At 34.1% G+C, this 71790-nt stretch overlaps 7 protein-coding genes across 12 annotated transcripts; 4 read left to right on the top strand and 3 right to left on the bottom strand.

The window, feature by feature from the left end:
- Positions 1-1311: 1311 nt before the first annotated feature.
- Positions 1312-7970, bottom strand: LOC146900331 (ASC1-like protein). The gene is made up of 7 exons (XM_085731870.1): positions 7690-7970; positions 6398-6627; positions 6093-6248; positions 4996-5181; positions 3113-3297; positions 2544-2607; positions 1312-1721 (listed from the first exon to the last, which is right to left on the bottom strand). Exons 1-6 carry the CDS (start codon positions 7825-7827, stop codon positions 2582-2584), a joined length of 921 nt encoding a protein of 306 aa, XP_085587996.1. The 5' UTR covers positions 7828-7970; the 3' UTR covers positions 1312-1721; positions 2544-2581.
- An 11235-nt stretch (positions 7971-19205) lies between these two features.
- Positions 19206-40170, top strand: PHYLLO (2-oxoglutarate decarboxylase/hydro-lyase/magnesium ion-binding protein). 4 transcript variants are annotated; one of them, XM_085731480.1, is made up of 27 exons: positions 19206-19612; positions 20909-21117; positions 21987-22104; positions 22270-22386; positions 23691-23792; positions 24013-24072; positions 24162-24230; positions 24650-24754; positions 24829-25023; positions 26809-26907; positions 27418-27984; positions 28129-28353; positions 28619-28921; positions 30452-30519; positions 33025-33183; positions 34085-34210; positions 34294-34425; positions 34543-34660; positions 35437-35592; positions 35808-36050; positions 36161-36328; positions 36493-36636; positions 37498-37959; positions 38116-38409; positions 38489-38646; positions 38752-38859; positions 39566-40170. In XM_085731480.1, exons 1-27 carry the CDS (start codon positions 19274-19276, stop codon positions 39810-39812), a joined length of 5091 nt encoding a protein of 1696 aa, XP_085587606.1. In that variant the 5' UTR covers positions 19206-19273; the 3' UTR covers positions 39813-40170. The 4 variants fall into 4 exon arrangements, with proteins under 4 accessions (XP_085587606.1, XP_085587608.1, XP_085587609.1 ...); XM_085731482.1 differs by having other exon boundaries at positions 23691-23818; XM_085731483.1 differs by lacking the exon at positions 20909-21117 and having other exon boundaries at positions 23691-23818.
- A 2242-nt stretch (positions 40171-42412) lies between these two features.
- Positions 42413-43688, top strand: LOC146900329 (uncharacterized). Of its 2 annotated transcripts, none has more exons than XM_085731484.1 (4): positions 42413-42618; positions 42763-42868; positions 42966-43044; positions 43397-43688. In XM_085731484.1, the coding sequence occupies exons 1-4, from the start codon at positions 42469-42471 to the stop codon at positions 43422-43424; spliced, it is 363 nt and encodes a 120-aa protein (XP_085587610.1). In that variant the 5' UTR covers positions 42413-42468; the 3' UTR covers positions 43425-43688. The 2 variants fall into 2 exon arrangements, with proteins under 2 accessions (XP_085587610.1, XP_085587611.1); XM_085731485.1 differs by having other exon boundaries at positions 42422-42618; positions 43393-43688.
- A 1244-nt stretch (positions 43689-44932) lies between these two features.
- On the top strand, positions 44933-46144 carry LOC146900328 (uncharacterized). 2 transcript variants are annotated; one of them, XM_085731488.1, is made up of 4 exons: positions 44933-45146; positions 45292-45397; positions 45493-45571; positions 45856-46103. In XM_085731488.1, exons 1-4 carry the CDS (start codon positions 45078-45080, stop codon positions 45881-45883), a joined length of 282 nt encoding a protein of 93 aa, XP_085587614.1. In that variant the 5' UTR covers positions 44933-45077; the 3' UTR covers positions 45884-46103. The 2 variants fall into 2 exon arrangements, with proteins under 2 accessions (XP_085587614.1, XP_085587613.1); XM_085731487.1 differs by having other exon boundaries at positions 44944-45146; positions 45852-46144.
- A 1959-nt stretch (positions 46145-48103) lies between these two features.
- Positions 48104-50040, bottom strand: LOC146900327 (uncharacterized). Its single transcript, XM_085737900.1, has 3 exons — positions 49349-50040; positions 48711-48811; positions 48104-48494 (listed from the first exon to the last, which is right to left on the bottom strand). The coding sequence occupies exons 1-3, from the start codon at positions 49844-49846 to the stop codon at positions 48479-48481; spliced, it is 615 nt and encodes a 204-aa protein (XP_085594026.1). The 5' UTR covers positions 49847-50040; the 3' UTR covers positions 48104-48478.
- Positions 50041-56877: 6837 nt separating this feature from the next.
- Positions 56878-57453, top strand: LOC146900326 (uncharacterized). The gene is made up of 2 exons (XM_085736934.1): positions 56878-57121; positions 57182-57453. The coding sequence occupies exons 1-2, from the start codon at positions 56878-56880 to the stop codon at positions 57451-57453; spliced, it is 516 nt and encodes a 171-aa protein (XP_085593060.1).
- A 9088-nt stretch (positions 57454-66541) lies between these two features.
- Positions 66542-69816, bottom strand: LOC146900325 (uncharacterized). Its single transcript, XM_085735707.1, has one exon. It carries the CDS (start codon positions 67668-67670, stop codon positions 66660-66662), a length of 1011 nt encoding a protein of 336 aa, XP_085591833.1. The 5' UTR covers positions 67671-69816; the 3' UTR covers positions 66542-66659.
- Between the last annotated feature and the right edge of the window lie 1974 nt (positions 69817-71790).

Genomic DNA, 71790 nt, shown 5'->3' with positions numbered 1-71790 from the left:
GGTGAAAAATTACTTATATGCATCAATTTGTTTTGCAGCAATGATTTTTTTTAGTAGTGGCCGGGGTTTGAACCCCAGAGACCTTGTATATTTTATGCATTGTCTCAATCAGCTGAGCTAAGCTCACGAGGTGTTGTTAAATAAGATTTAAATTATTTTAATTATGAAAAATTACTGTGACAATATCAACAATTATGATAAGGAGTGTCAATAATATTATGTAAACAAAACAATACAAAAATTACTGTGACAATATCAACAACCCCATAGGAGTAATATATACTATGTAATCAAAAGATTAAATTATTCTCCTAAATGTGTGTATTGTTTTGTTTCTAGAATATTATTGACACTCCTTATCATAACTGTTGATATTGTCACGGTAATTTTTCAAAATTAAAATAATTTAAATCTTATTTAACAATACCATTGCTGCAAAACAAATTGACGCATTCTCTCAAAAAAAAAAAAAAACAAATTGAGCATATGTTTTGAAATAAGAGGGGAGTGTTGTAATTATCTTTAAAGGGATGGGGAGTAGTGGAAACTTCAAATTTGAGATTTGTACAAATGGGATAAGTGATTGTTTGTGTGTTAATTTTGTTGAATAACCACACGTGGCTCTTATTTATAGTCGCAAAAAAGAATTATTAATAATTGAAAATGATAATTCACATCCCTAATTAGAGTGAGCTTCGCCCCCTTTTAGAGTTCTACTCACCTAGATGAATTAATCTTTGCAGTTGCATGCAAAGAATACCCAATTCACGCCAAGAAAATCCTTAATTAGAGTAACAATATCCACAATTCCTTGCTATCTCTAACTATATAATAAACACATGTTAAATATGCTATCTAACATTCCTCAAACTGAAGCATATATGTGATATATGAACGAGACTTTGTTACAAATGTGGTCCACCTCAGAGCCTATGTATGCAGAAGTTCTTATTTTTATTAAATTGTACATAGTTGTTGGTCCATGGGGGCAAAGAGTTGTGACCACTCATTAAATTTTCCTACCTCTTATTTTGGAGTTGGTGACTGGGAGGGTAAAAGTTTCCATTATTACATTGTAACATTGCAATTGTAACAGAAAAATTATGAGTGGTTAAAATTGAGATGTTTTGAAAACTGACACCACTCATATCTTGTAATTTCACAAAGTTTGCATGATGTGGCATATGAAGGATGGAGTGTCCACATGAGGCTCCGTGGGTCTGATATATCATTATAAATTATAAACAAATAGACATTTCCTTCTTTGATAAATTAGAAAGAAAGAAAAAAAATCCTAAAGTCAACATTAAGTTTAACAAGACTAGTAATTTTGTGCAAATTAAGGACGACAATTTTGATCTCCAATATGGAAACCAAAGGATAATATTTGTGCAAGAAATAGTATACATTAATTATCACAGTCCTTCAAACTTGTACTTGGAAAATTTGAATGAATGATGAGGCCTTGAGGGGAAAATATTCAAGCAAGTCAAACCATTATAACAAAATGGCATGCAGCAGACCTGAACGTTGTGGTGCTGCATAGAACAATAACTTACAAGATTGAAAATTCTCTCTATTTGCTTCCCTTTAAATCAGCTCCGTAGTCTATATTCTCGAATCCGTATAAATACAATTCCCTCCTCCAATTTGAATGAACATTTGAAAATGGTTGACAGTGGCAAAATGCACATAAAAACGTTTGGAGGTAACCAATTCATCTGCAAGAAATAAAAACCAAACAGCATTTCCCTTGAGGACAATGAAAAAGGCCATTAAGCATAATTGATTTCAAGCAACTAAGGTTGTATCTCATTTTGAAATTCCCTCTATCTCAATACCTAATAAACATGAATTTAAATTATAACTTAGGCCTCCGATGTCAATCTACCATGATGTAATGCTAGCACAAAAGACTATACGAAAGTATGAAACAGGCATTGAGAGAGAAATGAGCAACAGCTTAAACCGTTTTCTTTTTGAAATTAAAACTCGATTTTAACAACCTTGGGTTCAACTGTTAAAAATAGAGGTGGAAATAAATTGATAACTTTTAGTTTATAATATCGGTATGGAAAATTTGACCTATTTTAGACATAATATGGACAACTTGACATTGTCGACAATTCAAAAATCATTCGTGTAAGGAGGGATGATACAATTAACTCTTTATATACTATAAGTATGAGAATTTTGGAGGGCTTAGATAAATTCTTCAAATTCCGTGTTTATAATACTCTCAAAATTTAAAATATATTTAATCACAAGCATTGCTTTTTCATTCTCTGCAAAAAACACTCTCAAAGTGAAAAATTTATCTCTCTTTCCCTCACCTCCCTACAAACCCCTCTTACTCTCCAAAACTCCCAAACAGAACCCGAGTCTCACTTCTTAATTGACAGGACTGGCATGAATTTTACCCAATAATAATAAAACTTGTACTAAAAAGAGTGTGTTGCCAACATTTTTCATCCACATGAAAGGTGATGATTATATTCATTATGTCTAGGGTGAAAAAAAAGTTGCCACTACTTTCAACTCACCTTTGCATTGTGATTATATAATGCTTTTGCTTTCACACTCAATCTTCGTGTTCATCTTCTGAATCTGCATAAAGAGAATGTAGCAGTTTATGATCAGATAAACAGTTAAAGAAGTTGTGTTAAGCAATTCACACATAGCCTCTTAGTTTAAAATATTTACAAACTAAAGCAATATTGCGACTGCAATAAATTCTAATTGGTTGAATAAAAAACAATCAATTTGTGATTATATGAAAAACACATCAGAGGGATCATGTCATGTCACAAAGAAGTTGTAACATCATATTCTGATGTCAATTAGTAACTTCAGTATCCCCGTTTAATGAGTGAATTAAACAAAAGGCTATGAATAACGTAAGCATAAGTCAAATAACAACACTTTAAATCGAAGTTGAGTTGATAATAACTCAAGCTAGAACTTTTAATTTTGAGAGGTACTCAAGCTAGAACTTCTACAATCATGATATATTATTTATTTATTTAAAACACTGCATATGGATTATGATTTTCAGAATTTTTCTCAACTTCATCAAAGATTGATAAGGAAGCCAGGCAGACATTCAACTTACCAGATCGAACGTCTTCACTAAGTTTTCCTCTTGCTTGGATTTGTTTAACAAGCATCCGATATATCAATACCCACCAATAAATATGCATAACCAGCAAGCAGTATAGAAGACTATTGAATATATAATAATATATTGGACCTTCCACTTGGTGCTTTTCCTTATCCAAGGTGAGCAGAACTTCATAGCTAGCATAAAAGAGAAGAAAGTAAATCACTTGAACAGACAATGCTATATCACAAGAACAAAGGACAGATCTAGTATTACCACTTATATTGAATTGTTAAAATTTTGGTTGACGGAAACAAGTTTTTTCTATTGTGTTTAAAATAAGACTTGGGACTTGGAAACATCCCGTGAGGACAGATTTTATTTTATAATTCTTCTCAGACAAGACATCTAAACATTACGTCAATGGAAGTTTCCATATGTTTTCGGATGAATTCTATGTCAAAGTACGTAAAACATTGAAAACTAGTACCCACAATCCTATCATATGCCTTTATCCTTGATTTTTCACAGGTCAAACATGAACACGTCTTGTAATGATTAACAAGAACAATTAATAATGGACAGTATAAAAAGGAGAGCATGAATGGATTGATTGACAAGTTTTTTTAGAATAAGAAGGATTCTAATAAACCTACAAGGGCTTAATATAATAACAATTGGCTTAAAACCAAACATGTCATAGAGAAAATACACCATTTGGATTTTGGACGATGGGATCAACCAATCAAACCAGTTGAGCAAAGCCAATTTGTCCTTATCAATAAAACCTGGTGCCATTTACATTCAAAATTTGAAACTCTTGAGAGTGGAGCCAACTCTAGTAGAGACAGGGAAGGAAATATAAAAGTAATAATGCAAGGTCTAGATGTAAATTCAATGATGCAGGCAGAGTTGACTGTTTCTTTAACTTTTTATGTAAGGGGGGTAACATAACTTCTCATTTGAAAATTATGCCTTTATCTCTTCTCAAACATTAAATAGGTAGGCCTCAACCAAAACTTATGAATATTTACGCAGAGATTGACACAATTTTCACCATGAGCTAATTAACTGAAAAACTCACATGAGAGGATTGGATCCATTCTCGTGTGTATATTAACATTACCCCAGTAGATTTTCCAAAACTCCTAAACAGTTCAGATTAGAATCTCCATAGGACGTCATATGTCATAAGAACCAAGGGTATAATACAACACTACTTCTCAAGAACCATGGGTATAATACAACACTACTTAAATGAAACAAGTCTACGAGGAGAATGCCAAGAATCGATAAAACCTATAGTGAAACTAACCATACCAATAAAATGGCTTCGCAATTTTCCTAAAACATGGAGATATTTTCTCTCTGGTACTTATTGTAACTGGTTAAATTTTCACCGAGTATCTTTTTTTTATAACAAAGCATGCATGATTTGACATATATGAATACTGTAACTGCTCTATAAAATTACAAGATACTGAACCATTGTTGTACCCCCAATACATAATATAAACCACCACTAATAGTAATAAGCTTCTCCAAACACTTGATAAAGGCACTAATATACATTAAAAGATAACCCTTATGAAGAGAAATTAAAGGGATGAAATACTAAAACCAGTACAGCTACCATTTTGGTAAAAGTGTATCCAATTGGAAAAATATGTAAATATTTTCAAAAGAAAACAACTTGAATTTGAAGAGAAACAAGGGCTATCATTCTTTCAGAATGTATAACGGTAATTTTTTTCACTTTCATTAAGTATATGTATTAAGAGGACATCCTATATTTATTGACCAAGATAAGAATTCACATGATAAATAGGTGAGGACCAGAAAATATAATAGAAAGTAGAAATAAAATGTAAATTGGTAAATGAACTAATACAAACCTTGTACTCCAAAGAATCCAGAATGGGTAGTAAATGAGGCGCAGTATGACCCAAGACAAAACGAATAGAATAAATGCAGTGCTAGCTATTGTTTCAGCACCACTGTATTTAGACATTTTCCCTATCTCGAGAAACACGTCACTAGCATCATGAATTGCTAAAACAACTGATCCAACACGAGCAAACCTGAATGTATTAACATAGAAAAGAAACACAATGCTGTAACAGAAAACTATCAAAGAAATATATTCAAATTATATAGAACTACAACAACAACAACCATGCCTTATCCCACTAAGTGAGATCGGCTACATGGATCAAATTATGCCAGAATGTTCTATCATAAACCATATTTAGATCCAACTCATTAAACTCTAAATCTTTCATTATAGTTTTTCTAGGTCTTCCTCTACCTCTTGTGATCTGACAATCCTCCATCTGATCTACTCTCCTTACTACAGAATCAAAAGGTCTTCCCTCTACATGCCCAAACCACCGAAGCCTATTTTCCACATTTTTTCTACTATAGGTGCTACCCCAACTCTCTCTCTCTCTAATGGCGTCTTTTTTAATCCTATCCCATCTAGTCTTACTACACATCAAATGCAACATCCTAATCTAACAAGAGATTCGACAAAGTTTTACGTTGGCTGTTGAGGCCTAACACAACCCTCTCATTTTACCCGGGCTTGGGACCGGCTATGTATAGCAAGGCTAACATAGTGTATTATAGAACTACACAGTGTATTATTAGGTCGAGAGCACTCTCACTGCCTCTCAGGTGTGTGTTTTTGCATGTGAGTCTCTGTTGGTTAAAATTGTGTTTAACTTTTACCTTTTGTTTTCCATCAAGACTCAGCAAGTTAAAAAATTGATTGTAGTACGTAACTCATAACCAGCGAGGTCTATGTGAAAAAGCATACTAATCTACTGAAAAACATGAGACAATTGGCACATTCAACTCTTTAAATAAGGAGCTTGAAGTGAAGTAAATCCAGACATATCAAACAATTACAAAACAGTATCGCCAAAAAAATCAAATTTCACAAGAAAAAAACTTGGATAACAAGACATACATAAGTCAATGAAAAACATACCTAAAAATGTAAGACAACACAATGAGAATGACAGTGGCAACATGATGACTCATAGAAACCCCAAAGTCCGAGCGCCTTGTTTCCCAAAATATTAAAGCAAAAATGGAATACGAATAAAATCCAGCAGTATACATATAGACTGTCTTCAATTTCAACCTGAAATGTCATAAGGTCACACTACTCTATCAACAAACTTAACTTTAATATAAAATTCATATGAAGATAAAATGATAACAAATTATAGACTAACATTGCAACTGAATTGTCACATCACATTAGTTGGACATGTAATGAAATAAGCTTACTTAATTTTTTGATCTGGCCAGACCTGACTCCCCGGTCCCACCCAAAAATATCTTGTATTGGTAAACCAAGGTTCATCATAAGTTACAGACAGAGCAAGAACCTCAGCTGAAAGATAATAAATACATTTCCAAGCTGATTCCTTAAATTTATTAATCCTCTTTCTTCTATCATCTGTTTGATAGTCAAGCTTCTCATTCCCCTTTCCAAATATCAATCTTCTTGCCACTTTCTGCAAATTTCATTCACTTCAGGTTAACAAAATTCATACAAAATAAACGACCATACCCAACAAAGGGTAATTTAGGCATCATAACATTTTGATAACAAAGCAAACCAAAACTCCAAAATTGAAAGAAAAAAAAATCTTTTTTAACTTCATCCATAGACTATTAGACACAATAAGTAATGAAGACCATAGAGGAAAAAAGAGGGGCAAAAGGTTTACGTTACCCAGAAACACCGACACTTCTGATCAAAGACATGTCCGGTGTTTGACACGTGTCAGTGTCTGACTCGGACAAGACATCATCACATGTAATTACACTGAATTATATAATTTTTTAAAAATCATTATTGGTGTTGATGTGTCAGGGTCATGTCCGGTATAACCAAAACTACACAATGGAAAGAAGAAGAAAAATGAAGCATACATTGCATTTAAAACTTTAAGCTACAAATGGTAAACACTTCCTACATTATAAAAAAATAGCTAAGCAAATTTTGTGAAGATGTAGACGGTGGTAGGTACACTAACATTAAATTGAACATTGCCAAAATACTGATATGTATATATACATACATAGAACGATAGATACATATAAAGGTGATGCTACTATAATAAAACAACCCTTTTAATGATAGAAAAAGGTATAATAAATGCCACAAAAATTTTCAATAAATTCACCACCACCTCTAATTCGTACAAGAAACAAATTCACAACCTCACTCTTTCAGAATCAGGTGCATAAATTATCAATGCTCTATCACATAACTACTTGTCAGAAACTATCACATATCACATAGTAGTAAATTAAAATCCACTATAAAAAAAAACACAAAATTCCAAAATTTTCACCTATAAAAAATTAAATCAATCATTACATTTGTACAACATATACAGATACACGTCGACACTGATAATAATTTAAAACAAATGACATAACATATGTTGGAGTCAGACACCAGACACCAGAGACGTTTTCTATCAGAAGTGTCGATGTTACATAATGGATTAAAAAATTAATAAAAAAAAGGAAGAGAGAGAATGATTGAAAAGCGTAGAGTGACTAACCTCGAAGAGGAATCTATCAAGAAGGAAGCGAATGGAAGGGAAGAAGAGAGCGAAGAAAGGAAGAAGGTAGAAATCTTGATAGACAGGGTAAGATTCATGGTGAAAGTCAATGGAATTGAATCGGTCAATGAAATCCATGGTAATGATTATTTATTTATTTATCGAGAATCTGAAAAACAAATGAATGAAGAAGAAAGAAAAAGAAGAGAAAGATAGATCGTTGAAAAGAATAGGTGATGATGTTTCTGTCCTGTTTATTCGGTGTGGTTTTTTGTTTGTGTGGGCGTTGAGAATCATGATACCCTTTTTGGTTATTGTGCTTTTCAGTTTGTTTATTCTTTTACTAATTTACCCTTTTAAGGGTACTTATTACTTGCAAGTTGACAATGGATTGAGAATTTGAGATCACACCACATACGAGTGTGTGCTAGAAATGAGAATAAAGACAGTGAGATGCAATGCACAGTTGAGTTGGATATCTGTCAATTCTTAATTCCTAACTGTTAGCCTTAGTATGCACACCCATAATAGTGATTCAATGAGAAAAAGTTAGGTGAGATAGATTTTGTGACTCATCGGATCAACAATCATTTAAAGACGTGTTTATAAATCATTTGGTTAAGAGGTGGTTAAGAGGTTCTTATGTTGGCGGTGGAAGTTGAATTCACAATTTTGTAGATGAGTCAAATTCTTATATGTTAAAGACAAATTTTGATTAGCATAATGATTTAAAAAAATGAAGACCTTTTTAAAAAATCATTTTCTATAAAAAAAATTGAGCATTCTTAGGAAAAAACAATCATACATAAAAGAATGACTTTTTAACATCCTTTCTTTAATAATAAATAAGTCAATGTCTTGATTCAAGACTAAAATATATTAGGTTTAAATGTGTCATTGGTCCCTGCACTTTCATAAGATTTTGGCATTGGTCCCTGCACTTTTTTTGTTTGGAATTGGTCCCCTGCACTTTGTAAAAATATTGGTATCGGTCCCTCTGTTAACTTTCTGTTAAAAAAAAGACACAAAACTAACGGAGTGCCACGTGGCCCAATCATTTTATGCCACGTGGCACCAATACCAATATTTTTACAAAGTGCAAGGACCAATACCAATATTTTTACAAAGTGCAGGGACCAATACCAATAGTTTTGTGTTTTTTTTTTTAACAGAAAGTTAACAGAGGGACCAATACCAATATTTTTACAATGTGCAGGGAGCAATTCCAAACAAAAAAAGTGCAGGACCAATGCCAAAATCTGATGAAAGTGCAGGGACTAAAGGCATATTTAAGCCAATATATTATGATTTTGCTTCATAAAGACAATGGATAATTAATAGTAAGTTAGTTTATAGTTGATTGTTGATCGTTAATAGCTTAGAAGCTAATCGAAGGTTCTATTTAGTAAGACATAAATTTAAGCCTATGACTGATAGTTTATAAGCCCATAAAATTTAATTAAAAAAGGGACATTTTGATAATTGTTATTTGTACATAAACTTTTTTTTTACAGGTTTTCTACTTAAACTTATAATTTATTTTTATTAACATATAACAATTTATGATAAAATAATTTAAGTAGGTTATAACTAATCACTTTTTATCTCAACTTTATTGCAATCTTAATGGAAAAAAATAATGGATGCTAGTTGTTAAGACGCATAAAGCAACTCCCTAGTTGTTAAAATACATGTTCAATTCTCGTTAACAAATGTCTAAGATCAAGGAGACAAACCCCCCTTTCTTGCCTCAAAGATCTGAGAAGAACTACATTCCTTTAGCAAAACTAAGATCCAATTGATGTCACCTATACAAAGGGTTAGTGTCCTCTATAATGCTTATCCTTCAATAGGAATCAAGCAAGGATCAAACTTCTTATCCAAAATTTCTGGAAAATATAATCGAAGCCAAATATGAAGAAATCAAAGAGGCTCGTTTACACCTTTTACCCCTTTGCCTTCCTTAATCAAAGAGATCTGATTACACCTTTTACTCATTTGGCATCCTTAAGCTAATCAATCACGAGATGCAAAGAATGGTATAATGATGACAATTTTCTAGCAAGTGTACTAGTGTGTCGTCGATAAATAGTAAAATTTATAGACTTTGTCCCCATATGGATTGTGTTATTTTAACTGAACTGCTACAATGATGATTATGATTTATGTAACAAAGGGTCTGGTTGCACTTGACAATTAGATAAGCTGATTTACTTAAGAGATAGATTAGAAGGCGACTAGGTCATGTCAAATCACACAACCCTCTATCTATCTTTATTTTCCCTATGGTGCACATAATGATGAATCTTTCGGGATTCCTTTTTTTTTATTTTCTTTTATATACCATTTCATTTATACTATATATAAAGACTTCTGAGCTGACTTTTTCTCTTTTTAAAAATGTCTTCAATTTTCAATACAAATAACACATGTAACAAATAGATAAAAATAAATTCAAATATTAAAAAAAATGTAACAAACACAGTATGAAAAATATATATATATATATATATATATATATATATATATGTCCGTTTTTTCCTTTATCATTTAAAAAATGTAACAAACTATATGAGTATATTTATACTTACTTTTTCATTATTCCAATTATATTCTTAAACAACTTTTTATATAATAAAGATTGTTGTTAGTGTCATTAAAAAAAAGAATTTAGATTATATTTTTTTTGTTATATTGTTGGTGCCATTGAAATAAATAATCATGGTTAGTTTGATTTGCTATAACTTGAAAACAACAAACATTTATATTTTTAGTTTTAATCAAAATCAAAATTTCATAAAAAAAACACTGTTCATAATTTTCAAATGTTAGCGCAATAAAAAGAGCAAAAAAGACGGTCACGTCACGTGAGTTCCCGTCTTTTTGTAACGCCCTCCTTTTTATTTAATTATTTTAATTAGTTTTAGAATATATTTATATATTTATATGATGTATATGAGGGATATATGATTTGTTGAGATTAGATGTCTTTTTATAATTTAGTTAATATATTTTGTTGAATGATATTTTGTTATGTTATATGTTGGTATTTACTATCATAATATATTTGTTAATTGTTATAGATATATATTTGTTATTTGGTGTATTATTATATATTTAGTAGAGAAATATTATTTATTAGAATATGAGGATTATTAGTGTGAGTGGATTTGGGGGTTAGAATAGAAAGAATAGTAAGTTGTTGGGCCTACATAGATTTGGGAAGAATATTTTAGTATTATAAATAGAGAAGCTTATGTTAGAAAGAGCCTTAAAACCGGTTTTTTGGAAAAGAGGAGAACAAGAAAGAAGAGAAGAGAAGAGAAAAGTCAAGAGAAGAGGAGAATACCTTAGGAAAAAAGAACGCTGCTGCTGATTCAGGAATTAATCTAAGGTGAGGGTGAGACTATCTTGCATTAATATTAAGTTGTTAAATCATTAGATTGCATCTAACAAGTTGGGGAAAGTTTGTGAGAATTTGAGAATTAGGGTTTTGAGAGAGATTTGATGATTAGATGATGAAAACTTGTTGAATTGATGTAGAAAATGTATACAGTCCTTAGATAACTCATAGGATGACTATTGGATGTAGTTTTGAGGTTAGAACCATGGAATTGGATGAGATGTTGGTGAGTTTAAGAATTAGGGTTTAATAATTGTAATAGGTTGTTAATAGATTTGAGAACCCTTTGAATTTGCATACAGTAAGTTGATGAATAATTAATGTTCTAATGATAGGGTAATCATAGGGTAATGATTAGGGTCAAGTTTGGAGAGTATTGGATCGAATACGAAGTGGAAAAGATTTCCCCAAAGCGAAATCGCAGCTGAACTGCGATTTTGCTGTCAATGTGCAAAACGCGTTTTTATTGTCTCAGTTTGACAAGTTTAAGTTCCGAACTGGGTTTAGGTGTAAACACAAAAGTTGTAGGTATGGATGTTAGCTTTCTAATGCCGTTGGTATCACATCAATAGGATTTATAGAACTTGAGTTATGGTCAAATTACTGCACGTAGGTCACAGTGAATTTTGATGGACTTTCAGCACAACTTTTCCAAATTTAAAATAAAAACTGGTACTGATCGGTACAGAATTGGTCTTAGGCGTAAACATGAAAATTTTAGATAATTTTGTTAGCTTTCCAGTGGCTTTGGTTTGACGTGAAAATGATGTTTGGTCTTTGAGTTATGATGAAAATACTACAGGGAGGTTTTAGCGAAATTGTACGGTGACAGCCTTCTCTGTTTCATGTTTTTGCGTTTTGTTCATATGTTTCTGTTTTGAATTGATCTTTGTTGTAAACATGAAAGTTGTTGATATTTGTGATATCTTTCCAATAGCTTTGTTTTGACATGAAAATATGTTGTGGATAATTTATTATGTTTTTACAAAGATACATAGTGAATTATTGTTGATGTTTAAATACGATGTTATATGAAGTTGTTTATGATTGATGAATATGATGTTTTAAGATGTTGTTTATTATCATTTGATATTGTTATATTATGATATGACATGAATTATTTATGTGATCCATATGTTGTCAAGATGTTAAGATGTTAAGACGTTAAGATGATAAGAGTTGTTAAGTCGTCAAGTCGTTATGAAGTCATCAAGTTATTAAGATGTTATGTTGTCAAGATATCAAGATGTTAGGATGTCATAGATGTTCATGAAGTTGTCTAAGTTGTAGGAAGTTGAGTCAATTGCATACTCATATACGTTGGTTGGGGGCTTGATGCTCTGGAATGCTTAGTCATTCACACGATTGGTTGGGAGCTTGATGCTCTGAAGAGCCTATTTACGCTCATATAAGTTGGTTGGGAGCTTGATGCTATGAAGAGCCTATTTACGCTCATATAAGTTGGTTGGGAGCTTGATGCTCTGTATTGGTACCAAATGCATCTGCATATCAAGAAGTTTTAAGATAATTTAAGATGTGAAGTTGTCGAGTTGTCAAATTGTTAAGTTGTGAAGATGCTAAGATGATTTGAGATGTTAAGAGTTACATAGTCGAGCTGAGTCACATTGTCGAGTTAAGTGAGGTTTGATTATGAAGTTTGATTGTGATTTGATGATTATGATTTAATGATGATGTTTGTTTATGAAGTTGATTATGAAGTTGTTTTCGATAAATGCTATGTTTTGCTAATGATACTTATGTGAATTATATGATGATGCTTACGATTATATTTGGTGTTAGATATTGATGCTTATGATCATGATTTAAGATAAGATGTTTTATGAATAATAATTGAGATTACTTGATGAAGTATATGACTAATGTAGGAAGGATAATGACACTAGTTAAGGAAGTTTAAGTTATTAGATATGATTAATGAATTATAAGATGTTTAAGTTGTTGAATGTACTTTATATGATTTACATGCTTAATATTATTGTTTGAGAAATCTCACCCCTCTGCTTGGAAATGTTGCTCTTCGTATGGGTAACTTGTAGGTAACCAGGATTAGTTGCGGTCGTGAGTGGACTCCTCACAAGTGTGTCTTAGGTGCTCTGATACGTAACGGGATGGGATTATGTCTTCTATTTCTATTCCTTACGTATTACTTATGGATTTTTATGAATAAATGTTGAACAAGACTTATGAGATTTTTATGTTGAGGCCTGCGTGCCAAAGATTATTTTTATTGTTGAACTAATTTCTGTAACACCCCGTTCTCCCAACAACGTAATATTAATTATTATAATCAGAGTAATCACACAACGGAGTGTCACACTACTTTTCAAAAATTCATAAATAGAAAATATCTATTTATTTAAGGCCAACATAAAGAATCTTAATAAACTGCAGCGGAATAATTCTTTAAAATATAATTTCCACCAAAATTCAACATTAATGAAAATCTTGGCACAAAGGCCCCAACATAATTCAACTTTATTTTCAACAAAGATAAACTCTAATAGCAAGTCTTTTCCAAAATATGTGATACATAAAAGAATGAGAAGACATTCGCAACGATTTCCCCATCCTAGTATGTATCAGAGTCCTAGACACTTGAGCCGACCAAACCTACAAGTCATCAGTACCTGCACATTACCCAAGGTCGAGGCAACATATACGCAGAAGGGGTGAGAAACTTATCCAATAATAATAATATATAATTCATCAAATTAATGAAAACAACAAAGCATATCACAACAAGCATCATTAATAATGTATATAAATAAACACATAAGCAACGACGTAATTATTTTCAGCAACAAGGTACAGCAACAACAACAACAACGTTATCCACAACGACACCGACAACTCGACAATGCGACAACAACAACAACTCGACAATGCTACAACGACAACAACAACCCAACAATGCTACGACAACAACAACTAATGCATCATGCAGGTGGTACCAATCTACGCGCGTTGAATGCTAAGCATTCCAGGGCATAAGCCCCCAACAAATTGGATGGTTAAAGCATCCCATGGCATAAGCCCCCAACAGGTGAATGATAAACATTCCAGGGCATAAGCCCCCAACGGTTGAATGATAAACATTCCAGGGCATGAGCCCCCAACAGATGTGAGTATGCAAATGGACTCAACTTGTGTATATCAACATACAACTCCAACAACGACTACAACAACAACATATGTGCCTACAACAATTATGACACACTCCCCAACTTCGACATTAGATGATACAACGACATCAACAACGGAAATCAGCAACATAGCATATATATAAATTGTAACGCCCCATTTTTATTCTAATATTTTAGTAGATGTGTGAATATTTTATATATGACTTTAATTGCTATATAAATGATTTTATGTGAAATATATGTTTTATATGATTTTTATATGAAATATGTTATGATGCAATTTTATTATATGAATATTGGGGTTGTGTATTATTTAAATGAATGTTGTTATTATTTGATAGAAATAATATGAGAAATAGAAATATTATAGAAATAGTATTTATTTTTGGTTAATGGGAATTAAGTGGAAATTAATAGAAATTAAGGGAGTTGGGTGAGAAAAGAAAAGAGAGATATTTTTGAAGTAAAAAGAAAGAAAAAGGGAGAGAAACATTTTCACGTGAAAACATTAGAAGAAAACCTGCTTTTGGAGAGAAAACCTAGAAGAGGCAAAGAGAGAGCTAGGAAGGAATCGATTGCGGTAGCTTGTCGTTTGGTGTTGCTGAATTAAGGTAAGGGTGGGATTCCTTTCAATAATCTTGATATATAATTTGAAAATTGATGAAATTGTTGTTCTTGAGTTTAGGGTTTGAGAGGTTATGTTAGATGATAATTTATGATAAAACATGTTGTTTAATTGTATGAATATAGGTTGTTTTACCCCTATGATGTATACTAAACCTGTAAACATTGTTCTAATTCATTTTGGGTGATTGGGGGATCAAAAATTGGGTTTTTGGAGTGAAAACTGGTCTTTCCCGTAAGCTGTGAATGTCCAAAATCGGGCCCCGAATTCTGAGCTGATTTTTCAGCTTTGGTTCGACAAAAATCGGGCCCCGAACTGCCGAAATCGGGCCCCGATTTCCTGTCAGTCAAAACTGGAAAACACTCACTTTTTCGCCCGTTTCTGTTTTGAATTAGCTTTCGGTGTAAACATAAAAGTTGTAGATAATTGAGTTAGCTTTCTAATGGCCTTGGTTTGGAGTGGAAAAGATTTGTAGATTTTGAGTTATGATAAAAATAGTCCAAGTGGGTCTTTAGCAAAATTTAAGAAAACTTAGCATAACTAATCCCAAGTTAGTCCAAAAACTTATGGTTGGTTTCCCAACTTCAAACTTAAGTGTTAGGGCTTTAGTTGAGGTGTTTTATGGATATTTGACTTATGTTCTATTGATCAAAACTTAATTGCTTTTGGGGGATGTTTTAGACTTGAGCTGAATGTAATTGATTTATAAATATATGTTATGTTGTTGATTCCGTTGTTGACGTTGTTGTATCATCTAATGTCAAAGTTGGGGAGTGTGTCATAATTGTTTTAGGCACATATGTTGTTGTTGTAGTCGCTGTTGAAGTTGTATGTTGATATACACAAGTTGAGTCCATTTGCATACTCACATCTGTTGGGGGCTTATGCCCTGGAATGTTCATCATTCAACCCGTTGGGGGCTTATGCCCTGGAATGTTTATCATTCACCTGTTGGGGGCTTATGCCCTGGGATGCTTTAACCATCCAAATTGTTGGGGGCTTATGCCCTGGAATGCTTAGCATTCAACGCGCGTAGATTGGTACCACCTGCATGATGCATAGTTGTTGTTGTCGTAGCATTGTTGAGTCGTTGTTGTTGTCGTAGCATTGTTGAGTCGTTGTTGTCGTTGTAGCATTGTCGAGTTGTCGGTGTCGTTGTGGATAATGTTGTTGTTGTTGTACCTTGTTGCTGAAATTAATTATGTTGTTGCTTATGTATTTATTTATATACTTTATTAATGATGCATGTTGTGATATGTTGTTGTTTTCATTAATTCGATGAATTATATATTATTATTATTGGATAAGTTTCTCACCCCTTCTGCTTGAAAATGTTGCCCTTCGTATGGGTAACTTGCAGGTAATGATGGCTTGTAGGTTTGGTCGGCTCAAGTGTCTAGGGCTCTGATACATATTAGTATGGGGATTCGTCGCGACTGTTTTCGTTTTCTTCATTTCTTTTATGTATCATATTTTTGGTAAAAGACTTAATAATGGAGTTTATCGTTGTCGAAAATAATGTTGATTACGTTGAGGCCTTTGTGCCAAGATTTTCCCTTTATGTTGGATTTGGTTGAAATAGTATTTTCTAAAGAATTATTCCGCTGCAGTTTTGGAGATATTTTAAATGTTGATTTAAATAAATAGCTATTTTCTATTTATGAAATTTTGATTAGCAGTGTGACACTCCGTTGTGTGGTTACTCTGATTAAATTAACTAATATTACGCTGTTGGGAGAACGGGGTGTTACATAAATCAACTACATTCATCTCAAGTCTAAAACATCCCCCAAAAGCAATTAAGTTTTGATCAATAGAACATAAGTCAAATATCCATAAAACACCTCAACTTAATCCCTAACACTTAAGTTTGAAGTTGGAAAACCAACCATAAGTTTTTGGACTAACTAGAGATTAGTTATGCTAAGTTTTCTTAAAATTTTCTGAAGACCCACCTGAACTATTTTTATCATAACTCAAAATCTACAAATCTTTTCCACTCCAAACCAAGGCCATTTTAAAGCTAACTTAATTATCTACAACTTTCATGTTAACACCGAAAGCTAATTCAACACAGAAACGAGTGAAAATCAGTGAACAATCGAGGAAAAAGTTTGCAGAAAACGTGTCACGATTTTGGAAAACGTGCCACGTTTTTACGACCAGAAAAACCCAACTTTCGACATTTTAAAATCGTGCCACGATGCCCAAAACGTGCCACGTTTTTGACAGTACCAGGTCAAAAAAAACAGCTTTTCAAAAGTGCGATTTCAACATAGTTTCACCCAAAAATCCCATTTTTGATCCCTTAATCACCCAAATTGTCTTAGAAACATGTTTACAGGTTTAGTATACAACATAGGGAACAAAACAACATATAATTATGCAATTCAACAACAAGTTTCATCATAATTCATCATCTATCATAACTTCTCAAACCCTAGAAACCAAGAACAACAAATTCATCAATTTTTAAATTATATATCATGATTATTGAAAGGAATCCCACCCTTACCTTAATTCAGCAAAAATGAACGAATAGCTACAACAATCGATTCCTTCCTAGCTCTCTCTTGGTTCTTCTCCTCTTCCTCTCCAAAACCAGTTGTTTCTCAATTGTACGTGAAAATGTTTCTGTTCTCACTTTTCTTTCTTTTACTCTCAAAAATATAACTCTTTCTTTTTTCTTTCTTTTACTCTCAAAAATATAACTCTTTCTTTTTCTCACTTAACTCCCACTAAACTCTCATAATTATTTACTTAATTCTCATTAACTAAAATAAATACTATTTCTACCTATTTCTATTTCTCCTATTATTTCCACAAATAATAAGACAATATTCATTCAAATAAAACACAACTCTATAAATCATATAATAAAATAGCATCACACCATATATCACATAAAATCACCCAAAACACATATTTCACATAAAATCATCTATTTAACAAATAAATTCATATAAAAATACTCACACATCTACTAAAAATAATTAAATAAAAATGGGGTGTTACAATTTCCGCTGCGAAGTTTTGAATTACTTATGTTAAATGATTTTGAAGAATAAATTGTTATTTATTCAGTTTATGAATTTTTAAGAAGTGTAGCATTCCGTTTAAAGTTGAAAAACTCTAATTTATTTATGAAATTTTTACGTTGGGAAAACGGGGTGTTACACTTTTCGCTAGTAAACATAGAATACATTGGAATGATTTCCAAATGACATGTTGATTCATAATTGTGACACCTTTTGGTTTTGGGATTGAATACTTTTATGAAATAATAATTACACAACTTTTTATAAAAACCTTACCTGCATTTGAATTATTTTATTTACTATTTATTTTTAACTAATATTAATTATTTATTTTTATAAAAATTAAAATAAATAAATTAAATTCCATTGAAATAAAAATTTAAAGTATTGTTTAAAAAAATAAGAACAACACTGCTACAATATGAACAACATTATACACTATTAAAAAAAACTTATTTAAATCTTAATTGCCAAAATTGATACATGTCTTTTTTCCTTGAAAAAAAAAATTGATATATGCCTTTTTATATATGTAGTAGAAAAACATAGTTTATTATAATAAAAATACATCATTAATTTTTTGTTTGTTTTTTTATTTATCTTTTTCTTTAATATATATGAATGAAGTGATAAGATGACCAATTACTATAGGATGGAGGGAGTATGTTAGAGCTTACCAAAAAATAAATGTTATGTTACCAGAAAACGTGAGAAAGATGTGGACAAGTTGTGGTACCAACTACCAACCATACAAGACTCCAAAACGCAACAAATAAAAGATCAGATGGTGACCAGTTTTTTTCCTTAAGACGAAGATGGTGACAATAAGTGATCTTTTTTTAATTAAAATAAAAATATATTGAAATATGTAAAAACAAATTTTATAATAAAAATTTAGAAAAGGGATAACAATGTCTCAATTCAAAGCAGAGAATATCTTTGAGTTTTTCGAAAGTTGACAAATATAAATACATTTACTTCCATTCGAATACACTAGCGGGGGATCGAACTAACATTTTGACTTAAGGTCTATTATTTTACCACTAAAGTAAACTAAATCCATGAAATTTATAATTGTGTGAGTTTTGGTCGCACTTGAAAATCGAAAAAATACAACTTTAATTTTTTTTTTTTACAATGATGAATGTTGACAGATATTAAAAATTCACGAATAAACATAGGAGTCGAGATTTAAAATTCGGTTAAATTATCCCATCTATCAATTTTGACATTTTTGTCTCGTAAAAAAATAAAAATAAATTAAGACTACCAAGTACCAAAATACCAACTACTTCATTTCATTTGTCACTGATACCTTATCTCCTTCCTTTCTTCCCTCCAAACCCAACCAATCATGAATTTACCTGTACCAATTCTCCGATCTTCACCCTTCAACGCCTCACTCGTTCTCATCTTCCCACATTCACATTCCTCCATTTCATCTTCTCCTCCACCTTTCGCCATTGGAGTTACTCGAACAGTACTTCCTAAACTTCATGTTGTTTCAGGTGGAGTGAGATTCGACTGGTCATTACCTCTAAACGACGACGACGAAGTTGTTTTCGAGCACTGCGTAACGAAGACTCTGCCTCCCGCGCTTACATTGGAAGACGGACTTCACAAATTCAAGGATGCTCTTGAGATTTTGAAGCTTGCTCCGCCTACTTGTGAGACTGGATTCCTTAGGTTTCAGGTATCTCAATGCCCAACCATAGTTCTATCTTCTTCTTCTTTTTAATTGGAATTTGTGTTGTGACAATGTGGAATTAGTAACTACTCCATCCGTCTCTAAATTATTGTCGTTTAAGGTTTGTGCACGGTTATTAAGGAAATGATTGATTGTGTTGATTTCAATGATAAAATTAATATCATTTGCTAAAATACCCTTATTAATTGTAGTTAGTGGAGTAGTTAAGTTTGATGAAATTCAATAAATAAGGGTATAATAATAGAAAAAAATAATAAATGCTGCATTGGTATTCTAAAGTGACAATTATTTTGAGAAAAAGAAAAAATGTTAAAGAGACTATTATTGTGAGACGGATGGAGTAATTTACATGAAACTCAAATTTCTTTATATTGTTGTGTTTTCATTCACATTATTCCATCTACATTTGCATGTTACACTTAGTGGAGTAGTTAGGCGTGAAACAAGATTCAATGGTAATCTATAATGACAAATAATATGAAATGGATAAACATTCTAAACATACACTTACCCTCTCTGTTTGGTAAAAAGTAGCGGATAACCAATAAATTAGCTTAAAACGGATAACCGATAAGCTAGCTGATTGAATTTGTAGTTTTCGGTAAAATTAGTGGTTGGATTAGTTTATAAACATGGAATGACATAAAAAAAGATATGTTTAATTAATATTTATTTTTTGAATTAATACAACAGGGGTAAATTTAGAAGGAAAAAAAAAAGAAGATAAGTTATAAGCTACTTGAATTAGCTTATCAAAAAATGCTATAAGATGGTAAAAATACTTTGTAAGCTCATGACAAAATGACAGATGCCAAACGGGTCTTTTTTAGTCATATTAACTTATAAGCTATAAGCTTGCTTATTGTGCTTGCCAAACAAACCCTTAATATGAGACCAAAGAAGTAATAAAGTATCTTATAATATCTTTGTATTATAGTAGAGTATCTTAGTTTATTTCCTAGGATTAATTTCTAATCTTACAATATATTTGATGATCTCTTAAAATATATTAGTTTCTAATTTTCCTATTTATTTATTAAGTTACTATCAAGTTGGTTTTTTGAGAAGTTACTATCAAGTTATTGTAGATTATATTTAAGTTCTTATTATTTATCTTACCCTTTTATCTAAAACACCATAGCTTCAAATGAAGCCAAGTATAATGAAATATATTCTATAGTATGCTGTGACTGTGAGATCGTGTAAAGCAGCTTAAAGTTGGAAAAGAAATGTTTGAATGATGATCTTATGTTATGTGGATGTGTGCGTTTGATTGTTTAGGTGATGGTACCTCCAAGTTCTAAGGCATTGAGTTGGTTTTGCTGTCAACCAGAGTCATCAGAAGTCTTTCCTCTGATTTTTGTTTCGAAAAAAATGGATGATCCCACGTGTAAGTCACTTTATGTGAATGGAAGCCGTGGAGTTTTTGGCATCGGTACTGCAGTTTCTTTTGTACATTCTTCCCTTGGAAACAAGAGTTTGATCAAAAGGTCTGTTACTTCAACCGGATCTTTGTTTCTTTTGGTTATGTCTTTTCTCCCTGGCCGTGATGGCTAGAGATTCAAGTTAATATTTATTGACTCTTTGTGGAAATGATGAGGAGACACATGGCTATAAGAATTAGAATGTGAGTGGAGGGCATACTGGAGGGGAATGAAGGGATTAAATCTTTACTGTCTGGTTTCTTTTTCTTGGAAGGGATGACAGCAAATTCCCTCGTAACACAGTTTTGGCTCCTCTCCAATATTGGAGGATTTGGAGGGGAGAAAAGACGATTTTTATAATTTTTTAAATGCATCGACTAAAATGTCACATGAAATGTTAAAAAGGGTGTGAAAAGTAAATTAGCATTTCTCTTCCATTAAAATTTATCTTGTTCTTTAATGAACCAAACAAAAGAGGGTTGTTTCCCCTCCCCTCTCGTCGTTTGGACGAAAAAGACACTAAGAAGGGTTTGGATGGGTGAGAGAAAAAAAATGAAGATATGAATGTGTAGAAACTTCTGATTTGTTTCTCATGAAAGCATAGTACAGGACACAACCCAGGTTAATTTCATTAGTTAAAACTGACCTTTAAAAATCAGCAATGGATGCAAATACATAGTTGCTGTTCATTGAGACATAAACCCTGGTGTGGTTTGTGGTGGATCAAGGGGTAATGGGAAATATTAAATCAGATTTGGATCTTAGCAGAACTTGAGTTGTTGTTCCTGCCGTATATATCAGTGGACCACACAAACATTTATGTATTTAAAGGTGGTGCCATGGAACTTCATTTATAAGTTAATTGTGATGGTATCTGGTTATACTCGGAATTTTACTTATTTTGAACTTACCAAAGAATGAATTTATTTTTGCAGATTCATCTCAACTGATTCCACCGATATAGTGGCCTATGGTTTTATGGATATTAATTTAGATAATGATTCGGTTAGAATTAATCACGAGGCTGGTTCTTTTAGCTTTTTCATCCCCCAGGTATAGCTTTATCTGTATCATAGTGCCATTAGATTAACAATATTATACTTCCTGTTGCATTTCTTTCTAATAATTATTTAGCATGTATTCTTATCATTACCACAGTTATAATATTGTTTGATGGTCTCATAACTGACATTTAAACTATAATTTTTGTCACGACAGATTGAGTTAGATGAGATGGAAAGTGCTTCTATTCTGACAATGACACTTGCATGGGATAACTTTTCCCTTTCTAATTTTGGGAAAGCTCTTCATTTGCTCGAAGTTTCTCTAAACCAGGTGCTTGCAATGCTTTCATTATATATTTTAGTTTGTGTTTGGTTAATTTCGTATATACCAGTGTTAAGAGTTATTGGTAGGTAACAGTAACACAATCAATTAGTTAGATAGTGGGTTACTGAGAGTTAGTTAGAATGTATGAGATGGTTTGTTATAAGGGTCATGTTAACTAGTGCCCTCGGGGCACTAGTGAAGAACACAAAAAAAGGTAAGTTATTAATTGAAAATAACATTTTCTACACTTTTAAATATTTGATTACACAAGTTCCAAGAAACTCTTACTATACTTGTTTCCGTAACTAGTGCCCCAGGGGCACCAGTAAGGAGAGATTATAGAGCTTACCTTTTTTATGTAAAAGGATTTTGAGGGGGAGAGCACCACATCTCTCGAATACCTGGAATGTAATAGATCGTTTACCACTATAAATAAATTTTTATTTCGTTCCTATCAGTTATTACTTATTATTAGCGTTACGAGTTATCGCTGAATTATATGAAATCATATGGGCTTGGTCCAAATGTTCTTGTACTGCACATAGTTGTCAGCCCTGGACTGCAGCACGGAGTGGCTGACCTTATGCTATAGTGGGACTGGGACTGTGGGATTAGAGGTAGCGTGGTGACTGCTATTCCGACGATTAGTAAAACAAGGTAAATAATTTATACTCTATAATATATTTTGGTTAAAAGACATAAGACCATTAAGTATTAAAGATTTTCATAATCAATACTAAATTACTGACCTACAAACAGAGGTGAAAAAATAATTCACAGTATGGATTTGAAGTATAGGATATTAAAAAAAGAGACCACAAAATAGAGACGGAGCTTGACATCACTCAATACTCCGATGCATGAAGCTGGAGAGCAACGGGCTTATAGAAAACCACGTGAGCTGACTGGGAAAGATGCCAAACCAGGCACGAGTCGTGCCGGATAATATAGAAAATAAGGTCCGAAGGAAAGAGAGACACAATGAATTGGACAAGATTTATAAGAGGGCAAGCAATTTATTAAGTAAAAGCTGTTAGAAGGGCATTTTTTTATAACCGGTTGAACAGCTTCCCTTCAATATGTGTTTGGAACGATCATTTAGAAAAGAAAGGTTTAGGTGAACTCAACTGAGATCTTATATCAAGTTTGAAGGAAATTTGTAATGCATCATTTTGTAGTTGATTCCATGTACATTAAGGATTTACATTATATAAATTAATACGCATACTTAGTTTTCTTGAATTATGAGTAAATATGTCCTAATATATGAACTTGTATGTGTGTCTGATATTATATTTCATTCGGTGTAGGTCATATATCATGTCTGGTCCACTTCCAGCGCTGAGAAATCCAAATGTGTAAGAGCTGCCCTCAGAAAACTCAATTTGGTAGAAGATAGATCTATTCCAAGGGTATAAGCTCATTTCTTTCATAATATGTAAGTTTTACTTGAAACATGCAGTTGTTAATATTTTTTTTATCATGTTAATCTTTTGGATTTTCTTTTTCATCGGTCATAACGACTTGTTAGATGCTAATTCTTATAAGCCATTTGCTTAATCTTTGTATTTTTTGTTTGCATCAATTTGATTATTGAGTATTGCTTGTTTCCTCATCTGAATGAATTGCTAGGTCTACATAAACACTGTTGCACGGGGAGGAACAGAAAGTGTGAGCAACATCATGGAACTGGTATCATATTTTTCTCGCATTTTCGATCTGCAAATGTCTGCAATCATCTGGATGATGAACAACTTTAATTTTGATCACCTCTATTGCAGAAAGAGTCTCCATCTTCTAGTCAATTCTGTGCCAGGCTTTCAGCAACCCTCACTGTTTCAAATAACATGGTACATTTATTTAATGTATTCATTGTATATCTGCCAAAAATAATTGGAAAAAGACATTCCTGTGTCTTAGTGATTGAAATAATTTTAATTTATCTGGCTTTTCCTGAGCTTATACTACTTGAGAATGACGGCAAGCCAGAATATGGTTGCAGTACACGAAATATACATATTTTTTATTGTATGCATCAAAGTTCTGCTGTGAACACATTTCTCCTCTTGATTCTTTAACTACAACTTTATCATCCGTAAAATGCATGCATCTTTTCACTTTCTCTTTGATAAAAAACATGCTTACTAGTGATACGTCAGATTTATATTTTATTCTCTCATGAAGTGGATTGTGGATTTACCTTAATAACACTAGAATGTTTAAACTATGCTGAAGTTTGTTCGTGTTAATGTCTGTCTTTTATTATCAGTTGGATCATTCCACTGAATTTTCGCACTCACTGAACGGAAGCGCCAATATCAATGCTGTTTGGGCATCACTTTTAGTTGAAGAATGTGCACGACTTGGTTTGACGGTGAGATGATGATAAATGATTATAAATCTGCTGTTCCCCCTAAATGCAAGATTCTGATTTATTCTTTTTTCTAGTATTTTTGTGTGGCACCTGGATCTAGATCTTCCCCACTTGCTGTTGCTGCTGCAAGTCACCAATTAATTACTTGTATTTCATGCTTTGATGAACGTTCACTTGCATTTCATGCTGTTGGATATGGAAGAGGTTCTCACATTCCAGCAGTAGTCATAACATCATCAGGCACTGCAGTTTCAAACCTTCTTCCAGCTGTGAGTTCCATTATATTGATTTTTCAGTTTACAGATTTGTTTGTCATCTTGAATGCATAATAATTTATTAATTCTAATGATTTAATTTGTATTCCTTCTGTGAGCTACCACTAATACTCGTTATTGAGATAGGCAAATATTTACCGAGTTGCTTGAGAAATCCCTCTGTATAATCAACTATATACTATTATTAAGGAAAAGTAAGGAGAGTTATTATATCATAGCTATAAAAACAAATATATCTGGCACTAAATGGGAGATAATTTCCAACATTTGTGTCATGGGATTTTTTCACATTATTTATTTTAGGACGGATCGGATTTTTATTTTTTCCTGGTTCCTATCCCCACTTAGTTTTTATATTTGTTAGAAATACTGTAAATAAGGTAATCATGGGAAGATCCTATGTATTATGGTGCTTAGGGTGTTGAGATCCCATATCGACTTGAGATATAGGCAAAGTAATCCTTAAGGGTTGGGCAATCCTCATCTCTTGAGATAGCTTTTGATGTTGAGTTAGGTTTATGTACTCGGCAACCGCCCCAGTGGCCACCATCGAGCTGTTGTATGACGTTGTGGCCCCTAGGCGCTACACGAGACCGCGTAGCATTGAAATATTGATGAGCCGACGTAGCACCGCAAATAGTAGCCATAGCAGCCTCAATGGTGAATTCCATTTGAAAACCTATTATGCCCTCAGTTTAGAGCCGCTCCCTCTCTTTTTATAGTCATTTTGGTCATTTTCCCCCTAAAATCCTAAACGACAATGAAATAGGGTTCTCATACATCTCCTCTCTTCTCATTTGTTTTCCTCTCCTAAACAGTCAAACACAGTTTGTCTCCGCAGCCCTCCACCTTTTGGGACATTCCAGTGATCATTTGTTCGACTTTCTGTGGCCCTCCTCTTGTGTGCAGGTTGTTATGTTCTGCGCAGGCTCCCTTTGTTCAGGCTGTTTGGACTGAAAGAGGTTGTTCCTCTGTTCTGCTCATGTTCTCCCTATGTTCTGCTACTGTTCCCAGCTTTGTATTCTGACAGTATAACATGCCTCCATATCCCTCTCTGTTCTGCTCATTATGGGAACATCACATTCCCAACCAAATCCTTAAAGAGATGCTCAATATTTTAAGCGTGGGAAGCTAAAACTTATTTGCTTTATATTGGTTTTGAATATTAGTAACAATGAACTTTGATTGTTAGTTATCTATATGTCTAGTTTTGTGTGTAGTTTGAGTTTTTTATGTGTATGGTATACATTTTTGCATTGTTTCCCTGAACTTAGACATACCGGCCATACCGCTACTTGTTATACCATTATAGCCTTTTTGGGGTTTGATGTTATGCTCTCCTATTGAGATTGACTGCATAGAGTTAGGCCTAATTACCAAATTCTAAGATGGTATTTTAGCATATCCTAGATCTCTCATTCATCGGACCACTTATATTTGTTCATGCTCTAGATGTCTAATCCTATGCGTATAGGTTGTTATTGGACCACCTGCTTTTGTCCATGCTCTAGATGTCCAGTCCTGAGCGTGAGGGGGTGTATTGAGATACCACATCCAACGTGGGACACTTTACTGTTAGGATAGGTGTAAATCCTTGTATATATGTCTGTATAAAATATTTTTCTGTGTTTATTTCAAATACATGGATTCTGTAACATGTCGCTTATGATTCCATCAACTTTAATTGTATTATTCATTCACCTGAAGGATATGTAGCTCACGATAGTTGAGATACAAATATAATTTTGACCACTTTAATTGAGTAATAAAAATGGTCAGGTTGTGGAGGCAAGTCAAGATTTTGTGCCGCTTATTTTACTCACAGCTGATCGACCGCCAGAGCTTCTGGATTGTGGGGCAAACCAAGCAATTGATCAGGTTAGATCCATCAATTTCTTATATATTGTGGTGCATTGCATGGGTATTATAATATATTGGTTCACTGGTGGTTATACTTATATACAATGCTGAATTCGGGGGTCAAGGGAGAGGCGAGATCTCCAAGATGCATTTATTGTGTCAAATCAGCATAAATTTGCATTAGTTTCTAATTTTCTGTGATTTATATTTCAATAGACATGATTCTCCCGTTTTACGTTGATATATAATGTTTGATCTCAAACTGTTTTCTGGATGCTTTTTCTTCCTGAAAATGGAATGCAATTCTCTGCTTGTGCACCATAGATTGAGGATAGATGATAAAGGCATCTGAAATATATTTTTTTTCTTCAAACTCAAATAAACTTGGATGCGTTCTTATGTTTCACTTTTCTTCTTGGTTTGTGTTAAAGATTTATTATACAAAAACCCTTCACCTGTTTTTGCCCAGCAGCTTAACCTTTTTCTCTGGTGGTTCTTGACATGGTTTCCTTTGAACTTACGTATCAGGTGAACCATTTTGGTTCTTTTGTGAGATTTTTCTTTAATCTCCCTGCACCAACAGATCAGATTCCTGCAAAGATAGTACTTACTACTCTTGATTCTGCTGTACATCGGGCAACTACTTCTCCGTGTGGTCCCGTGCATATTAACTGCCCTTTCAGAGAGCCTTTGGAAAGCAGCCCCCTCAGCTGGTTATCAAGCTGTTTAAAAGGATTAGACTTCTGGATGACTAATGCTGATCCATTTACCAAGTATATTCATATGCAATTGTCTCATCCATGTATAAATGCTCGTGGTGAAATGATTGAAGTTTTAAATCTGATTCAAAGAGCCAACAACGGTCTTCTACTATTTGGTGCAATCCATTCAGAGGATGAGATGTGGGCTGCTCTTCTTTTGGCTAAGCACCTCCAGTGGCCTGTTGTAGCAGATATCTTGTCAGGGTTGCGGTTGAGAAAGCTTTTAACTTCTTTCTCTGATATTGAAAGAAATTTTATTTTTGTCGATAATCTTGATCATGCTCTTCTCTCAGATTCTGTCAAGAGCTGGTTGAAGATTGATGTAGTTATTCAGGTATCACTTATTCACTGGTCTATTTTGTGCCCTCCATGTATTTCTGTCTATAATCTTCTTTATATTTATTTCTGTTTCTTGTCATATACATTTTCGGCCACAAACTAGTTGTTTATGTACTACATTTGTGTATTTTTGGTCCAGATGGGAAGCAGGATAACCAGCAAACGAATCTGTCAAATTCTTGAGGAATGTGCTCCTTCTTCATATATTATGGTTGACAAGCATCCATTTCGTCATGATCCCTCACATATTGTAACCCATCGGATACAAACTACCATTTTTGATTTTGTGGGCTGCTTACTTAAGGTTACTTTTCCACATTCGAGGAGCATATGGAGCACTTGCCTACAGTTGCTGAGTAAAATGGTATTTATTTCAATCAACGAAAGTTACTTCCTGTTCTGATAATGTTGAGAACTTTTTACTTGTTACAGCTAATCCGATGTATTCTTGTAGTAACCTGTCTAATTTATGCCACATAAAAATATTTCTACCAGAGTCGGTATTTATTAAAATGTTGTTGAAGTGACGTTCTGTTGAGGTTTCTGTTTGTCTGTTTATCGTGCCTTGATATAGGATAGAGCTGCAGCCATTTTCTTGTAAGCTTTCTCTCAGACATTTTAATTTGCAGGTTGAATGGCAGATACAATTTCAGATCACTGCTGAGTCCTCCCTAACTGAACCTTATGTTGCACATGTGATGTCAAAAGCTCTTTCCCCTGAATCTGCTCTTTTCCTGGGTAACAGTATGCCTATTCGTGATGTAGATATGTATGGACATAGTGGGCCCATACACGGTCATAGTGTTGCATCTCTTATGCTAAATTCAGACTTACCACTTACCTTGATGAGGGTGGCTGCTAACAGGGGAGCTAGTGGTATTGATGGGTTACTTAGCACGGCCATTGGTTTTGCTGTAGGATGCAACAAAAAGGTAACCACTTATAATTTTGTAAGCACCCATTTTACATATGTTAGCTGCTGGTTGTTGTAGTTAACCGTCTCTTGGAGGAATATTCTATTAGTTTAAAATAGGTATTTTTTATAGTAAAGAAGTATTCTTGATTGACTCATGTGTCTTGAGGAAATAGAAAGTTTGGGATATGTCCTTTTCTGAATAACTATTTTTCTACAAGAAGACAATCAGGAGCAGAGGATTGGTTACTGTTATTGAAGACTGCATGAGAAATATGAGTGGGTGGGTAAACCTTTTAACAAATCTGCCAACGTGGCAAGTCAGTTAGGTAATGTATGAAGGTTGGATGAGAGAGAAGTTAAGAAAGAGTTGAGTGTGGGATTGGATGGGAATGGGAGGTTACTGGTCTCAAGAATGACCTGAATTTACTTTTCCTCTTTTTTGTTTCTGTCAGTTATGTTTTTGTTTTCTGTAATGTCTTGACCTGATTCCATCTTACTTGAAATTGATTTTCATCAGAGTTTAAGTAATGTAACGGGTTCAATATGGTTTTAAAATTTGAAAGAGGGTGCAAACTCTTGGATCGTGTGTAGACTTGTAATTCAATACAAAAATAGTATTTGAGAACCCTACCCATAGAAAGAGAGAAAGAGACATAAGAAGAATGTAATGGGATACACTACAGTGTGTGGGCCTCATATTTATATTACTAGGTCGAGTAAGTAATATATAAGAATAAATTTGGCCGAGCCCATAAATTCAAGACTAATTCCTAATGACTCTTATTATAATAATTCTCAACACTCACCCTCAAGCTAGATCATAGATTCCCCACGCACTTAACTCAAGGCCTTTGAAAACAAATCTGCCCGTTGTTTACTTGCCCTGACATAGGATGTAGATATATGATTTAAGTTAACCTTCTCTCGGATGAAACGACAGTCTACCTCAATGTGTTTTGTTTTTATATGAAAAACTAGATTTGATGTAATATGTATGGCAACCCAGTTATAACACCACAATTTCATAGGGCATAAAATCTATAAGAAAGTTGATTATCTACCTCAAGTTGGTGCATGCATGTCGGCACATAAAATCTTTAAGAAAGTTTCTGCAAGCTGGTGTCCTATTAATACATTGATGTCATATAGAGCCCTAAGAACTTTCACCATACGAGGTTGACAATAGTCAAATATCTTGGGGCAGTGACATTGACACCCATGATGTTTTGGATAACCCCATAAAGGCCTTCGGTTTCTTAAGTGTTTAGAAACTTAGCCTGCTCTCAAATAGTCTTCAAGTGGAATAAGCATGAAAGATTTGCTTCAAAGATGGATGAAATGGAGGATTTGATAATGGAGTATAGTTGTGAGTCCATCATAGCACATCAAGAGCGCTTGTTGGCATCCATAGTCGTACCCACTTTATCTATTAGTGCCATAGAATTATATTTATAAAAATTGTTTAACCGTTTATATTCTGCTTTAGTATTATACCATTTCTTACTTTATCTTCTTAACATTATTTTTACTCCATAATTTCATTCAGGTGTTCTGTGTAATTGGAGATATTTCATTGTTGCATGATACAAATGGTCTGGCAATTTTGAACCAGCGGTAGGATCTTTACCGAATTTTCTCTTAGATTTTTTATATTCGCTTAAATATATTGTTGATCCCTCAAAATATCACCACATTTTTTGGTCCCCATTTTTTAAGTTTTTGAAATTCAAACAAGTCCTTCAGAAATTGTTTTTGCGTACTGAATTGTCTCTTTTAGTTTGTTATGTTATATCACCGCAAATTCACATCGACATCCTTTGTGGAGACATTCGTCATACTCAACATTACACGTGGTTGTGATGACCACAGTGATGGTTGGAAACTCTCATTAGCTACATCTATTTTGAAACTTCCATGATGCCGTTTTTTGGAAGCAGGATTTCAACCAAAATCTTGAGTATTAGCTCAAACACAACAATCAAAATGGGATGATTCAGTTTGAATTTCTGGGTCAAGACCAATTATAAGACATGACTGCCAAAAATTCCTATGGTCCCCACATATCACAAGGCATAAAACATGCTAAGAAGGATTTTCCAACCATTGTTACTTATGGTCCCCGTGAATAAAAACTGTGGCCATGTATTTCAACAAAATAGTAGATTATTTGGGTGTGTTTGGGTAAACATCTTAATGAAGTACTTATTAAATAAGTGCTTAACATATAAACACTTATGCATAAAATATTTATATAATCAACTAGGGAATATGGTTAAACTTTTTTTTATAAGTTGTAAGCTGTTATTATAAGCTATCTTTGAGATCTTGTTCAAACAAGCTGAAAAACAACTTACAGAAATGTCATAAACAATTTTCTTAAGCTCTCTCAATCACTTAAACAATGTCATAAGAGAAACCCAAATAATCTCTTCAAAACGCGTATTAGTTTGTAATTGCCAATGAAAAGATCAATAGTTGTGGGTGCAGGCAACAAAGAGGCTTGTGTTGTGGTTGTGACAGCTGGTAGCAATCCCAGTAGGGAAGAATCCAGTACTTTTGAGTGGTGGGGCTCTAGTAGGTGATGTCAATGAAGCACCATTGTAGATGCAAATCAAGCTTCATTGACCTCCTGCCACAATATTATAGTTGATCTAGGTTAGTATTATTTTTTTTTTTTTGGTGAATATCTAGGTTAGTATTGTTTATACTAGTTGCAATTTGCATTGCTTGCCACATGTGATTTGAGCCTGGAGAGTATTATGTTAGGGTTTGTGGAATATGTGATCAAATTTGAAAATTTCTACCACACCAAAAAGATGATAAGCCATAGAGGCCATGCCATCAAAATGTCAACTGAATAAAACGCCTTGTAGGATCACAGTCTCCTCAAAGGACTCCGCATGTGCACAATACCATTTATTAAGGAAAATAAAATATATAATGGACATGTTTGGATATTTTTTAAAATGGGGGACCAAACTGAAATTGTGATATTTTCAGAGACTAAACACATTTAAGCCTATTATGTTTGTTTATGTGTTCTGTTGGAAATGGAAATTATTAGTATATTATTGTATATTTTACTGATTTGTAGATAGTCACAATTATTGTACAGGCAGTAATGAACCAAATTTTGTGATTAATATAATTAGGGAAATGTTAACTTGTGCCCTTAAGGCACAAGTTAATGAAACAAATATAGAAATAACTCATTGGAATGTGTGCAATACATTTAATCTTTAACTTTTTAATGAGTTGAATGCACAAAATTTTATAAAATATTTCTCCTTTTAGGTCTCTTAACATGTGCCCTAAGGGCACAAGTTAACACTACCCATATAATTAAGATAATTTGGATCCATGTATTACTTTGTATCAATATTCTCTGTTTAGTTGATACTTGATGCACACGGCTTACACCAAATTATACTTCTCTTTTCTCTAACTTAACACATTCATACGGCTAGCAAGCTAGAAAATAAAGAGAAAATCATTGGGTGCATGGAAGCAAGAAACAAAGTGATAGTTTTGCAATTATTGGTTAAAACAAATGCATTGAAAATAAAAGCAAGAAACAAACTGAATGCATCCCTGTTATACTGCGGGTTTTATTAGGGGCAGATGCATGTACGTATCTATGGGGGATTTCCCTTGTAAGTAATTTTGTATGCATAAATACAGTTGATAATTTAGATTTTGTACCCATAAAAAAGTAGGTTTTGCCTCCATGAGACAATTTTTTTAATGACCGTAGAAATTTATAAGATTATAAAGAGAATAAATTGATTTTAATTTTACCTGTTATTCTTAGCACTCTTTGAAGAATGGAATATGCACAATCGTACAGGAGATAAATCGTTGAATGATTTCTAGGTTAAATACACAGAAAATGATTCTTTATCGTAAGGACAATGCAAATATATTCAACATCTGCGAAATATGAAAATGCCTCTATTTAAGAAGATTTTGGATCCGTTAGAGTTTAATGTAAGTTTTTAGGGAAATTGTTTGCAAGATTAATTATTTTTCTTGATGTACTTACTATTAAATAAAGCTATATATTGTCACTTATATTTGCAAGATTGTTAGGTAATATTCTGAAAATATATCAATTTTTAGGAAATTGCGCAAACCAATGACGATTCTTGTGGTTAATAACCATGGAGGTGCGATTTTCAGTGTTCTTCCCTTGGCAGATAAAGTCGAACGCAGTATACTGCATCAATATTTCTACACCTCTCACAACATTTCGATTCGTGAGCTATGCTTGGCACATAGGTACCAATTTAAATATTTGACATAAATTTTGTGAAAATGATTTTGTATATTGATTATACTTTATGTCATATCTACTAATTTAAATATTTGACATAAATTTTGTGAAAATGATTTTGTATATTGATTATACTATATGTCATATCCTTCCCTTCATTTGCATGCTTATTTATGTAATTAGTGCCACTTAGTTATTTTATCTTTCATTTTTTTGGCTAGGAAAAGCTGAAGACATTAAGTTAGAATATTATAATGTATTTATTTTATTTTGCTCTTTTTCTGCGGTCGTTAGTGGAAGCAAAACTTGGTGTTGTGTTACTCACACCTGCTTTATGCCCATGACGAAGGGTCAGTGTGGTCTTTCTAGTTTGGTCTATAAAACGTACTTGTAATGGATTGTTATATAATTTACGTTGTAGAAGTAATAGCTGTAGACATTTGAGGTACTCTTAAAGTTATGACTTTAGTTCGGTCATCCTAGTGGACACTCTTGATAAGTTATAGCAGAGGATGCTTTGTTTGGAGGAACGACTAGTTTTGTTTTTGACAAATGAGTTAGAAGATGTGATCCTGCAGGAAGAAACTAGTTGGAGAAGAAAACCTAGGATTAATTTTGCTAGTTTTTTTTCTCATAGAGTTGGAATTGATAGAAGTAGAGAGGGTTTTGTCCAGGAAATGGATCCTATGGGAGGTTTGTTACTGAATTGGGGGTAGTGCAAAGGACATCATTAGATTCTACTCTAACCTTAATTCTGAAGAGAATTTTAGGATGGGAGGTTTGTCATTGAATCAGAGCTAGTACAAGTAAAATCGTCTGTTCATACTCTAACCAATGATTTCTTATATTCTTAGTCCATGCTGAGCCAATTCTATCTTTTTCCTGAAAAATGCAATAAACTTGCAGTATCAAACATTTACATGTGAAGACAAAGGCGGAACTCGAAGAAGCACTCTGTGTAGCTCATCATGAACAGATGGATTGTATGGTTGAAATTGAGAGTTCCATTAATGCCAATGCCAATTTTCACAGGTTGATAGAGGTTATGGTTTTTCTAGCTTTTGCTGAGTTTATGAATTATTACCTCTATGCTGACACCTTATATTTTGACCCAGTATTTTGAAAAAAAATGCTTTCCAAACCGCACAAGACACCATAAGATTCCTCTCAGCTCCTTTCAATCAATGCTCTATAAATGATGAGTTCTGTATATACAAAATTCATAAAATAGAGTGTTCAAAATATAGGTGAGTTTTTACATAATGCAGAAATTCTAATCCCCTCTTATTTATTTCAGGATTTGATGGTAATATTTATTTCCTTTGATTCTTTTCCTTGGATTGTATGCATTGATTCTGTGGCAGATTTGCATTAAGCTCCCCATCAACAGCAGCATCTGTTGGTGATAATTGTAAAGAATTTTATAGAGAAGGATTTATTTTATCTGTAATTCTTGAAGATGGAAGTGTTGGTTTTGGGGAGGTTCGTATCTGTCTGTTGCTGTACATAATATTTCATATCTGGTTTAACTTCAGCGTTTTTGTTTAAGTATGAGGGCGAAATAACTATACGGGGCAGTGGTATATTTCACAAGCCACTTTAATGGTTTGTTTGAATGTGAATACTAGAAACAAACAGAAGACTTTAACATCTTAGGATCTGATTTGAAAAATTGTTTGCTGTTTTCACTTTTAATTACAAAATTGTCACATTGTTTTCACTCTTTTTGTGTTCAAATATTTGTATAGGAAACAATGAAAACAAATCTGAAAAAAAAAACATGGAAAATAAGGTGACAATTTCGTAATTAAAACTGAAAACAAAAAATGTTTACTCACCAAAGATGCCCTACTTTTTTCTATACAAAATAAAAACATATAGCCTAACCATTGTGGCTTGAGGATCTTTCTACTACATTCTAAAGCTGTTGATCGAAAAGGCGAAAAATTTACATAGTTTTCATTGAGTGTTGACAGTATTTTTTTTACTTTTTTTTGGACTTACTCAATGATCTAAGGAGAATGAGCGACCCACTAATCAGTCATGTGGTTTACTTAGTTCAAGAGTGATTAACTGCTATCCATTCAAACCAAATTAACCATATAGGTGGGTAGCGGGTCCTCAATTTTGAATTATTTTCCCTTGTCTCTGTTTGCAACGATTCTTTCTTTTTTACCATTCAATTCCTTTTTCATTTTCTTGTAAATTCTCTTAAATTATCTACCACTACCTGTTGATATATTATTGGCATCAAGCAGGTTGCCCCCCTTGAGACCCACAAAGAAAATCTTGTAGATGCTGAATATCAACTTAGGTTTCTTACACATGTCATGGAACAAGTAGATATTAGTAGCTTACTCTCTCTATTGAAGGGCTCATTTTCATATTGGATATGGAATGAATTGGGCATCTTGGTAAGCTTTCTAATCTCATGTGGTTTACTCCGTCTAAGATTGTCCTTTTTTGACATTGTATTAGTACAGATTTGAGTAGGAACTTTCCTTAATGAGCACCAGTGACATTTTAGTTTAAATGTTAACTTAGGAGAACTGTTTCCTTGATAATAACATATCAAAATGTTAGAAACATAACCAATATATTTTTTACATTGTTATTGTCTGTCATGCAGCCATCTTCAATTTTTCCTAGTGTAAGATGTGGTTTGGAAATGGCTATCCTCAATGCCATAGCGGATTCAAAAGGCTCTAACTTGTTGGACATACTCCATCCCTCAAAAAATGAAAACAACAAATATGAAAGGTCATCAGAAATTCAGATTTGTGCGCTAGTTGATTCAAATCAATCTCCAGCTGAAGTAGCTAAAGTTGCAGCCGCACTAGTCAAGGAAGGATTTTCTGCAATTAAGCTGAAGGTGAGCTAGTCTCTCATTGTTTGGTTTCTGCATGATATAATATCTCTTCTACATTTCGTAGTACACTTGTTGGGGAAGATAGAACGCCAATATGTTAAAATGCTATACAGGTAGCACGTTGTCGGGATCCAGTGCAAGATGCCACATTAATACAAGAAGTAAGAAAGGAAGTTGGTTGCCACATTATCATCCGTGCAGATGCAAATCGAAACTGGACTTTTGAGGAAGCTATGAAATTTGGCTCTTTGGTTAAGGATTGTAACCTGCAGTATATTGAGGTAAATAAGAACATAAGACATTTTCTATAATTCTTGGACTTTAAATGCATATTCTTTATTGGTCAACAAAAAAGTTGTGTATTCTTTATACTCTCCATGAGTTTATTTCTTAATAATACATGTTTGTGCGCATTTAAAACTTGATTCCAATTACCCCTTTGCAGGAACCTGTTCAGGATGAAGATGATATTCTCAAGTTCTGTGAAGAAAGTGGATTACCTGTTGCCCTAGATGAAACCATAGATAAAATTCAAGAAAATCCCCTGGAAAAGCTAGTGAAGTTTACTCATTCAGGAATAGTTGCTGTTGTAAGTAAATAATAATCCCCGTCGAATGTTATGGAGTAGGGTAGCTTTACTTCATTTTGGTACTGATACTATGTTCCTTACAAAATCCGAATAGTAAAAACTAGATTATCAAAATTAAATGCCTCTTTTCTGTAGAATTGAGATAATTATAGCCAACTTATATGCCTAGGTATTCAGGACTGAGGAAGGCTGTAGATTCATACGACGAGTTAACCACAATAGTTTTGCAGTGCTATCCATAATCTCTAGCTTTTATTATGATATAGGTATACCACAAACTAAGCAGTTATTATTATTACTAGTATGCAGACGGATACCGACATGCCCGTTTATCTGCTTTTCTCGAATGAAGACCACAGTCAACCTCCACCATAGAAAAAAATTACAATTAAAATTGTAGACACAATTCTATTATTATTTTTATTTCAATTACTATATTTTTAAATCAAATTTGAATTATATGATTATTTTAGATTTGATTTGTTATGATTGATTAAAAGATGAGATAAGATTTTATTCAAAATTTAAATTAGGATAAAATTCAATTATTTAATTAGGTAAAGAATGGTTAAATTGAAATAAAGGAGTTTAGATGAAGGGTAAAATTAGAAGAAAAAACTACATCAAAACTTGGTACTCCTATTATATATTGATATAGATTGAGCTCAACTAGCTGAGCCAGAGACATGCTTCTCGTGCTAATGTTTGACCATTGTGACCCCTGGCAAAAATTGCTCAATATTCAGAATTAGAAAAATACGAGCTGGCTTGTTTAAAAAATAAAATAAAATATAAGCTGACCCATTGTCTATATAAATGCTAATTCTTTGTCTAATTTAGAATTTTATATTGATTTCTTAGGTTATCAAGCCAAGTGTTGTTGGTGGATTTGAGAATGCAGCGTTAATTGCACAATGGGCGCACCAACTTGGGAAGATGGCTGTTGTCAGTTCTGCATTTGAAAGCAGTTTGAGTCTGTCTGCTTATACTCAGTTTTCTAGTTATCTTGAAATACAGAGATCAAATACATTCAAATTGTTCGGTGTTAAGGAAGCACCTTCTGTTGCTCATGGTCTAGGAACCTACCGTTGGCTTAAAGAAGACATAACGCTTGATCCTCTTTTGATTGGTCGTAATCCACATAGTGGTTTAGTTGAAGCATCTGTGGAAAATGCTAGTCTGTTACTACGTGATTTTCAAGTCGACCAGAATGTCATCTGTAATATTATAGCTGAGGAGAAAGTTTGTCGGTATCAATTGAATGTAGAGCATAACAATTTATCTTGTTCTTTTGAAGTTTGTGAGATTGGTCTTAAAACAAATGTAAGTAAAGAAGTCTCCTCACATATTAGTAATAGTTACATTTAGTTTGTTGATTATAATTCTTGGAATTATCATGACATTAAATATATAGTTAGTTCCAAGTAGCTTTGGGACCTTAACATACAGATCTGACTTTGCCAGATTTGGTTAATGTAGGACAATATACTAGTATTTCTTCATGGTTTTCTTGGAAGTGGTGAAGACTGGATTACTATCATGAAGACCTTTTCTGAATCAGCAAGATGCATTTCAATTGACCTTCCTGGTCATGGAAAATCGATATTACATGGTGTAAAAAGTGCTGCTGAGGAACCATCGTTGTCGCTGGAGATAATTTCTGATATATTACATAAACTAATTCATCATGTAGCACCAGCAAAAATTACACTAGTTGGGTATTCAATGGGAGCAAGGATCGCATTGTATATGGCACTGAGATTTAGCAGTAAGGTATAGTGGTGACATTCAATGTTTTTGTTTTGATGTTTTTATGACCACTGGTCAAACAATTTGAACATTTATGATGCAGATAAAGGGAGCTGTGTTAATATCTGCAAGCCCTGGACTAAAAGATAAGTTGGCAAGAAAAATTCGTGCAGCTAAAGATGATTCAAGAGCACGTTCGGTCACTGCACATGGTTTACAGCTTTTTCTCAGCTCCTGGTATGCAGGAGAGATGTGGAAAAGGTTACCTCTTTGTTCCTTACCTTCAGATCAGTGATTTTTGCTTATCTTACTATACTTGAATAACTTATTTCTTCTGCAATGTATCAACTGTTTTTTGTCAAACAGCTTAAGAAGCCATCCTCATTTCAATCGAATCAATGCCAGTCGCTTGCAGCATAATGATGTACACAATCTTGCACAGATGCTGTCTGGATTAAGCATAGGAAGGCATCCGTAAGTTAATTAACCTTTAACTAACTGTTCATTCCTTAACTTATCCATGCACGACTAAAAAATCATTAGTCGATCACCAGATGATATGCCAACGATTATTGGTACAAGACCAGTGATTTATAGTTATACTATTCACATAAATAATAATAATAAAAAAAGTTCTCCAAAATCAAAAGTCGCAGTCTAAACACAATTACCAAAAAAATAAGAACATCTCTCTAAAGCATAATTAAGAAAGAGAAATGGCTACATAGTATTGAAGTAAAAAAACTGTCAGGATTAATTAAAAAAAGCAGAAAACATATTATACTGGAACTGACAATAGGATTTCAGAAGACAGTTGGGGGAATATGGACTGTACATGGGAAAAAAGGGGATAGAGACCTGTATACATGAACGGAGAATTGGCCACAAACAAATCTTGAAAGTTGTGGTCAGTGACCAGAAACAAAACTTAGACCAGCCTTCATTTTTTTCGTCTTAAAATAGGGAAGAATTCAAGGGTTTTTGGTCACATTAAAAGCAGGTTGAATTATACACAATATGGATTCATGTGCCATATGATGAATTGGGCATTTAAATGCTTTAGAAGTGTTTTCCATCATTGAGAAACTACATAACCTCAAATGTTAACAATCTAGTTTTTATTCATCACAATTCACAGATGATTTGTCTATTTAACTCTTGCTATTTCTCTGCATGGCAGGCCTTTGTGGGAAGATTTGCCGAATTGTAGAGTACCTCTTCTTATCATGCACGGAGAGAAGGATAAGAAATTTAAGAAAATTGCTCAAGCAATGATGAATGCAATAAACTCTGGCCTGGGGAGTAAACTTGAAGAAGTGAATGACATACACGAGGTTGTTGAGATTCCTAACTGTGGGCATGCTGCCCATTTGGAGAATCCTCTTCCTCTCATTGCTGCCTTGAGACAATTCCTCACAAGACTATAGAAGTTATGATGTCCATTACGAGGATCAAATAGTAACAGTTATGACACCAAACCATGTATATCTCTTCGTATCTATTTTTTTTCTTTCTAAAAGTGCTATTTTAAAGTAGTTACTTTGTGAGGAAGGACCGAGTGTCTGGTTCAAAGGAAGGACCCTGGTTTCTGTTAGTTCGAAGATGTCAAAATCATGAAGCCAAGAATAGTCTAGTAAGGAAGCCTGAAATTTGAAGTTCTTTCAAATCTACTTTATTACTTGCATTGCATCTCTAATATGTATGTCATGTTAAACGAAGAAAAGAGGCATCAATTGTTAGAAGTAAAAAAAAAAAGGACAGTGTATCCAATTCTCCATTGAAACATGACAGGAACCACTTACATTATGCACACCAAAAGTATGTGTTAAGCCCCCTTCTTCCTCTTTAACCAATCTCCACCAGTGAAAGCAACTATTTACAACAACAATACTATTATTATCCCGTAACAACAATCACTCAGCTAATGTTATTCTCCCTTTCATTAACTATGACAACATACCTCCAAAGACAGTAACCACTCGACCACTATTATCCCCTTGTAACAATTCTACCATCGAGACAAAGTATTTCTTATTTGAGACACAACATTTACACAACATGCAACCTAAAAATTTATCATTTATTGTTATTTCAAATGGAAAAAAATGCGCTCTTATGCATAAAGGGCAACCCGGTGCACTGAAGCTCCCACATACGCAGGGTCCGGGAAGGGGTCCCACCATTTGGTGTATTGTACGCAGCCTTATCCTGTTCTTACACAAGAGGCACATTGACTGCTAGTTAGATTTAAAGAGTTACATAAATTGTCATAAAGAATCCCTTATAGACACCATGAATGTGTTGCAAAAAAAAAAAAAAAAGTGATCGTTGGTGGAAGCACAAAGAGCATGGGGAGATAAGTGCAAGTTGTGAGAAAAGCTAAAAACTTTTGGATTTGAATTTGAGTTTTGAAAATGCTATGAAAATGTGAAAGAGAGGGAAAAGTCTGAGTTGATGTGTTAAAGAAAAGTAGATTATTTTCCTTTGCAATGACTTGTTCAATGTTCACCGTGGAATGGAAGAATACAAATGTGTTGTTTACTAATTAATGTTGAGTGAGAATTTTGTCCGGTATTGTTGTCTAAAAGTTTTCCTAACTTGTGACCATTCATTAAAGTTAAAATTTGCAAGTTTGTGTAAATGGTTGTGTTAGGAAAGCTGTTTGCACATATTAGAAGTGTTTCAGGAGGTGTATCAAATTTTGGTAGAGGATGAAGATAAATTGTGTCTATTGTTATGAAAAACAATTAAAAAAATGAAAAGAGAGGTGGTTTATATTTTTGGTCTGGAAGATATCTCGTTCATTGCAAACAAGAAATTCAGAGAATACAATAGATGAAATGGGGTTAGGTTAAGGACATTCCCAATCCATGACATATAGCTACTCCTACAAGACCATTTGTAGCTTTGTTCTTGCATCTTTTAACAACGAAATTAACTTCAACAATGTTTGGCTTTGACTACATTTGAACATCCATTTCCACAACATTTTGGAGATATTGCAGACCAGATTTGGGGAGCAAGTCATCCTCAAACTCTTTGTTGCTGAAGCCTGCACAATACCTTGATGATACCTGCTAAGTAGAACCCAACATTTGTAGTTTCCTTTGAAACATCAAAAATCAATGTTCACCTTGACATCCGGCATCAATGTTCCACGCACCCCGTCAATCTCAAAAATCGGATTACAAACTGAGTTAAATTCATCAACCATTAAGAAGAAGAAAAATATGATTATGATGGTTTACCTTAGGTTAAGATATGATTGTGGTGTATCGTATAGAATTAAATTATACATAAGGATGTTAAGAATATGATTGAATATCTTTTAGTAGGAAAGAAGAGCATGTTTTGTAAGTATGATTATAATTAGATCTTTTTACTTTTTTTATTTATGTGTGTAATTTCAATTTGTGGTTTTTTTTTTTTTTGTTGAAGAAATTTAAATTTGTGGCGGTAACCACATAAGTTTGGCTCATTTGGGAGAAATTATCTTCACTCAAATACAACTTTACATACACATGAAAATATGTTTATCATTTCTGTAAATGTAACATTTGTACAACTTAATTAGTACAATATATGAAATGAAATTGCTTTTAAAATTAAAGTGGTACTTTTTCCCTGTGTTCTTTTCACGTTGAATTGAATATAAATTATTATATACTGTTTCATTTCATTTCATTTCATTTCATTTGTAGGGAAACAAGTGATTCCTCTGCATTTGTAGGACCACTCCAAATTCAATGCATTTCACGAATGTAGGACCCCCTTAATTAAACATATGAGGTAGTATTAAAGCTCATGTGGCTATACCCTTGTCCACATTTTTATCTTAATCAATGCAAAAATTCAGCCTTAAAAAGAAATATGAAAAACAGAAAGTGACATCTCTCTCACACATTATATAATTATATGGAACTGAAAACCACTCTTCTTATCTCTTTGAAGATGAGGTAAATCTATCCTTTGGATTTCATGAGCTATTTTGGCCCTTCACTCTAGATAATGATATATATATGTGTGGATAACACAATGTGACACTCATCATTGCTATACTCAAAATACTACTCAAAATATCTTATGTACTTTTTCTCTGTGTGCTTTCTTCTATTTCTTTCTATATTCTATTTGTTTTGTCCATTAGCAACAGAATTAAGCACAATGCATGATCACACTCACCAATACCCTCTTCCTTGTTTGTATTGTCATCCACATAGCTATATTAGAATGGTAATATTAAGCTACTATATTATAATATACATGTTGAGCACTTTTTATAATTTACTTTAAAGAATATTATTATTTTATGGAATGTGTTTCCTTGTTTTCAATATCATAATAAGCTCCAAAACTTTCATGCATGGAAAAATGTAGGTTCAAAACCTGATAGAGAGATGCATGATCTTTCACATGAGTCAAGACCAATGCATAAAGGCACTAGAAGAACATGCAGGGATTCAGCCACTTGTTACTCTTACAGGTCTTTTGATTATAGTCTTTTCATTAGTCTTGAAACTTATGTTACACTTTGGGAAACATATATGGTTATGTGAATTAAATGTATATTCATTTTGCAGTGTGGAGAGAGTTGCAAAAGGAGAATGAAGAGTTCTTTAGAGCATATTTGCAACAATTTATCCCTCCAAGCTCGTTCACGTACGTAAATATTTTAAATTCCATATATATTTTCAAGGATCAGCTACCTTTAATGATATGCAAAGCATATAATAAATTTAACTAAATTATAAGGAAGAAAAGGAAGTTGATTACCATTAATCTATGTATATAATTAGCCATTAACTAATGCTATATGCATCCTATTGATTTTTAAAAAATACCAACTGTCCAAAAGCAAAATATCATACATATATTATAATTATTTTTTTTTTTTGAAAGAATACATATATCATAAAGATGAATATCTGCAATATATATTATATAGATGAATATCATTATATCATTATATAATGATATAATATAATTCTTATTTTATTTACTTTTCAGGTAGTCATTTTGAAAAGAAACATTGGAAATGATCAACAAAGTGAGATGGATTAACTATTATTGTTGTGTTAAATATTATCATGGTGATTGATTAGATGGAAGAAGTTGTATATGATTTGTTTGGTTAGTATTTCCATTAGACTTTGTGACCATAATGCATATATATATATAGTGATTATTAATGTTTATAGTTTTTAAATATTTGATGTGGTTTTAAAAAACAAAGTCAAAGTTGTACGATATGGCATGGTATTGGTTATAACTTTTGGCCAAGTGTAAGTCCTCAATCGACAAAAGTGATTCAAGTGTTTTATAGTATTTACTTTTGTAATTTTTAAAGTTAAAGTTGAGGTTTGATTATTGTTTTGTAAAAACAAGTTGAGACTTGATTGTAAATGAAGCTGTCATTGGAATAATCATTCTTATAAATTTGACAGAACTATAGTTAATCCATACATGAACCAAAATGAATGATAATTTGCTTGCTTTATCATGCTACTCTCTCTCTCTTAACAACTTGCACTGGATAATTATAGTCAGAGAATTTAAGCAAGAAACTTTTGATTAACCAATAAACATCATGTGATCCCCAAGACTGGTGTGCTAAAAACACACATGTATCAATCAAAATAGCCTCACATAGTGTTAGGAGTGAAGTAGATAAAAATGTTCAATTCAATACTTAAATCATGAAACTCTTCTAATGAACTAGACTTTAGATGTGACTATCCTCATTTGTTTAAATTATCCTTTTTTTTACTGTTTAAATTATCCTAACACCTATCACTTTATTACAAACATATTTTGAAAATTCCTAACTAACCATAACTTTCCAATTCCTTCTATTGAACTTTTTCCTTCATTTTTAAACTAAATAAAATTTAAAAACTTTTGTAAAACAAATACTTACCAAACACATTTATGTATTGTTCGATAAATAATATTTCTGATAATAAGAATATGGAGAACATAATTACTCCCACCATCTCAAATTAACTGACATATTTGCTATCAGAATCTCATCAAGAATCTGATTTAAACAAATATTTTAAATCAGATTCTTGATGAGATTCTTTCTAATAGCAAATGAGTTGGTGCAAATGAGTTTTCCAACTTTGTGGCGCAAGTAGATTATGGAATGTGTTAGTACTACTTCAACGTCAGTACTTGAAAGAGAGCTTAGACAAGATGATCTCCTTTCACCTTTTCTCTTCTTGATAGTTGCGGAAGAACTAAACTTTATGATAAATGTTATGATGGAGGCCGGCATTTTTACTGGTTATAAGGTCAGTCGATCAGACGGGGGCCTTATTAGAGCTTTAAAAGCTTTGCATATCCTTTTTGAGGCGTCGTCGGGTCTTAAAGTCAAATTCCATAAGAGCATGTTAGTCGGTGTCATTGTTCTTGATTTTTTTGTTGACAAGATCGTTTCCCTTCTCACTCACACATTATATAATTATATGGAACTGAAAACCACTCTTCTTATCTCTTTGAAGATGAGGTAAATCTATCCTTTGGATTTCATTAACACAACGTGACACTCATCATTGCTATACTCAAAATACTATATACTATATAAAACATATATACTCAATATATCTTATGTACTTTTTCTCTTTGTTTGCTTTCTTCTATTTCTTTCTTTATTCTATTTGTTTTGTCCATTAGCAATAGAATTAAGCACAATGCATGATCACACTCACCAATACCCTCTTCCTTGTTTGTATTGTCATCCACATAGCTATATTAGAATGGTAATATTAATCTATATTATATTATAATATATATGTTGCGCACTTTTTATAATTTACTTTAAAGAATATTATTATTATATGGTATGTGTTTCCTTGTTTTCAATATCATAATAAGCTCCAAAACTTTCATGCATGGAAAATGTAGGTTCAAAATCTCATAGAGAGATGCATGATCTTTCACATGAGTCAAGACCAATGCATAAAGGCACTAGAAGAACATGCAGGGATTCAGCCACTTGTTACTCTTACAGGTCTTGATTATAGTCTTTTCATTACTCTTGAAACTTATGTTACACTTTGGGAAACATATATGGTTATGTGAATTAAATGTATATTCATTTTGCAGTGTGGAGGGAGTTGCAAAAGGAGAATGAAGAGTTCTTTAGAGCATATTTGCAACAATTTATCCCTCCAAGCTCGTTCACGTACGTAAATATTTTAAATTCCATATATATTTTCAAGGATCAACTACCTTTAATCATATGCAAAGCATATAATAAACTAAATTATATGCAGGAAAAATGAAGCTGATTACCATTAATCTATGTATAATAAGCCTTTAATTAATGCAATATGCATGCTATTGATTTTTGAAAAATACCAACTGTCCAAAAGCAAAATATATCATACATCATACATGTATTATATAGATGAATATATTATCTGCAATATAATGAAATAATTCTTACTTGAATTACTTTTCAGGTAGTCATTTTGAAAAGAAACATTGGAAATGATCAACCAAGTGAGATGGATGGATGAAGTATGTCCCTATTAGTTATTAAAGATGGATGAAGGATTAACTATTATTGATTAACTATTATTGTTGTGTTAAATATTATCATGGTGATTGATTAGATGGAAGAAGTTGTATATGATTTGTTTGGTTAGTATATCCATTAGACTTTGTGACCATAATGCATATATATAGTGATTATTATGTTTATAGTTTTTAAATATTTGATGTGTTTTTAAAAAAGAAAGTTAAAGTTGTACCATATGGCACGGCATTGGTTGTAACTTTTGGCCAAGTATAAGTCCTCAATCGACAAAAGTGATTCTAGTGTTTTATATTTGATTTTTGTAATTTTTATAGTTAAAGTTGAGGTTTGATTATAAGTTGAGTCTTGATTGTAAATGAAGTTGTCATTGGAATAATCATTCCTATAAATTTGACAAAACTATTGTTTATCCATATATGAACCAAAATGAATGATTGGCTTGCTTTATCATGCTTCATGCTTCTCTCTCCCTTAACAACTTGCACTGCATTATAGTCAAATAATTTAAACAAGAAACTTTTGATTAACCAATAAACATCATGTGAGCCCCAATACTGGTGTGCTAAAAACAGAAATGTATCAATCAAAATAGCCTCACATAGTGTTGGGAGTGACGTAGATAAAAATGTTCAATTCAATACTTAAATCATGAAACTCTTCTAATGAACTAGACTTTAGATATGACTATCCTCATTTGTTTAAATTATCTTTTTTTTATGACTGTTTAAATTATCCTAACACCTATTACTTTATTACAAACATATTTTGAAAATTCCTAACTAACCATAACTTTCCAATTCCTTCTATTGGACTTTTTTCTTCATTTTTAAACTAAATAACGTTTAAAAACTTTTGTAAAACAAATACTTACCAAACACATTTATGTATTATTCGATAAATAATATTTATGATAAAAGAATATGGAGAACATAATTACTCCCACCATGTCAAATTAACTGACATATTTGCTATTAGAATCCCATCAAGAATCTGATTTAAATCAAATTCTTGATGAGATTTTGATAGTAAATGAGTTGGTGCAAATGAATTTCCCAACTTTGTGGCGCAAGTAGATTATGGAATGTGTTAGTGCTACTTCAACGTTAGTTCTTGTGAATGGATGTCCGACAAAAGAGTTCAAATTTGAAAGAGAGCTTAAAAAAGATGATCCCCTTTCGCCTTTTCACTTCTTGATAGTTGCAAAAGGAATAAACTTTATGATAAATGTTATGATGGAGGCCGGCCTTTTTATGGGTTATAAGGTCGGTCGATCAGACGAGGGCCTTATTAGAGCGCTTTAAAAGCTTTGCATATCCTTTTTGAGGCGTTATCGGGTCTTAAAGTCAAATTCCATAAGAGCATGTTAGCCGGTGTCAATGTTCTTGATTTTTTGTTGACAAGGTCGTTTCCTTTCTCTTTATTTGGGGCTACCTATTGGTTGCGACTCCCGTAAGTTGAGTTTTTGGCGTCCCTTAGCTAGATCGAAATTAAAAATAGATTGACGGGGTGGAAGAGTATAAACCTTTCCTTGGTCGGTTGATTGGTTCTTTTGAAGTCTTGTCCTCACTTCTAGTCTATTTTCTTTCCTTCTTTAAGGCCCCCGCAAGTACCATTTCCTGTATTGGGTCTATTTTCACTTTTTTTTTTGGGGGGCGCTAGAAAAATTTCTTGGATATATTGGAAATTCAATTTGACATTACTTAGTGAATGATGTTGGAGGTTAAAGGAGGAGTGTGAGAGTTTATGGTTTAAAATCCTAGCCGCAAGATACGAGGGGGGGGGGGGGGGGGGGGGGGGCGCTAGAAAAATTTCTTGGATAAATTGGAAATTCAATTTGACATTACTTAGTGGATGATGTTGGAGGTTAAAGGAGGAGTGTGAGAGTTTATGGTTTAAAATCCTAGCCGCAAGATACGAAGAGGTGTATTACCAATGGGGGTAGAGGTGGCTCACGATGGTGGAATAATTCGAATAGTATTAGAGGCGGCGCTGGTGTTGGGGTTGGGGGGTAGAGGTGGCTCACTATGGTGGAATAATTTGAATAGTATTACCAATAAAAAAAGGTGAATGTTATAAAGGATTTAGAAAGAGAAGTGCATAACGTCCTCCAAAAAGAAATGATAGAATTAGAACATCCTAACACGCAGCATCCAAGTGGTGCAAGATTTTGAGAGATGATGTTTTAAACATAATTTAATATCAAATATAATTTATATATGTCAACATTCTAAACATTTGGTTTAGTCATATGTGAAAACTCTAAACTGGACATTCTGAACTCTGTCTCCAAAATGACTCATTTTTGCATGAAATGGTCTATTTTAAATATGAACATTATTGAAACATTTTAGCCTTCCTATTTATTTCTTTTTTTGGTAGATTAGCCTTCCTATCCCAGACAAATGAGAGAACGGCGAGTGCACGAACACAAATTCCTTCATTGTCGTTACCATCATCTCCTTCATTTTTTCTCTAACATCCTCGCCATAAACTCTAGCATCATAGCATCCTCACCTTTTGCTCTAGCATTTTCCCCATCATGCTCAGACTTCAAACTCTTGAGAACCTATAGCATTTTAATCAATTACCAAACATTATTCTTTGGTTTTGTACACCGTTAACTCTAAACAATTAAAATGCTTGCTTGATGTTAAAAAGGGCAGATTTTCCTAGTAAGAGTATCTAGCAAGCAGTGCATTTTATCACATGCATCCATGTTGCTTAACAAATGTATAAAAACATATCGCATACACATTGATAGATGACATATCAAAATACTTACGGAGCTCTTTTCTTGTTGTTCTTTTTCAATCGTTTTCCGTCTGAACTATTAGATTGCCGGCCATGGTCGTCATAGAGTTTTTCCCTTCCCATTTCTGGTATCTAAAAAAACATGCAAATATTAAACTCATTCAAAATAAGCTACATAATAGTATACATTATATAGATAGAGTATTACAACAGATGTTACACTAATAAGAACAAAGACAAACTAGAAAACAATCTAAAGACTACAGCATTAGTACAAAAATGTCCTAGACACGGAAACAAGATTTATTTCAATACAACGAAACAACATTCCAATTCCAAATGCTAGAACATGAACCCTCTAGCAAGTTATAGATTAGTGCATTACATGAAACTAGACAGTGCATATTCTAATCTAAGCAGAAAAGGTTTCTTAAACAAAGACTCTGAGATTCAATCCATGAGTCAAGTAGATGGTACTATGAGATCACACACATAGTATTTATGAGTATGCACTGTCCTAAGAAGTTGTATACCCTAGGAGTAAATTGAAACTGTGTGAATCGGGTTCTTAATATAACACACACTACAGTACCAATAACCAAGGTACGTAATATAACTAATTTTAACCAAATTTAAAATTCTTAAAAACCAAACTAATTAGGGACTTACTACAGGATTAGGATTGTTGATTGCAGAAATGATCTTCTTCAATCTGACACACAAAGGACGATGAAAAGCAGCAACAGCATCAGCATTGCATAAAAGCCACCAGTTAGCATTGATACAGAATTCCGAAATAGCGTCCCTAATACGCATATTGTTGTAAACATGAGGTATCGAAACAAATTGATGGATAGTTTCCAAATCATTTTCATCAAGAAGAAGCATCGGATCACAGTAAGGAAGGTTATCTAGGTTATCAACCCAATCTGGATCAAAGGAACTATGTTCCGGTGAAGCAAAGGAAAGCAAGTCGACAATAGCCTTAACGAGACGTATGTCACTGAAATCGTGGACCTGACCTTCGAGAAGACGAACAAAAGATCGACGAAGACAACTAAACTCACTAATAACTCGTTTATTGGTTGGACCTTCCTTTAGTTCATCGATACGCCTATTGATTCGAACTATTGCGGCGCGAGTAAAACTGGAATGTAGGTTTTCCATGTCGACATCTTCTTTGTTAAGATGAAGAAGAATTGCAAGAAGATTCTCCACCTCCTTAATAACTTGTTCCTGTAGATTGGAAATACCTTTAGTTCCTTGATACGACTTTTGAGCGTATGACGTCGATATCTGACAAATCAACCATGGCCGAGAGCGGTGGAGGAGGGATTGCAAGAAGAATTTCAAGAATAATCTTCAACTCATCAATGCGAGCGAGTTGTTCATTGTTGGTTCGATATCTCTCTAGTTCATCGATGCGACTTTCGATTAGGTATATGGCGTTGCGATTTGTTGAATCATTCATTATCAAACTGGAATTAACGGCGGCGGCTGTGGAGGAGAGGGGGCGTTGGTTAGGTTAGGTTTTGCGTGATTGTGTTGTGTGGATTCTGCATGTCATGATATACTCTTCTTTTTTTTGGTCAAGGATATACTCTTTTTTTTAGTAATGCATGATATGATACACTTAAATAAAAGTCTCTATTTTTCATTTTTTTTTTTACCAACACTTATTTTATTTTATATATTTTTCCCTAAATAAAAACAAAAGTTGTCCACAAATTCTAATTCAACTGACAAAATGCCAAAATTGTTAGGTCGGACACCGTCGTCGGGATTTGAACTCCAACATCTCCACTTTTGTGTGTAAGTTTATTTATAATGATTTTGTCATTTCGTCCGTCTACAATAAAAAAAAACTTAATTTTATTGTAATTAGAGTTATAAAGAATTTTAATTTATTTAAAATTAGTTCTTTTTTCGAGAGGTACTTAAACATAATTCTTCAAATCATTAAAAAAAATTGTTCAAATAGTCTAGTGGCTAGACATTCACCTCTTAAGATGAATAAATAGGATATCCATGGTTCAAACTGCGGCCTCTGCATCTATTACGTGCAAGTATAATCTAGAAAATATCTATAACCGAAATTTTCTTCCAAAAAACCCATGAAATTTTGTATACTATATAATAAATAATACTAAAAATCAAATAAATTTTGTCAAGTATAAATTTAAATATATCTTATATCAAACTGCGACAAAAAAAAAAAAAGATTACAAATTTAGTTACGCTCACCATGATTAAATAACCATTTCCCCCGGGCAACAAGGGATATATTAAAAATATCAAGGGTGTCCTTCCAACACAAAATGTGCTAGCAACGAACTAAAGATAGTTTACTATGTTAAAGTTCAAAATCAAAAACAAAAGCAAAACAAAAATGGAAGACGCTATGAAACACATGACAAGCACTATAGATGATTAAGCCACCAACAATGGTAGTAAAAAAAGAACGATGTGTATTTCGCTTTCAACCATCATTAAGACTTGAGCTTAATTTTTTTCACATTGAGACTTTAAACCTTTCTCTTTATGCTGAAAAATGCACATGTTTCTTTCTTTTCAAAGGACCCAAACGCAAGAAAGCCAAACTATGTTTAAAGCCAAACAAGATTGCTTTGTTTAACCACCTAAATAACCAAAATGCAAAAGTTTATCTAAAAGGGATCTCATAGTTACAATAACAAAGACGAACCAATCTGAAATCAAGTACCAAATAATGTCAAAAAAAAATCGCACCTATGAGCATATTATCTTTGGTTGGAATATGACTGAGAAGAGACCGCTGTTTTATCTTGGTTTTCGGGTGTCAAACATTGATTACGTTTGAACCTTTTTAACCTTTGATATCTCATTTTTTCTTGGGAAGGGAAAAAATAAGCAAAACCCTTGAGAATTGAGGTCTGGGAGTTGTTTTCGCTACGGGAAGGTGTTAGGCACCCATAACGACTATAGTATCCTATAGGAACCGTCTTTACTTTCTACTTTTTAAATGCTATTTGAAAGAGTTATTTACACCTAAGAGTTTACTAAGTGAAGAATTGGAGGGAGAAGAAGATGTTTGAATTTTTTTATTTTATTTGAATTGAAGGGATATTGTTTCCTTGCCTACGTACCCTTTTAAGGGATCAAATCCATCGTAGTTCTCTTCCAAAAATGTTTTTGTTTTTTTGTTGGTTGATTTTAAGTTTGAAAATTGGAATTTGAAGAATGGAGATTGAGAGGCCTTAAAGGCATGAGATTTAAGAAAAAGTGGGGTTTGATTAGCTATTTTTGGAAAAAAAGTCAAGTATGATTAATTTTCATTGAAATTTGATTAAGAAAATAAAAAGGAAAATACAATGGGATTTTGATCCCAAGGTTTATTTAGAAAATGATTTGAGTGATACTGTTCATATTTTTTGGAAAATTGATTTTTCTAAGCATAAAACCTAAGCATTCATCTAAACATGCAATCCTAAACATACATCTAAACATGCATACCCTAGGCATATATCTAAAGATATCTATGTGATGTGTGTGCATGTGTCGGTGCTTGTGTCGGTGTACATCATTAGAATCCATTGTCCTTTACATCATGCCCTAGTTTACATTCTATGGTCTTGCAAGAAATTAAAATTGCATAAAAGTAAAGTACAAAATCCCTAGGCTTTACATTCTAATTTTTGCATGAATTTTAAAGTGCGAGAAAGATAAAGACCAAGAATATAAGATGGAGAATGAGATGCCTTATGGAATGCATGAAACATGGAATGAAGGAGTTAGTAGCACATGATAATATCAAGAAAATAAAGCAAGTAAAAGTTACTATAACAAAAGCAAAGAAATTACCACAAAACATAGCAAAAAATGATGCAAAGCGTAGCTAAAATTACACCACAAAATACAAAGCTCACATGACTTATAATCCTCACATTTTAACGCATTTTAAAGACATGAACTCAGATTTTAAAATGGGAATCAAAGGGATATGAGAGACCATGCATTTTAATGATGAACTTAAGCATATTTTCATTATTCATTCACAAACAAATCTTGCAAAGCAAGTAACTAAACACAAGGCACACACATATAGTAAAAACACATTCAAACAGCAACAAGACCTTCACAAATCATATATCATGAATCAAAAAACATCCATCAAGAATTGGAATTGAAATCACACAATTTTCATAGGCTTTTTACATAAAGTTTCACAATTAAAGCACTAAAACACCATACTATTTTTTTTTTATCAATTTTCTAACACAACAAATATCATAAAAGGACCACAAAAAAAAGTAAAGAAACATGTATGAATTTTCATGGAATTTTTCAAGGATTTTTAGACTCAAAAATATACAAAACTTCACAAAATTTAACAAAAATAGTAAACAAATTAGCAAGAAATACTACATATTTTTTTTTTCAGGTTTTAACACATAAAAATATTACAAAAATGTCAAGAGGATTGTCAAGAACAAATATGAAATTTTTAGGAATTTTTTAATAAAGTTTTGGACATATAGGGGTAAGATTCAGCAAAACAGTGTGTAAAATAGCAAGAAATTCAAGACAAAACGAAAGAAATAAGCCCAGCCCAAACCTGCATGGATCCTGGATCATCCAAACGCATCAGGGGCGTTGGATTGATCCAGCTTCCTAAACCCTAGATCAGACGGTGGGGACTCAGGGTTCAGGGACGAACCAGACTAGTTCAGGTGAACCGGTCTGGTTCACTCCCCTATAAAAACAAAAGAGGCCGGTTCAGCCTCATTTGTCCCCTTTCCTTCTCTCTCTAACTCTCTCATTCTCTCTCTAGTTCTTTCGTTCTCTGCAACTTCCGATCGTCTTCTCCGGCGGAATTGACCACCGCCGGTGATGACGGAACCCTAACTTCACCAAAACTTCACGATCTAAAGCTTTTCACCGTTTATTTTTCATTCTAAACACGAATCAAACACCAGAAATCACAAAAGAAACCTAGATCTATGTAGATCGGAACTTAAACTTTTCGGTTTTTAGGTTTTTGAATCTTCTTCGTAACTTCTTGAAACGAGGCTCTAATCTATGCTATTTTCTCCACTGATTATGATTATAAGCCTGGATTTTCAAAAGAAACGGTGAATCTTTGAGGATTTACATTTTTAGGGTTTCGTTTCAAACTTTTCGAATCTTTTTTGAACTTTTTCGAAAGAACAAGTTCTAAACTTGTTAATCCACGTTGTTTCACCGTTTACTTTTGTTTATGGACCTTCGATGATGATTGTAAGCGAAAACGAGAAGGTTCTTTGAATATACCTGTTGGAAACTGGAGATTCGAACCGAAAGAAAGGTGAGAAAGATGTTGAAGCTTCTTCTTCGTCTCTGATGTATATTTTGACTCAAACTTCGAAAATAAATCGAAGTTTCTTCATCTTCTCACTCTTCGTCTTTTTTAAACTTTTCTGGTGTTTGATCCTTCTTTGTTTCTGCTTCGATCCTCTTCTTCTCTTCCCTCACCAAATCCTTCGTGATCGTAAATTCGTCTTTGACGAATCTTTGCTTGAATTGCGAAGGTGAAGATTAAGTGATGATAACTTTTCTTAGAATCTTCTATAAATTCGAATCAATTTTGTGTAATAATTGTTGAATTGAGTTTTTGTGGTGAAATTGGTATGAATTTGTGATGAATTGGGGTGGTTAGGGTGGTTTCTGATTCTGTTACGGTGGAGGAAGTGGTGGTGGAAGGTTTGTTACGGTGGTTAGGGTTTGGAGAAGAGAGAGAAAGTTTGTTAGAACTTTTGTGATGATGTGTCAATGATTGAATGGTATCCCCTTGTGCATTGATGAGTTGGCCTCTATTTATAGGCCAGGCGTGATATTCTGGACCAATGTGGGACTGCCACGTAACCTTGGACTTGTTTTGGACTGAACTTGGCTCAAGGACCTTCCTGCAATTTCGAAAGTATCTGGACCAAAATGCAATTTTGACAAACTGGGCCAATATGTAATTTTTAAAACTTCAAGGGCTAAAACTGAAACTGACAAAGACTTTATGGACTGAAATGGAAAAAAAAGAATTAGAAATGCAAACTTTAAAAGTTTTTTAAGGACTGAAATGGAAGAAAAAGGACCAAAGTGCAATTTTTAGATGTTTGAGGACTTAAAATGAAAATTAAAAATAAAATTGAATTAAAATTGGTGAATGGACAATAACGTAAAGTGAAACTAATAAAAAACACAAAATGGACTAAAATGAACCAATTACTTAAATGAGGTACTTTAAAGTAACCTCTCTCTGCCAAAATTTCGTGTGAAATGACCAAAATGCCCCTAGGGACTAAAACGACTCAGAATGACTCAAATGCAATTTTTAAAATGATTTTTTAACAAGGAATTTTAAGCAAAAGTTTATACAAGCACATTGAAAAGACCCAGAGACAATTTTTAGAAATTAAACAGAGTTTTAACACATGAAAAGACTAAAATGCCCCTAGGGGCTAAACTGACTTAAAATGACTTCAACTGTGATTTTTGAAATGGATTTTGACATGAGATTAAAACAAGGACTTATTCAAACCAAATGAAAGGACTCAAATAATTTTTAGAGACTAAAATGAATTTGAATGCAGGAAATGACTAAAATACCCTTTTTCATGAATTTTGCAAATAACATTGAAACAAAATGCAGAGACATATCAAATGACTTGAAATACAAGAAAAGAAGAGTTGAGCTAGTATTTTTGGGTCCAAATTAGGGTATAACAACCGCCAATTGAAAAGATTAACTTTTAGAGGCACTACTTTTAGCCAATAGTGACAAGCGCTACCCACATAATAGCCTTTGGACGGATGTAATTGCCACACCCATTTATCTCTCACACCATCCTGCAAAAGAATATAATGTAACAGCTCACTACACTCTTTCACCTGATCCTCCTCCCAAGCAAACAACCTCCTTTCCCAAATTCATGCTTAACAACCTACTCCCCAGCCTAAGGAATTCATCTTAGTTACCGTCACTAATTTATTATCAGATAATTCATACAACCTTATGAGCCTAGCATTCAATGAGCCTCATTCCAACCAAGGATCCCTCCAAAACAACATAGATGACCCATCACCCACTTTCCTCCCTGTATTGTTGACAAACCAACTCCCCACACCCACACCTACTCCCTCTCAAACCATGTTGAAATTCTTCAATCAAATTGAAACTACTACCCCTCCATAACATAAGCCTCACTCCTCTTCATAACAGACAACACACACCTTATACGATAATTTATCCCTTTCCTCAAAACCCTCCAACACCATTTACCAAGAAAATCCAAATTAAACTCTCGCATCCTTCTAACCACCAAACCACTTTTCTGTAACACCCTCCTTTTATTTAATTATTTTTATTAAGTTAGAATCTATTTACGTGATTTATTTATATATATGAGGTGTTAGTATTTTATTATGTGACATTATTCTATTATTTATTAGAATATGAGAATTATTAGTGTAAGTAGAATTGGAGGTTAGCATAGAAAGAAGAATAAGTTATTGGACCTAAATAGATTTAGGAAGAGTGATGGTATTATAAATACGGAAGCTTAGGTTAGAAAGAGTTTTACGTTAAACCGCTTTTTGGAAAAGAAAAGAACAAGGAGAAAAAGGGAGAAAAGACAAGAGAAGAAGAGAGAACCCTGGAGGTTGCCGATTTCATCTGTTATAAGGTAATCAAGATTAGATGCGGTCGTGGGTGACTATCTCTCACTGTGTCCTTAGGTGCTCTGATACGTAACGAGATGGGAATTTTGACACTGTTTTCTATTCCTTACGTATTGTTTTAAGAGATTTATAATGAAGTTGTTGGATTTGAACTAATTATTATGTTTTAGACTATTTATGAGACTTTTATGATGAGGCCTTCGTGTCAAAGACTATTTTAGATGATGAATAATTTAGCTGCAAAGTATTAATTAATTGTTGATTGAATTTCGAAGGATAAATATTAATTTATTCCATTTATGATTTTTAAGAAATGTGACATTCCGTTTTGTGATGAAAAACTCTGATAATTGTTATGAAATTTTACGTTGGGAAAACGGAATGTTACAATTGGTATCAGAGCTGGTCGGTCCATCCGGCCAAGTAGTTGAGTCGAATAGTGTCGTTTTAACAGTTGGAATACCATTATTATGTTATTCTGACTGTTGTGTGTTGTACAGAGAACTAGAATGGCTGGAAGAAATGATGCTGCTATTGCTGCTGTGTTGGAAGCTGTAGCTCAAGCTGTGGGGCAACATCCTAATGCTGGTGCTGGTGCTAATGCTGAAGTGAGGATGTTAGAGACTTTCTTGAGGAATCATCCCCCTACTTTCAAAGGAAGGTACAACTCTGATGGAGCCCAGATGTGGCTCAAAGAGATTGAGAGAGTCTTTTGTGTTATGCAATGTACGAACGATCAGAAGGTGCGTTTTGGTACGCACATGCTGGCTGAGGAAACTGATGACTGATGGGTGAGTCTTCTACCTACCTTAGAGCAAGACGGTACGGTTGTTACATGGGTTGTGTTTAGGAGAGAGTTCCTAAACAGATACTTTCCGGAGGATCTTCGCGGAAGGAAAGAGATTGAGTTCCTTGAGATGAAGCAAGATAACATGACTGTGACAGAATATGCTGCAAAGTTTGTGGAGCTAGCTAAGTTTTATCCGCACTACACTACTGAGAATGCTGAGTTTTCCAAGTGTATCAAGTTCGAGAATGGTTTGCGTGCTGACATCAAGCGGGCCATTGGTTACCAAAAGATGTAACGCCCTCCTTTTTATTTAATTATTTTACTTAGTTTTAGAATATATTTATGTATTTGTATGATTTATATGAGGGATATATGATTTGTTGAGATTAGATGTCTTTTTATAATTTAGTTAATATATTTTGTTGAGTGATATTTTGTTATGTTATATGTTTGTATTTACTAGCATAATATATATATATATATATATATATGTTATTTGGTGTAGAAATATATTTGTTATTTTGTGTAGAAATATATATGTTATTTGGTGCAGAAATATATTTGTTATTTTATGTGGAAATATATTTGTTATTTTGTGTATTATTATATATTTAGTAGAGAAATATTATTTATTAGAATATGAGGATTATTAGTGTGAGTGGATTTGGGGGTTAGAATAGAAAAAAGAATAAGTTGTTAGACCTAAATAGATTTGGGAAGAATATTTTAGTATTATAAATAGAGAAGCTTAGGTTAGAAAGAGTTTACCGGAAACCGCTTTTTGGAAAAGAGGAGAACAAGAAAGAAGTGAAGAGGAGAGAAAAGTCAAGAGAAGAGGAGAAGACCTTAGGAAAGAAGAACGTTGCCGCTGATTCAGGAATTAATCTAAGGTGAGGGTGAGACTATCTTGCATTAATATTAAGTTGTTAAATCATTAGATTACATCTAACAAGTTGGGGAAAGTTTGTGAGAATTTGAGAATTAGGGTTTTGAGAGAGATTTGATGATTTAGATGATGAAAACTTGTTGAATTGATGTAGAAATTGTGTATAGACCTTAGATAATCTATATGATGATTATTGGAAGTAGTTTTGAGGTTAGCACCATGAGATTAGGTGTAAACATGAAAGTTGTAGGTATGGATGTTAGTTTTCTAATGCTATTGGTCTCACGTCAAAACGATTTATAGAACTTGAGTTATGGTCAAATTACTGCACGTAGGTCACAGTGAATTTTTATGGACTTTCAGCACAACTTTTCCGAATTTAAAATGAAAACTGGTATTGATCAGTACAGAATTGGTCTTAGGCGTAAACATGAAAGTTTTATATAATTTTGTTAGCTTTCTAGTGGCTTTGGTTTGACGTGAAAATAATTTTTGGTCCTTGCGTTATGATGAAAATACTACAGGGAGGTCTTAGCAGAATTGTACGGTGACAACATTCTCTGTTTCATGTTTTTGCGTTTTGTTCATATGTTTCTGTTTTGAATTGATCTTTGTTGTAAACATGAAAGTTGTTGATATTTGTGATATATTTCCAGTAGCTTTGGTTTGACATGAAAATATGTTGTGGATAATTTATTATGTTTTTACCAAGATACATAGTGAATTATTGTAGATGTTTAAATACGATGTTATATGAAGTTGTTTATGATTGATGAATATGATGTTTTAAGATGTTGTTTATTATCATTTGATATTGTTATATTATGATATGACATGAATTATTTATGTGATCCATATGTTGTCAAGATGCTAAGATGTTAAGATGTTAAGACGTTAAGATGATAAGAGTTGTTAAGTCGTCGAGTCGTTATGAAGTTATCAAGTTGTTAAGATGTTATGTTGTCAAGATGTCAAGATGTTAGGATGTCATAGATGTTCATGATGTTGTTTAAGTTGTCAAGTTGTAGGAAGATTGAGTCCATTGCATACTCATTAAAGATGGGGGCTTGAGGCCCGGCAGCTTAATGGTCAAACTACGTTGGGTGTAACACCCCGTTTTCCCAACATAAAAATTCCATTTAAAATCAGAGTATTTAATTCATAACGGAATGTCACACACTACTTTAACATCTCAAAACAGATATTAATAATTACCCTTCAAATTCAACATCATGAAAATCTTAAAACTGTTGCAGCGGAAAATAGTTCAACATTTAAAAGTCTTGGCACGCAGGCCTTATTGGAAAATCTCATAAATTAGTTCATAAAAGAGACACGTAAGGAATAGAAGTAAAAGCAAGCCCCCATCCCGTTACGTATCAGAGCACCTAGACACCAAGTGAAGAGTCCACTCATGAACGCCTCTAATCTTTATTACCTGCACATTACCCACGGTCGAGGCAACATATACGCAGAAGGGGTGAGATTTCATAATCAATACATTAAGCATATAATCCAATAAAATGCATTTAACAACTTAAACATTAATAACATATCAACAATTAACAATTAGCATATTTTTCATTTCATAACAAACACAATCATCAAATACCATTACTAATTTTCATCGCAAATCATAATCAACTTAACACTCAACTTGACGACACAACTCATCTTTGACCACGCAACTCTATCAACTCAACAACAACTTGACAACACAACTCATCTTTGACCATGCAACTCTATCAACTCAACAACAACTTGGCAACTTAAACAACATGAAACTTCTTGATATGCAAATGCATGTGGTACCATTCAACAACAAAATGAGCATAATAGGCTCTTCAACGTGTGAGCACAAAGGCTGCCGGGCCTAAAGCCCCCAACTTTAATGAGCACAAAGGCTGCCGGGCCTAAAACCTCCAACTTTAATGAGCACAAAGGCTGCCGGGCCTAAAGCCCCCAACTTTAATGAGTATGCAATGAACTCAAACTTCCAACAAATTAGACAACAACGTGAACAACTCATACGACTCATAATCATGGACAACTTCTTAAATTCCAACAACATAGACCGACTCATGCAACTTCAAGACACTAACAGTCAACAGCAGGAAACAGCAGCAAGATACAGCATTTAATAACACTTGAATGCGTTAACATCATCTAAGGAATGAATTACATCAACATAAGTATCATAAAGCATCATAATATCATTCATGCAACAACACTACTAATCTCAGTCACCTAACAGACTTCTGGAGCTTATGAAAGTATCCTAAACAGCTCTCTTACTTACTTCTAAGGTCAACTCAAAACTACACGTGCGAAAGGATCGCATCGGGACAATTTTGGGCGACTAACAGCCTAACTCGCAGTGGCGAGTAACTTTGCTCGCAATGGCGAGCAAAGCGTGCATTCTGGGTTCCTAAGTCCTTACTCACAGTGGCGAGTTATTCTGCTCGCAATGGCGAGCTTACTGGTCACTCGCAGTTGCGAGTTGCATTGCTCGCAGTTGTGAGCTCTGGGTTCTAGCTCGCAGTTGCGAGTGTTCTTGCTCGCAGATGCGAGCGATGAATGTCAGTACGGCCAGAAACCTAAAAATCACAACTTTTCACCTATATTCATGATTCCTTCAGCCAAATAGCATCTAATTATCATCTTAAGTAATATCTAAGGTCTGTACACTGATGATGCATCAATCTAACATCTGTTCATGATTCAATCGTCAAAATTGATCTTAAACCTAATTCTTAATTCTCACCAAAACTTAACCTAATCATGCTAAATTCATCCTATAGAATTGTACCCTTAATAATATTGAAAATTAGTCTCACCTTTACCTGGTTATGATGAAATCGCAGCTCTCCCTCTAGTTCTCCTCTTTTCTGACTTTTCTCCCTTTTCTCCAAAAGTGTTTCACGTAAAAACGTTTCTAACTTATGTTTGCCCTATTTATCTTTTCGTATTACTCTTCTCACCTCTAAACTTACTCTTTACACATCACAGCCCAACTTCTAATATTTTTATTTTATTTATCATATCTTATTTTATTTAATAATAAAATAAGTCATAACAACATAACAACTTCACCACAAGAAAATACCCCACATAATTCATTTATAAATCATATAAACCACTCAACTTCATGAATCATAAAATTCACACATATCAATCATGAAATTCACTTAAATTATATATATAAATATATTTTTAAATAATCAAATAATTAAGACGGGCGTTACAACTCTCCCCAACTTATAGAATTTTCGTCCTCGAAAATTTACCTCAAGCAAACAACTCTGGATAAGACTCCATCATCTTACTCTCTAGCTCCCATGTCAGGCTTTCACCAGTCGTTCCACTCCAAACAACTCTCACTAGAGGTATCTCCTTGCCTCTTAACGTCTTCATCTTGCGATCATCAATCCTCAAGGGTAAGGTCTCTACCGTAAGGTTGTCTCTAACTTGCACATCATCACTCTGAATCACATGGGACGGGTCTGGAACGTACTTCCTCAGCTGCGACACATGAAACACATCGTGCAAATTCGATAAATACGGTGGTAAGCCAACTCTATAAGCCACCGTGCCAATTCTCTCATATATCTGATAAGGACTAATAAACTTCGGAGTCAACTTCTTTGACTTCAATGCACAACCAACGCCGGTCGTCGGAGTAACTCTCAAGAACACATGGTCTCCCTCTTGGAACTCAAGGTCTTTCTTACGCTTATCATGGTAACTCTTCTGTCGACTCTGCGACGCTTTCATCTTTTCTTGAATCATTTTCACCTTCTCAGTAGTCTGTTGAACAATTTCTGGTCCTAAAACCACACTTTCACCTGTCTCAAACCAACACAACGGAGTCCTACACCTCCGACCATACAAAGCCTCGAAAGGTGCCATCCCAATACTTGAATGATAGCTGTTATTATAAGTGAACTCTATCAACGGAAGCTGACTATCCCAAGTTCCACCTTGCTCAAGTACACAAACTCTTAACAAGTCTTCGAGTGACTGAATTGTTCTTCCGACTGACCATCTGTTTGAGGATGATAAGCCGAACTCAATGTCAACTTAGAGCCTAAAGCCTCTTGCAAACTCTTCCAAAATCTAGAAGTAAATCTTGGATCTCTATCTGACACGATGCTTGAAGGAACACCATGCAGCTTCACAATGTCTCGAATATAAATATCTGCCAACTGAGCCATAGGAAAACTAATATTAATCGGAAGGAAGTGTGCCGACTTCGTCAATCTGTCAACAATCACCCAGATCGCGTCATTCCCTTTAGGAGTATTTGGCAAACTCGTCACAAAATCCATGGATATATTATCCCATTTCCATTCTGGTACATCTAACGGTGTCATCAACCCAGCAGGTTTCTGATGTTCTACTTTCGACTTCTGACAAATCAAACAAGAATACACAAATTGTGCAACATCACGTTTCAATCCTGACCACCAAAACAACTTCTTCAAGTCATGATATATCTTTGTAGCTCCCGGATGAATACTTAAGCTACTCCTATGACTCTCCTCAAGAATCATCTTCTTTATCTCATCATTGTCTGGAATACAAATCCTACCTCGAAACCTCAACACACCCTGATCATCGACCTTAAAGTCACTATCTTCAGTTTGATTACGAGCAACCAACAAGTCCACAAACTTAACATCAGCTTTCTGCGCATCCTTAATATCTTTTAAGAAATCATTCTCAATTTTCAGCATTCCTAACTTAACGCTCCGAGACGACATTTCACAAACTAAGCTCATATCTCTAAACTGTTCAAGCATTTCAAATTCCTTCACCATCATAGCAGACATATGTAAACTCTTCCTACTTAAGGCATCCGCAACAACATTAGCTTTACCCGGATGGTAATTCAAACTAAAGTCATAATCCTTCAACAATTCGAGCAACCGCCGCTGTCGCATATTCAATTCTTTCTGATCAAACAAATACTTCAAGCTCTTGTGATCACTAAACACCTCAAATCTCGAACCATACAAGTAATGTCTCCAAATCTTAAGGACAAATACGACTGCAGCTAATCCAAGGTCATGAGTAGGATAGTTTCGTTCATGAGTTCTCAACTGTCTTGATGCATAAGCAACAACTTTACCATCTTGCATAAGCACACCGCCTAAGCCCAATTTGGACGCTTCACAATACACCACAAAAGGTTCATCAGGTTTTGGTAAAATCAAAACTGGAGTCGTCGTCAAACGCTTTTTCAATTCATTGAAACTGTTCTCACAATGAACATCCCACACATAGGTTTTACCTTTACACGTCAATTGTGTTAACGGAAGTGCTAACTTAGAAAATCCTTCTATAAATCTTCGGTAATAACCTGCCAAACCCAAAAAGCTTCTAATCTCTGTAACTGACTTAGGAGTCTCCCACTGTGATACTGCTTCAACTTTAGATGGATCGACTGCAATACCATTACCAGAAATAACATGGCCAAGAAAACTTACCTCATTAAACCAGAATTCACACTTAGACAATTTAACGTACAACTTCTTCTCTTTCAGCACTTGCAAAACAATCTTCAAATGTTCCGCATGTTCTTCTTCTGTCTTAGAGTAAATCAAGATATCATCGATGAATACAACCACGAAGCGATCCAAAAATGCATGGAAAATACGATTCATATACTCCATAAACACGCAGGCGCATTACTCACACCAAAAGGCATCACCTTATATTCATAATGACCATATCGCGTCCTAAAGGCCGTCTTCTGCATATCTTCATCTTTTACTTTAATCTGATGATAACCCGACCTCAAATCAATCTTGCTGAACACACGTGCACCCACTAGCTGGTCCATCAAATCATCAATTCTAGGAAGTGGATATCTATTCTTTATAGTTACTTTATTCAGTTGTCGATAATCAATGCACAACCTCATATTCCATCTTTCTTCTTAACCAACAATACCGACGCTCCCCAAGGTGAAACACTCGGTCTTATGAACTTCTTATCTAGCAAATCTTCCAACTGTTTCTTCAACTCAGCCAACTAAGAAGCTGACATATGGTAAGGTGTCATAGACACAAGCTTCGTTCCCGGAACAAGGTCAATAGAAAATTCAACTTCTCTCTCTGGTGGTACATCAGGGATTTCATCAGGGAAAACTTCAGGAAAATCACACACCACTTGCAACTTATCAATCACTGCTTGATTCTCCAAAGATAAGGATGCCATCAAGGAAAACATCAAGATCCCATCGCGTTCTAATTACTTCAGCTGCTTAGTAGACAAAAATTCTGCTCCACTTTCCTCTTCAGCAGAAGAGAAAAGCACCGACTTACCAAAACAATTAATGAGAACATGGTTGTACTTTAACCAGTTCATACCAAGAATTACATCCATTCCACTCAGAGGCAGACAAACTAAATCAATCTCAAAATCACGATTAAACATAGACAAAGGACATCGTAAACAAACAAGAGAAGTAGTCACCTGTAACACCCCGTTTTCCCAACATGAAAATTTCATTTAAAATCAGAGTATTTTGATCACAACGGAATGTCACATACTTCAATTAAATCATAAAATGGATAATAATAATTATCCTTCAAATTCAACATCATGAAAAATCTTAAACTATTGCAGCGGAAAATAGTTCAACATTTAAAAGTCTTGGCACGCAGGCCTTATTGAAAAATCTCATAAATTAGTTCATAAAAGAGACACGTAAGGAATAGAAGTAAAAGCAAGCCCCCATCCCGTTACGTATCAGAGCACCTAGACACCAACTGAGAGTCCACTCATGAACGCCTCTAATCTTTATTACCTGCACATTACCCACGGTCGAGGCAACATATACGCAGAAGGGGTGAGATTTCATAATCAATACATTAAGCATATAATCCAATAAAATGCATTTAACAACTTAAACATTAATAACATATCAACAATTAACAATTAGCATAATTTTTCATTACATAACAAATACAATCATCAATACCATTACTAATTCTCATCACAAATCATAATCAACTTAACACTCAACTTGACGACACAACTCATCCTTGACCATGCAACTCTATCAACTCGACAACATCTTGACAACTTAAACATCATGAACCTCTTGATATGCAAATGCATTTGGTACCAATACAGGGCATCAAGCTCCCAACCAACTTATATGAGCGTAATTAGGCTCTTCAGGGCATCAAGCCCCCAACATAGTGAGCAAAAGCTCCAGGGCATCAAGCCCTCACCAATCATGTGAATGACTAAGCATTCCAGGGCATCAAGCCCTCAACCAACTTATATGAGTATGCAATGGACTCAACTTCCAACAACTTAGACAACGACGTGTACAACTCATACGACTCATAATCATGGACAACTTCTTAAATTCCAACAACATAGACCGACTCATGCAACCTCAAGACACTAACAGTCGACAACAGAAAACAGCAGCAACATACAACAATTAACAACGCTTGAATGTGTTAACATTCACATAAGGAATTAATTACATCAATATAAATATCATAAAACATCATTATAGCATTCATGCAGCAACACTTCTAATTTTCAGTCACCATAACAGACTTCTGGAGCTTATGAAAGCATCCTAAACAGCTCTCTAACTTACTTCTAAGGTCATCTCAAGACTACACGTGCGAAAGGATCGCATCGGGACAATTTTGGGCAACTAACAGCTTAACTCGCAGTGGCGAGTAACTTCACTCGCACTGGCGAGCAAAGTGTGCATTCTGGGTTCCTACGTATTTACTCGCAGTGGCGAGTTATTCTGCTCGCAGTTGCGAGCTCACAGGTCACTCGCAGTTGCGAGTTGCATTGCTCGCAGTTGCGAGTTCTGGGTTCTAGCTCGCAGATGCGAGTGTTCTTGCTCGCAGGTGCGAGCGATGAATGTCAGTACGGCCAGAAACCTAAAAATCACAACTTTTCACCTATATTCGTGATTCCTTCATCCAAATAGCATCTAATTATCATCTTAAGTCATATCTAAGGTCTGTATACTAATTTTGCATCAATCTAACATCTGTTCTTGATTTATTCATCAAAATTGATCCTAAACCTAATTCTCAATTCTCACCAAAACTTAACCTAATCATGCTAAATTCATCCTATAGAATTATACCCTTAATAATATTGAAAATTAGTCTCACCCTTACCTGGTTATGATGAAATCGCAGCTCTCCCTCTGGTTCTCCTCTTTTCTGACTTTTCTCCCTTTTTCTCCAAAAACGTACGTATTATGTTTTCTAACTTTTGTTGTCTATTTATCTCTCCTAATTACTCTTATCACTACTAATTGCTCATCTCACAACACAGCCCAATTTTTAATATTTTTATTTTATTTATCAAATCTTATTTTATTTAATAATAAAATAAGTCATAACAACATAACAACTTCACCACAACAAAATATCCCTCATAATTCAGTTATAAATCATATAACCCATTCAACTTCATAAATCATAAAATTCACACATATCAGTCATGAAAATCACGTAAATCATATATATAAATATATTTTTAAATAATCGAATAATTAAGACGGGCGTTACAACTCTCCCCAACTTATAGAATTTTCGTCCTCGAAAATTTACCTCAGATCAACGATCCTCACCCTCCGTCTGAGTACCAGATAAAGCAAACACCTTCCCACTAGCTTGAGCCTTCTTAGGTTTCTTGCACTGTGAACCCATGTGACCTTCTTCATTGCAATTAAAACACACCACATCATCATGCTTACACTCTATAATAGTATGTCCCTTTCTACCACAACGAAAGCATCGTTTCACCTCTCCAGTACAAGCATTACGCTTATGGCCCTTCTCACCACATGTGTAGCAAACAACCTCAGCATTAGTATCTTTCCTTCCCGGTTTCCTTTCATCATTCACCCTTTGACTATCCTTATCAGCAGGGGCATTGTAAGGCTTATAACGATTTTGTTGGTTCTTACTCTTCCGCTCATTCCTGATCTTGTAATGGGTTATAGTATCTTCTTCATAAATTCTGCAACTGCTCACCAGCTCGGAAAAATTACGGATCTGCTGATATCCAATGGCCCGCTTGATCTCAGGACATAAGCCATTCTCAAACTTAATACACTTAGAAAATTCAGCAGTCTCAGCAGTGTAGTGTGGATAAAACTTAGCTAATTCCACGAACTTAGCAGCATACTCAGTCACCAACATTTCACCTTGCTTCAACTCAAGAAACTCAATCTCTTTCTTCCCGCGAACATCCTCCGGAAAGTACCTGTTTAGGAACTCCCTCCTAAACACAGCCCAAGTAACGACCGTATCATCTTGCTCTAAGTTAGGTAGAAGACTAACCCACCAGTCATCAGCTTCCTCAGATAGCATGTGCGTACCAAAACGCACCTTCTGATCATCAGTACATTGCATAACTCTGAAAATTCTTTCAACCTCCTTGAGCCACGCCTGTGCTCCATCAGGGTCGTACCTTCCTTTGAAAGTAGGAGGATGATTCCTCACAAAAGTCTCCAACATTCTCACATCAGCATTAACACCAGCACCAGCATTTGGTTGTTGTCCTATAGCTTGGGCCACGGCTTCCAAGGCAGCAGCCATCGCAGCATCATTTCTTCCAGCCATTCTAGTTCTCTTATAACAGATAAGATTTGCAGCTTCCAGTTTTCTTCATTGCGCAACACACAACAATTAGAATAACACAATAAGGATGTCCTAACTGTTAAAACGACACAACTTGACTCACTACTTGGCCGGACGGACCGACCTGCTCTGATACCAATTGTAACACCCCGTTTTCCCAACATGAAAATTTCATTTAAAATCAGAGTATTTTGATCACAACGGAATGTCACATACTTCAATTAAATCATAAAATGGATAATAATAATTATCCTTCAAATTCAACATCATGAAAAATCTTAAACTATTGCAGCGGAAAATAGTTCAACATTTAAAAGTCTTGGCACGCAGGCCTTATTGAAAAATCTCATAAATTAGTTCATAAAAGAGACACGTAAGGAATAGAAGTAAAAGCAAGCCCCCATCCCGTTACGTATCAGAGCACCTAGACACCAACTGAGAGTCCACTCATGAACGCCTCTAATCTTTATTACCTGCACATTACCCACGGTCGAGGCAACATATACGCAGAAGGGGTGAGATTTCATAATCAATACATTAAGCATATAATCCAATAAAATGCATTTAACAACTTAAACATTAATAACATATCAACAATTAACAATTAGCATAATTTTTCATTACATAACAAATACAATCATCAATACCATTACTAATTCTCATCACAAATCATAATCAACTTAACACTCAACTTGACGACACAACTCATCCTTGACCATGCAACTCTATCAACTCGACAACATCTTGACAACTTAAACATCATGAACCTCTTGATATGCAAATGCATTTGGTACCAATACAGAGCATCAAGCTCCCAACCAACTTATATGAGCGTAATTAGGCTCTTCAGGGCATCAAGCCCCCAACATAGTGAGCAAAAGCTCCAGGGCATCAAGCCCTCACCAATCATGTGAATGACTAAGCATTCCAGGGCATCAAGCCCTCAACCAACTTATATGAGTATGCAATGGACTCAACTTCCAACAACTTAGACAACGACGTGTACAACTCATACGACTCATAATCATGGACAACTTCTTAAATTCCAACAACATAGACCGACTCATGCAACCTCAAGACACTAACAGTCGACAACAGAAAACAGCAGCAACATACAACAATTAACAACGCTTGAATGTGTTAACATTCACATAAGGAATTAATTACATCAATATAAATATCATAAAACATCATTATAGCATTCATGCAGCAACACTTCTAATTTTCAGTCACCATAACAGACTTCTGGAGCTTATGAAAGCATCCTAAACAGCTCTCTAACTTACTTCTAAGGTCATCTCAAGACTACACGTGCGAAAGGATCGCATCGGGACAATTTTGGGCAACTAACAGCTTAACTCGCAGTGGCGAGTAACTTCACTCGCACTGGCGAGCAAAGTGTGCATTCTGGGTTCCTACGTATTTACTCGCAGTGGCGAGTTATTCTGCTCGCAGTTGCGAGCTCACAGGTCACTCGCAGTTGCGAGTTGCATTGCTCGCAGTTGCGAGTTCTGGGTTCTAGCTCGCAGATGCGAGTGTTCTTGCTCGCAGGTGCGAGCGATGAATGTCAGTACGGCCAGAAACCTAAAAATCACAACTTTTCACCTATATTCGTGATTCCTTCATCCAAATAGCATCTAATTATCATCTTAAGTCATATCTAAGGTCTGTATACTAATTTTGCATCAATCTAACATCTGTTCTTGATTTATTCATCAAAATTGATCCTAAACCTAATTCTCAATTCTCACCAAAACTTAACCTAATCATGCTAAATTCATCCTATAGAATTATACCCTTAATAATATTGAAAATTAGTCTCACCCTTACCTGGTTATGATGAAATCGCAGCTCTCCCTCTGGTTCTCCTCTTTTCTGACTTTTCTCCCTTTTTCTCCAAAAACGTACGTATTATGTTTTCTAACTTTTGTTGTCTATTTATCTCTCCTAATTACTCTTATCACTACTAATTGCTCATCTCACAACACAGCCCAATTTTTAATATTTTTATTTTATTTATCAAATCTTATTTTATTTAATAATAAAATAAGTCATAACAACATAACAACTTCACCACAACAAAATATCCCTCATAATTCAGTTATAAATCATATAACCCATTCAACTTCATAAATCATAAAATTCACACATATCAGTCATGAAAATCACGTAAATCATATATATAAATATATTTTTAAATAATCGAATAATTAAGACGGGCGTTACATCACCGAACTCTTAGCTGGAGTTTCGACAACCATTTCTCCACTCATATCAGACACAGCAAGACCCAACTTAGAAGCACAATCAAAAGCAACAAAACAATGCGTAGCACCAGTATCAATAATAGCAACTAAAGGAGTATTGTTAATATAACAAGTACCTCTGATCAAACGATCCTCATTTTCAGTCTGAGTACGAGTCAAAGCAAACACTTTCCCTCTAGCCTGAGTCTTCTTCGGATTCGTACACTGAGACCCAATATGACCCTCTTCTTTGCAGTTAAAACACACAATGTCCCCATGCTTACACTCTGCAAGTGTATGTCCTTAACTGCCACAACGAAAGCACCGTTTAATATCCTTAGTACAAGCATTACTCTTATGGCCTTTCTCGCCACAAGTGTAACAAACAACCTCAGCACCAACATCCTTCTTATTTGACCTCCTCTCATCATTAGCTCTTCCTTTTCCTTTGTCAGCAGGAGCACTGTAAGGCTTTGGGCGACTTTGTTGGCCCTTACCCATCTTCTCACTCATAATCTTATAATGAGCTTTGCTGTCATCTTCATAGATTCTGCATCTGCTCACCAAAGCAGAAAAGTCACGGATCTGTTGGTAACCAATGGCTCGCTTAATATCAGAACGCAAACCATTCTCAAACTTGATACACTTAGAGAACTCAGCATTGTCCCCCGTGTAGTGCGGATAGAACTGAGCCAGCTCCACAAACTTTGCTGCATACTCTGTCACCGACATGTTTCCTTGCTTCAGCTCAAGGAACTCGATCTCTTTTCTCCCGCGAACATCCTCAGGAAAATATCTGTTTAGGAATTCTCTCTTAAACACAGCCCAAGTAATAACTGCATCATCCTGCTCTAGGGTAGGTTGGAGGCTCACCCACCAGTCATCAGCTTCCTCAGCCAGCATATGCGTTCCAAAACGCACCTTCTGATCATCAGTACATTGCATAACTGAAAATTCTTTCAACCTCCTTGAGCCATGTCTGTGCTCCATCAGGGTCGTACCTTCCTTTGAAAGTAGGAGGATGATTTCTCAGAAAGGTCTCCAACATTCTCACATCAGCATTCGCACCAGCACCAACATTTGGATGTTGTCCCACAGCTTGGGCTACAGCTTCCAAAGCAGCAGCAATCGCAGCATCATTTCTTCCAGCCATTCTAGTCCTCTTATAGCAAATAAGATTCGCAGCCTCCAGGTCTCTTCTCTGCACAACACACAACATTTAGAATATCATAATAGTGGTATTCCAACTGCTAAAGACACAACTCGACTCACTACTTGGCCGGACGGACCGACCTGCTCTGATACCAATTGTAACACCCCGTTTTTCCAACATAAAAATTTCATTTAAAATCAGAGTATTTAATTCATAACGGAATGTCACACACTACTTTAACATCTCAAAACAGATAATAATAATTACCCTTCAAATTCAACATCATGAAAATCTTAAAACTGTTGCAGCGGAAAATAGTTCAACATTTAAAAGTCTTGGCACGCAGGCCTTATTGGAAAATCTCATAAATTAGTTCATAAAAGAGACACGTAAGGAATAGAAGTAAAAGCAAGCCCCCATCCCGTTACGTATCAGAGCACCTAGACACCAAGTGAAGAGTCCACTCATGAACGCCTCTAATCTTTATTACCTGCACATTACCCACGGTCGAGGCAACATATACGCAGAAGGGGTGAGATTTCATAATCAATACATTAAGCATATAATCCAATAAAATGCATTTAACAACTTAAACATTAATAACATATCAACAATTAACAATTAGCATATTTTTCATTTCATAACAAACACAATCGTCAAATACCATTACTAATTTTCATCGCAAATCATAATCAACTTAACA

Source organism: Medicago sativa, chromosome 8, assembly GCF_051527215.1.
Source record: "Medicago sativa cultivar Bolivia chromosome 8, Bolivia_mono, whole genome shotgun sequence".
Taxonomy (NCBI): Eukaryota; Viridiplantae; Streptophyta; class Magnoliopsida; order Fabales; family Fabaceae; genus Medicago; species Medicago sativa.
The sequence above is the reverse complement of the archived record's forward strand: the minus strand, read 5'-3'. Positions and strand labels throughout refer to the sequence as shown.

Coding starts and splice junctions, on each gene's coding strand:
- LOC146900326 (XM_085736934.1), top strand. CDS start 56,878: ATGGCTGGAAGAAATGATGCTGCTATTGCTGCTGTGTTGGAAGCTGTA. Junction 57,122..57,181: donor CGATCAGAAGGTGCGTTTTG/GTACGCACATGC, acceptor TACCTACCTTAG/AGCAAGACGGTACGGTTGTT.
- LOC146900327 (XM_085737900.1), bottom strand. CDS start 49,846: ATGGAAAACCTACATTCCAGTTTTACTCGCGCCGCAATAGTTCGAATC. Junction 48,812..49,348: donor TCAACAATCCTAATCCTGTA/GTAAGTCCCTAA, acceptor ATGTTTTTTTAG/ATACCAGAAATGGGAAGGGA.
- LOC146900328 (XM_085731488.1), top strand. CDS start 45,078: ATGCATGATCACACTCACCAATACCCTCTTCCTTGTTTGTATTGTCAT. Junction 45,147..45,291: donor CACATAGCTATATTAGAATG/GTAATATTAATC, acceptor TGGAAAATGTAG/GTTCAAAATCTCATAGAGAG. Junction 45,398..45,492: donor GCCACTTGTTACTCTTACAG/GTCTTGATTATA, acceptor TTCATTTTGCAG/TGTGGAGGGAGTTGCAAAAG.
- PHYLLO (XM_085731480.1), top strand. CDS start 19,274: ATGAATTTACCTGTACCAATTCTCCGATCTTCACCCTTCAACGCCTCA. Junction 24,755..24,828: donor GTGCACGACTTGGTTTGACG/GTGAGATGATGA, acceptor TCTTTTTTCTAG/TATTTTTGTGTGGCACCTGG. Junction 38,860..39,565: donor TTAAGCATAGGAAGGCATCC/GTAAGTTAATTA, acceptor TCTGCATGGCAG/GCCTTTGTGGGAAGATTTGC.
- LOC146900329 (XM_085731484.1), top strand. CDS start 42,469: ATGTACTTTTTCTCTGTGTGCTTTCTTCTATTTCTTTCTATATTCTAT. Junction 42,619..42,762: donor CACATAGCTATATTAGAATG/GTAATATTAAGC, acceptor GGAAAAATGTAG/GTTCAAAACCTGATAGAGAG. Junction 43,045..43,396: donor ATCCCTCCAAGCTCGTTCAC/GTACGTAAATAT, acceptor CTTTTCAGGTAG/TCATTTTGAAAAGAAACATT.
- LOC146900325 (XM_085735707.1), bottom strand. CDS start 67,670: ATGGCTGGAAGAAATGATGCTGCGATGGCTGCTGCCTTGGAAGCCGTG.
- LOC146900331 (XM_085731870.1), bottom strand. CDS start 7,827: ATGGATTTCATTGACCGATTCAATTCCATTGACTTTCACCATGAATCT. Junction 6,249..6,397: donor TGGCCAGATCAAAAAATTAA/GTAAGCTTATTT, acceptor ATGACATTTCAG/GTTGAAATTGAAGACAGTCT. Junction 3,298..4,995: donor TGGATTCTTTGGAGTACAAG/GTTTGTATTAGT, acceptor CTTTTATGCTAG/CTATGAAGTTCTGCTCACCT.